The sequence below is a fragment of the Cervus elaphus genome, chromosome 1 (assembly GCF_910594005.1).
Source record: "Cervus elaphus chromosome 1, mCerEla1.1, whole genome shotgun sequence".
Taxonomy (NCBI): Eukaryota; Metazoa; Chordata; class Mammalia; order Artiodactyla; family Cervidae; genus Cervus; species Cervus elaphus.
Genome location: NC_057815.1, coordinates 55,013,203 through 55,085,291, shown reverse-complemented (window position 1 = coordinate 55,085,291; position 72,089 = coordinate 55,013,203). Strand labels below are relative to the sequence as shown.

The 72,089-nt window shown below is 41.5% G+C and overlaps 2 protein-coding genes across 2 annotated transcripts; both read left to right on the top strand.

Annotated features, from left to right (window-relative positions):
- Nucleotides 1–22,107: 22,107 nt before the first annotated feature.
- Nucleotides 22,108–22,443, top strand: LOC122701788 (60S ribosomal protein L36a-like). Its single transcript, XM_043915090.1, has one exon. The coding sequence runs from the start codon at nucleotides 22,108–22,110 to the stop codon at nucleotides 22,441–22,443; it is 336 nt and encodes a 111-aa protein (XP_043771025.1).
- Nucleotides 22,444–30,701: 8,258 nt separating this feature from the next.
- On the top strand, nucleotides 30,702–55,512 carry CTR9 (CTR9 homolog, Paf1/RNA polymerase II complex component). The gene is made up of 25 exons (XM_043903017.1): nucleotides 30,702–31,314; nucleotides 32,629–32,727; nucleotides 34,542–34,781; nucleotides 35,288–35,405; nucleotides 36,348–36,437; nucleotides 37,407–37,555; nucleotides 38,640–38,747; nucleotides 41,516–41,623; nucleotides 41,730–41,966; nucleotides 42,184–42,273; nucleotides 42,379–42,507; nucleotides 42,613–42,796; nucleotides 44,254–44,342; nucleotides 45,159–45,344; nucleotides 45,425–45,512; nucleotides 45,650–45,798; nucleotides 47,860–47,976; nucleotides 48,117–48,262; nucleotides 49,177–49,248; nucleotides 49,778–49,913; nucleotides 50,065–50,211; nucleotides 50,569–50,726; nucleotides 51,760–51,856; nucleotides 52,067–52,179; nucleotides 54,442–55,512. Exons 1-25 carry the CDS (start codon nucleotides 31,270–31,272, stop codon nucleotides 54,866–54,868), a joined length of 3,522 nt encoding a protein of 1,173 aa, XP_043758952.1. The 5' UTR covers nucleotides 30,702–31,269; the 3' UTR covers nucleotides 54,869–55,512.
- The last annotated feature ends 16,577 nt before the right edge of the window (nucleotides 55,513–72,089 follow it).

Here is a 72,089-nt window from a genome sequence, read left to right as displayed (position 1 = left end):
TCTTTTTTTAAAAGTATTTATTCATTTATTTATTTGGCTGCATGGATCTTAGTTGCAGCATGTGGGGTCTAGTTCCCTGACTCGGGATTAAACCCAGGCCCCCTGCATTGGAAGCATGGAGTCTTAGCCATTGGACCACCAGGGAAGTCCCTTGGAAAAGCTAATTTTTACCTTCTGCTAGTTTGCTCATTTATCCTCAACTGCCCCAGGAAGCTGAGAGAGGGTGGTCTCTCCTGTTAGAGGCATTGCTTGGGAAGCCAGGCTGGACACTCTTCCATTACTGAGGAGTAACAACCCTTCTCCTTCAGCCTTCCCAGGCCAGTCACCCACATGCAGTGCACCAGGGTAGGATGGGGCCCAGAAGACACCTCCTTGATAGGTTCTCCTTTCTCCAGTGAGAGTCATGCCCCAAAACCTGGGGTTCACCAAGACCATAAGCTCCTCTTTGATGAGGAGAGGTGAGGGGATTCTCAGCTCCTGATATACCTCCTCACCTTTCTATTGATCAGGCTTGGCTAATACCAACCAGTAACCCCAAATGAAAACAGAGAGCCTCAATTAGGAGCTGCGGGATTTCGGGGAAACTATTGAACCTCTCTGAGCTTTGGTTTCCTCATCTGTAAAATGGATTTAATAATATAACAGAGAGCCTTAGTTCTATCCACCCTGCCTCAACTCATAGGAAACAAAGGTAAGTCAACAGGTTGTCATTTTTGACCATGTTAATGAATCACGGGAAGAAGAAGCTTTGAACATCCTGTCAGGTCCAACGGGAGTTTCCCTTGTGGGGGAAGAAAATTCTTGGCAAGTCGGCCCTGGTTGTTGGCAAGAGGCCTCAATTTCTTGCCGTGTGGATCTCTCTCCATATGGCTGCTTGAGTATCCTCACAACACAGCAGCTGGCTTGCCTCAGACTGATCAGAGAGTAATGCTCAAAATTCTCCAAGTCAGGCTTCAGCAATATGTGAACCGTGAACTTCCAGTTGTTCAAGCTGGTTTTAGAAAAGGCAGAGGAACCAGAGATCAAATTGCCAACATCTGCTGGATCATCGAAAAAGCAAGAGAGTTCCAGAAAAACATCTATTTCTGCTTTATTGGCTATGCCAGAGCCTTTGACTGTGTGGATCACAATAAACTGTGAAAAGTTCTGAAAAAGATAGGAATACCAGCCACCTGACCTGCCTCCTGAGAAATCTGTATGCAGGTCAGGAAACAACAGTTAGAACTGGACATGGAACAACAGACTGCTTCCAAATAGGAAAAGGAGTACTTGAAGGTTGTATATTGTCTTTCTGCTTATTTAACGTATATGCAGAGTACATCATGAGAAATGTGGCCTGGATGAAGTACAAGCTGGAATCAAGATTGCCAGGAGAAATATCAATAACCTCAGATATGCAGATGACTCCACCCTTATGGCAGAAAGTGAAGAACAACTAAAGAGCCTCTTGATGAAAGTGAAAGAGGAGAGTGGAAAAGTTGGCTTAAAGCTCAACATTCAGAAAACTAAGATCATGGTATCTGGTCCCATCACTTCATGGCAAATAGATGGGGAAACAGTGGAAACAGTGGCAGACTTTATTTTTGAGGGCTCCAAAATAACTGCAGATGGTGACTACAACCATGAAATTAAAAGATGCTTACTCCTTGGAAGGAAAGTTATGACCAACCTAGACAGCCTATTAAAAAGCAGAGACATTACTTTGCCAACAAAGGTCTGTCTCGTCAAGGCTGTGGTTTTTCCAATAGTCATGTATGGATATAAGAGTTGGACTATAAAAAAAGTTGAGTGCCAAAGAATTGATGCTTTTGAACTGTGGTGTTGGAGAAGACTCTTGAGAGTCCCTTGGACTACAAGGAGATCCAACCAGTCCATCCTAAAGGAGATCAGTCCTGGGTGTTCATTGGAAGGACTGATGTTGAAGCTGAAACTCCAATACTTTGGTCACCTGATGCGAAGAGCTGACTCATTGGAAAAGACCCTGATGCTGGGAGGGATTGGGGGCAGGAGGAGAAGAGGACAACAGAGGATGAGATGGCTGGATGGCATCACTGACTCAATGCAGATAAGTTTGGGTAAACTCCGGGAGTTGGTGATAGACAGGGAGGCCTGGCATGCTGTGGTACATGGGGTGGCGAAGATTCAGACACGACTGAGTGACTGAACTGAACTGATCAGGGAGTGATCAGGTCACGCGTTTTATGACCTAGTCTCAGAAGTCATACATTACTTCTGCCACAGTCTATTCATTATAAGCAAGTCAGTAAGCCTAGCCTGTCATACAGAGTGAAGTAAGTCAGAAAGAGAAAAACAAATATCGTGTATTAACACATATATATGGAATCTAGAAAAATGGTACTGATGAACCCATTTGCAGGGCAGGAATAGAGGCACAGATGTAGAGAATGGCCTTGTGGACACGGTGGGGGGAAGAAGTGGGGGACAAATTGAGAGAATGGCTTTGACATATATATATATATATACTGTTATGTGTTAGATAGATAGCTAGTGGGAAGGTGACGTATAGCACAAGGAGCTCAGCTTGGTGCTCTGTGATGACCTGAAGGGGTGGAATGGGGATGGGTGAGTGGGAGGAGATATATGTACACATACAGCTGATTCATAATGTTGTGCAGCAGAAACTAACACAACATTGTAAAACAATTATATTTCAAAAAAAACAACAACAGAGGGACTTCCCTGTGGTCCAGTGGTTGAGAATATGCCTTGCAAGGCAGGCAACGTGGGTTTGATCCCTGGCTGGGAAACTAAGATTTCACATGCCATGGAGCAACTAAGCCTGTGCGCTGCAACTACTGAAGCCCCCGTGCTCTAGGGTAGTGGCAGCGCACAGGTTTAGTTGCTCCATGGCAACTAGTGAGCCTGCAGGCCACAAGAGAAGGTCCTGCGTGCCGCAACTAGGACTCAACTCAGCCAAATTAATCAATCAGTTAATTTAAAAACAAATGGGGCCTAATGAAATTTAAAAGCTTTTACACAGCAAAGGAAGGCATTGACAACATGAAAACACAGCCTACTGAATGGGAGAAAATATTTGCAAATAATATGACCAATAAGGGGTTGCTATAAAAAAAAAAAGTATATATGTGTGTGTGTGTGTGTGTGTGTGTTATGTGTGTGTGTATGTATATATATTTAGTTTATGCAACTCAATATTTAAAAAAGATTCTTAAAAAAATGGACAAAAGACCTGAATAGACATTTTTCCAAAGAAGACATACAGATAGCCAACAAGCACATGAAATGATGCTCAATATCACTAATCATCTGAGAAATGAAAATCAAAAACCACTATGAGATATCACCTCACAACTGTCAGAATGGCTATTACCAAAAAGTCTACAAATAGCAAGTGTTGGCCAGGATGTGGAGAAAAGGGAACCCTTGTATACTGTTGGTGAGATGTAAATTGGTACAGCCACTATGTAAAATGGTACAGAGGTTGCTCAAAAAACCAACTGTATCCCAGATATATATCCAGAATAAATGAAAGCACTAATTTGAAAAGATGCATGCACCCCAATGTTCATAGCAGCATTCTTTATAGCAGGAAAGATATGAAGCAACCTAAGAGTCCATGAACAGATGAATGGATAAGAAGATGCAGTTTGTGTTGTGTGTGTGTGTGTGTGTATACACACACATACATATAGCTGTTGTTGTTCCATTACTAAGTCACATCTGACTCTTTGTGACCCCATGACCTGCAGCACTCCAGGCTTCTCTGTCTATCACTGTCTCCCAGAATTTGCTCAAACTCATGTCCATTGAGTCAATGTTGCCATCCAGCCATCTCATCCTCTGTCTCCCCCCTTCTCCTCCTGCCTTCAATCTTTCCCAGCATCAGGGTCTTTTCCAATGAGTCAGCTCTTCGCATCAAGTGGCCAAAGTATTGGAGCTTTGGCTTCAGCAGTCAGTCCTTCCAATGAATATTCAGGGTTGATTTCCTTTAGGATTGACTGGTTTGATCTCCTTGCTGTCCAAGGGACTCTCAAGAGTCTTCTCCAGCACCACAGTTTGAAAGCATCAATTCTTTAGCACTCAGCCTTCTTTATGGTCCAGCTCTCACCTACATATATGACTACTGGTAAGACCATAGCTTTGACTATACAGATCTTTGTCAACAAAGTAATGTCTCTGTTTTTAAAAACACTGGCTAAGTTTGACATAGCTATTCTTCCAACGATCAAGTATTTCATGGTAGCAGTCAACTGTCCACATCAATTTTGGAGCCCAAGAAAATGAAATCTGACACTGGTGGAAACATTTTCCCCATCTATTTGCCATGAGTGACAGGACTGGATGCCATGATCTTAGTTTTTTGAATGTTGAGTTTTAAGCCAGTTTTTTCACTCTCCTCTTTAGCCTTCATCAAGAGGCTGTTTAGTTCCTCTTCACCTTCTGCCATTAGAGTGGTATCATCTGCATATCTGAGGTTGTTGATATTTCTCCCAGTAATCTTGATTTCAGCTTGTGATTCATCTAGCCTGGCATTTCACATGCTGTACTTTGCACAGAAGTTAAGTAAACAGGGTGACAACATACAGCCTTGACGTACTTGAACCAGCCCATTGTTCCATGTCCTGTTCTAACTGTTGCTTCTTGTCTTACATACAGGTTTCTAAGGAGGAAGTTATGGTGATCTGGTAGTTCCATCTCTTTAAGAATATTCCACAGTGGAGTATGTTGTGATCCACACAGACAAAGGATTTAGCATAATCAATGAAACAGAAGTAGATGATTTTTCAGAATTCCCTTGCTTTTTCTATGATCCAGAGTATGTTGGTAATTTGATCTCTGGTTTCTCTGCCTTTTTTAAATCCAGCTTGTACATCTGGAAGTTCTCAGTTCATGTACTGTTGAAGCCTAGCTTGAAGGATTTTGAGCATAATCTTACTCGCATGTGAAATGAGTGCAACTGTATGTAATTTGAGCATTCTTTGGCATTGCTTTTCTTTGGGATTGGAATGAAAACTGACATTTTTCAGTCCTGTGGCCACTGCTAAGTTTTCCAAATTTGCTAGCATAATGAGTGCAGCACTTTAACAGCATCATCTTTTAAGATTTGAAATAGCTCAGCTGGAATTCCATCACCTCCACTAGCTTTGCTTGTAGTAATGCTTCTTTAGGCCCACTTGACTTCATGCTGCAGAATGTCTGGCTCTAGGTGAGTAACCACATCATCATAGTCAACTGGGTCATTAAGACCTTTTTTGTATAGTTCTTCTGTGTATTCTTGCCACCTCTTAATCTCTTTTGCTTCTGTTAGGTCCTTGCCATTTTTGTCCTTTATTGTGCCCATCTTTGTATGAAATGTTCCCTTGGTAACTCCAGCCTACTTAAAGAGATTTCTAGTTTTTCCCATTCTATTGTTTTCCTCTATTTCTTTGCATTGGTCACTTAAGAAGGGTTTCTTATCTCTCCTTGCTATTCTGTGGAACTCTGCATTCAGCTGGGTATATCTTTCCCTTTTTTCTTTGCATTTCACTTCTCTTCTTTTCTCAGCTATTTGTAAGGCCTCCTCAGACAACCACTTTGCCTTCTTGCATTCTTTTTCTTGGGGATGGTTTTGGTCATCACCTCCTGTACAATGTTATGAACCTCTGTCCATAGTTCTTCAGGCACTCTGTCTACCAGATCTAGTCCCTTGAGTCTATTTGTCACCTCCACTGTATAATCATAAGGGATTTGATTTATGTCATAACTGAATGGGTTAGTGGTTTTCCCTGCTCTCTTCAATTTGAGCCTGAATTCTGCAATAAGGAGCTGATGATCTGAGCCACAGTCAGCTCCAGGTCTTGTTTTTGCTGACTGTATAGAGCTTCTCCATCTTCAGCTCAAAGAATATAGTCAATCTGATTTTGGTATTGTCCATCTGGTGATGTCCATGTATAGGGTCATCCCTCGTGTTGTTGGAAGAGGGTGTTTGCTATGACCAGCGCATTCTTTTGGCAAAACTCTGTTAGTCTTTGCTCTGCTTCATTTTGTACTCCAAGGCCAAACTTGCCTGTTATTCCAGGTATCGCCTGACTTCCTACTTTTGCATTCCGGTCCCCTATGATGAAAAGGACTTCTTTTTTTGGTGTTTGTTCTAGGAGGTTATGTAGGTCTTCATAGAATCATTCAACTTCAGCTTCTTCAGCATTAGAGGTTGGGGCATAGACTTGGATTATTGTGATATTGAATGGTTTGCCTTGGAAATGAACCAAGAGCATTCTGTCATTTTTGAGATTGCACCCAAGTACTGCATTTTGGACTCTATTGTTGACTGTGAAGGCTACTTCATTCCTTCTAAGGGATTCTTGCCCACAGTAGTAGATATAAGGTCATCTGAATTAAATTCTCCCATTCCTGTCCATTTTAGTTCACTGATTCCTAAAATGTTGATGTTCACTCTTGCCATCTCCTGTTTGACCTCATCCAATCTATCTTGACTCATGGACCTAACATTCCAGGTTCTTGCACAATACTGTTCTTTACGGTATCAGACTTTACTTTCACCACCACAGTCACATCCACAATGGAGTGTTATTTCCACTTTGGCTCAGCCTCTTCATTCTTCCTGTAGTTATTTTTCCACCCTACCTCAGTAGCATATTGTTCACCTACCAACCTGGTAGGTATGAAAAGGCAAAAAGTTACATATATATATATAATATATTCCTCAGACATAGCAGAGAATGAAATTTTGCCATTTGCAATAACACGGATGGATTTGGAAGGCATTACGCTAAGGGAAATAAGTTACACAGAGACTTTTTAGGTCAAATACTGCATTTTACCACTTATCTGTGGAATCTGAAAAAGAAAAAACAAATGAATGAATATAACAAAATAGAAACTGACTCAGAGATACAGAGAACAAATTAGTGATGACCAGTGGGGAGGGGGAGGGGAGGCAAGCTCGGAATCATGGATTAAGAGATATAAACCAATATGTATAAAGTAAATGTTACAATAGTATATTGGACAGCACAGGGAATATAGCTAATATTTTATAATAATTTTTTAAAAAATATTTATTTATTTGGCTCTGCCTGGTCTTAGTTGTGGCATGCAGGATCTTCAATCTTTGGCACTCAGAATCTTTAGTTGCAGCATGTGAACTCTTATTTGCAGCATGTGTGGGATCTAGTTCCCTGACTGGGGATTGAACCCAGGCCCCCTGCATTGGGAGCAGGCAGTCTTAGCCACTGGATCACCAAGGAAGTCCTTATAAAAACTTTAGGCGGAGTACAACCTATAAAAATTTTGGATCACTATGTTGTATGTCTGAAACTAATATAAGGTTGTAAATCATCTATGCACAATTACAAAAGAAATTGCTGTCATCAAGAAGCCCTCAGCTCAACAAAGGAGACTGACAAGTCCCCCTGGATTACATAAGCCATGGGAACACAGAGAACGTTTCCTCTTGGGGAGGGAAGGCCATGGGAGGGGAGTCTCCGAAAGGAGGTAGCATCTGATGTGATGTGGGCCTCGGAGTGTGAGTAGGAATGTATTAGATCAGGTGAGCTGATGCTCAACACCCATTCCAACCTCCTTCCAGTGTTTCCGATACTGCAGGAGCTGCTAACATAAAACTATTTTTCCCAGACTTCCTTGCAAGCAGCGCTCTGGATAGAGTTTAGGTTCTACCCGTAATACGCACAAAAGCATGACTTGGAGGGCAGGAATCAAGTGTGAGCCAAGCTCCCATCCCTTTGACTATTTCTGCTGTCAAGTCTGCGTGGAGGTATTTGCTTTTTCTGCAGCACAGGCGGTAGCAGCCTCAGCATTCAGACACTAGCTCATGGGTATCCAGAGAAGGCAGAGAGAGGGGCATCTTTTTGCTAGTGAGACTGTGGCCAGTGTGGCATGGTTCTGGAGTGACAGCTCTGTGATTCCTGAGAGTAGAAAATGTTCAGGCCTTCCAGAACCTCATCTAGAGCTGGAGTGGAAGAACTCAGAGCACAGGGACAGTTTGCCTCAAACTCTCCCTCCTGTATTTACTGACCACCTCGACTTCAACACTTTCATATCTTTAAATGAGGGAGGGACCACCCTTTGCAGGCCCTCAGAGGTGATCTGACTTTGCAAAGTGCCAGGATCTTGGAGCCTCGACTACAGCTGGGAGTGAAGCCATTTCATTTTAACAACCAGTTGCTCCAAGTTAAAAACCATGAAATGTCAACAAAAGCTTAAGCTGGCCCTCTCCAATCTTCTACTGTCTCCCTCACTGAACCCATCCACACAGGCAAAGTTGTCAGCCAAATGAAAGTGTTGCTGGATCCATTTAAGAGATAAATGTGGGATCTTTAGAAAGTCTATCAACTCAGCAGTTGTCAAGAAGCCAGCAACTGATGTTTACCCATGGTTTCTGGGCTGTGTACCTGGGATGTGCTAGTTAGAGCAGAGTTCACCTCCCTCCAGTCCTGGGGTCAGAGATGCTGACTTGCAATGGGTCTTTACGGCTCTTGTTTTCAATCATTAATGTGCTGACATCATGTGCCAGCTTCCATGGGGTTCTTGTTCTCTAGCAGGCTCCCCCATGACACACATTCACACACATACACACACCACTCCAGATACTCTTCAGAGACTGACATCACACATTCGTTTGATAAATATTTATAGCTCTGGCTGGAAAGCCCACAACACCACCCATGGATCCCACCCACAGTGGGACTGGACCTATGCCAGCTTGGCTTGTGAACCTCTCTGAGTGCAGGGCAAGGCGTCCCGGGCAAGAGGCAATAAACACACACTACTTGGTTGAGCCCCTGACTGACAGAATCTTGAAACCAGAAACGAGTCTACACTTCCTGCATAGCCTGTATACTTTAGAGCTCCATGGGTGCTCAGCCTCGATGGGAGACAAGCAAGAGGACGAAATGGATTTGGCTTTTGAAAGATGACTCTTCTTTGAATTGCAGTAAAGAGTCTGTGACCAGGTGTCCCTGGAAGACCTCGTTATGCAGCTTCCAAACATTTTCTAGGTCCTGGGCCCCTTCTAGAATGCGATTAAATTTCTAGGTATTCTCCCCAGAAAAATGCACACAAGCACATATACACGACATTCTGTGCACGTAGTAATGTCAGAGACAGGCCTTTAAGAAGCTAAGAGTCCCACAGAGAACGTAAATAAGAGGACAGATATGCACATAATTATGGATAAGACAGTTATGGGTGCTCTGAAGGATTGTGGAGTTTAAGTATTTTGAGAGCTCCCGGGGGAGAGAGATCAAGCTGTAAGGTAAAGAGTCAAGCACAACATGAAGGAGCCCATCTTAAATGCATTCCGATGTCCTCCAGACATCTGCTGAGGGCCTCTGAACCTTGATGTCCAGAACATCTGGGCATCAGGACATGTCCAGAACATCTGAACATGATGTCCAGAACTCTGAACCAGAAGTCCAGTGGCCTGGACTTCTGAATCCCATGGACCGAGGAGTTCCACACCCTCTCCAGCATTTCTGCTGATTCCCTGTGGGGACCTCAGTCTCTTGGCCCTTCTGCCTCTCAAAATGCTAGCTCCCTCACACACCACTTCTGTCCCCTTATGATACCCCCTCCCCCAACACAAAATTCTGCCACTCATCTGGTTTGCACAAGAAAAACTCAATCACACCAAGAATTTATACGCACAGGTTTCACAAATATGGGAGAATGGCTCCTGGGATGGAGTTGTGTTAAATAGCACCTGGCCTTCTGCCATCCTTTTGCCCTCTCACCACACTTTTGTCTCTTTCCTCCTGTTTCTCAGAAGCAACTCAAAAAGTTTCTGAGCCTTACTGCCAGCTGACACCTAGGCCTGGGGTGAGGGTGAGGGTTGGTGGGAGAAGAGAACTACCCTCTCTCCAAGGATTTCTCAAGGCATCCTTCCAAAGCACACACAATCTTTCGCTAAGAGGAAGCCGGCAGTAAAAGTCTCTCCATCCCATTTGTATTGGTGAGTTGAAGAGAACAAAATCCACTCCAGCTAGATTAAGCAAGAAGGGATTTATGACAGGATATTAAGTGTCTTACAGTACTACTAGGAAGAATTTAGAAAAGATTTTAGGTTGAGCTTGCAGTAAAGTCTTCCAAAGAAGATCCTGGCCACCAAGGAAGCCAGTCACTCCAGAACCACCACTGCTCCTACTACAAGGCCAGCAGCAAAATGCATGATCTGGGCCTCCCAGCATCTATGAGACTGTGGCAGGCCCCTGGGATGTCTGCTCATGCCAGCAGAGAAAGCTCAGTCAGCCCCTCAGCCGCAGTGCCGGCAGAAAGAGCAGGAGCAGCAAAGGGCCGGCCTCTGCCTGGCTCCACCTCCAGATCTCTTTCGCCTCACACCCTGAGGTTTGATCATCCATCCAAGGGAAGACATCTGAGAGTCCATCACAGTCAGGGTCCACTGGGCCTGCCCAGCAGGAAGGGACTCTTTCCTGACCACTCATCCTTGTAATGTGGGCCACACACACGTGGTTCCCCTACTTCTTGGCCCCAGGCAGAGCCGGGACTGGAATGAGACAACGGGCACCAGGGGCCCAGAGCTGAAGGAGGCACTTCTATGGCTCATGCAAGTGCAAGGTCAGCCCCTGGAGTGAGTGTCTCCTTAAATATTTGTGCACTCGGTCCCTTGTTCGCCTCATCGTAGCTCCAGCCAGCTCCCAGGAGAGACTAACCTATACTCCTCCCCCAGCCTTGACAATCTGGAAACAGGTTCTGGCTGGACACCATGGTAAGATTTCCATGTGGAATCAGATGGTGCCACCTCCAGCTTGATTCCTAGGCCAGATATCAGAACAGGCACCAGGCATTCTGAAAGTCAACCGTTCTGTGCCAGCTTCCTTAATTTGAGAGCCATCCATAAACAGACGTACTTTGTACTTCTTAATCCCTTACCCCTATCTTGTCCCTCCTGTGGATACAATTTTAAAAAAAAACTATAATGATATACTGTTGGGGCTTCCCAGGTGTGCAGTGGTAGAGCACCTACCTGCCAATGCAGGAGATGCAAGAGACACGGCTTGGGTCAGGAAGACCTCCTGGAGTAGGAAATGGCAACTTACTCCAACATTCTTGCCTGGAAAATTCCATAGAAAGAAGAGTCTGGCGGGCTACAGTCCATGGAGTCGCAAAGAGTCAGACACGACTGAGCACACACACACACAGTGAAGGTACACAGGGAATATAGCTAACATTTTACAATAATGTAAATGGAATACAATCTTTGAAAATTGTGAATCACTATGTTGTACACCTAAAACTGATATAATTTTGACCCTGAGACCTTACCCCAGGTCCAGCTGGACTCTGAGGCTGGGTGGCCAGCACCATGCCACACTGCCTTCTTGGCAGAGGCTAACTTTTCAAAGGTCCATTTCAGGATACTTCCCAGCACGAACGGAACCCTGGTGTAAAATGTCCTCTATCCTTCCCATTCCCACCACCACCCCCGTGAAATGTTAAACGTACAAGGATAACTTTCCTCCCACTTCTTTGCAGCCCCCTCTCCAGGAGACCCACCCAGACCGAATCATACACAGGAGGCAGCCAGGGGTGTGGTGGATGGTATGCTGCCCTGTAAGGGAGACCGAGAGGTTTCTAGCCAAAGGCCCTGGGTTGGAAGCCCAGCACCACGTCTGTGTGGCACTGAGCAGGTGACACTTTCTCTGAGCCCCATTCATTATCTGTAAAACGGGATAAGTGATACCCACCTCATAGGGTGGCTAAAGGGATTAAACATGTATGTATACAGTCTTGCCTCTGCATCCGTAGGGACTCGGTTCCAGGAGCTTCCTCGGATGCCAAAATCCACGTATCCTCAAGTTTCTTAAATAAAATGGTGTAGGATAACCAATACAGTCAGTCCTGTGTATCCATGGGGTTTTTATCCATGGATTCATCCAACCAAGGGTTGAGCAATTGGTTGAATCAGAAGCTGCAAAATCCAGAAGATTCAGAGGGCCAACTGTGTATACAAACTGCTGTATATAGCAGGTTGCCTACCCTTTGAAATTAAAAAACACTGGCTTGAATCTCATCTCAGCCTCAGCCAGGGACCAGATCCATTTAGAGATTTATTTCTGCACAAATCAGAATTGTGTCACTTTCCTTTGAAGGCAAAAAGGCTACAGTTGGTCTTGGGTTAAATATTATTTTCTTCTCTGTTATCCATTAAAATCTCTGAGAACTGTTCCAGGTCCACTGTAATCACTTAGAGGACCAAGAGGCCAAGGGGGGATAGAAAGGAACAGTCTCCTTTTTAAAGCAGAGGCTGAACCCCTCCAAGGCTTCCTATAGAGGACTTCAGGGAGGAGCTGATCTGTTCTGAGGTTTTATGATATAAGAAACAGAAAACCCAACCTGAAGGCCTTAAACACCAGGACGACTTATTGGTTCACAAAATCCAAAGACAGGGGGAACTCTAGCACGGATTGTTCAGAGGCTCCCAATGTGTGGGGATCTATACCTCGGTTTGTCCATGAGTCTCTCCCCTCCCCCTCCCCCTCCCCCATCTGCTCTTTCCAAAATAGCCTTTTCTTGGGGTAGCAAGATGGCTGCTGGCAGTTTCCAGGGTAGCATGCTTCCTCATTCACAGCTAATGGGTGGATGTGGTTGCTTGCCCATTCCTAGGCCGATAGGGTTGGGACTGTGTTGATGACTTAGGCCATTTGAAACCTACCCCTGAAACCAAAAGTTGGCTTGACCCTTGACTTAAACCACATCATTGTTACACATGCTGAGATGGCGAGGCAACCGTAGTATCTGCTACAAAACCCCTTGGTCAGTGTGGCTGCAGGTATGCTGCGCTGTGTGTGACATGTTTGATATGCCACTGCGTGTAAAGTATGAGTGTGCTATGTGTATGTGATGTGTCTGTGTGAGCATGTGTGTGAGATGTGTGTACATAAGTGTAAGTATGCTTAGTAACCATTTTACAATATATACAAGTCAAATCATTATGTTCTGCACCTTAAACTTTTACACTGTGTGCATGCGTGCTAGTCACTTTAGTCGTGTCCAACTCTTTGTGACCCTATAGACTATAGCCAACCAGGGATTCTGTCCATAGGATTCTCCAGGCAAGAATACTGGAATGGGTCGCCTTGCCCTCCTCCAAGAGATCCTCCTGACCCAGGGAATGATCCAGGCAGGTTCTTTATCACTAGAGCTACCTGGGAAGACCCAAACTTATACAGTGCTATATGTCGATCGTAAGATGCTTTCTCCTAGGAAGAAAAGCTATGACAAACCTAGACAGCGTATTAAAAAGCAGAGACATCACTTTGCCAACAAAGATCCGTATAGTCTAAGCTATGGTTTTTCCAATAGTCATGTACTGGACGTGAGAATTGGACCATAAAGAAAGCCAAGCGTCGAAGAATTATTGCTTTCGATCTGTGGTGCTGGAGAAGACTCTTGAGAGTCCCTTGGACTGCAAGGAGATCAAATCAATCAATCCTAAAGGAAATCAACCCTGAATAGTCATTGGAAGGATTGACTGCTGAAGCTGAACTTCCAATACTTTGGTCACCTGATGGGAAGAGCCGACTCACTGGAAAAGATTCTGATGCTGGGAAAGATTGAAGGCAGGAGGAGAAGGGGATGACAGAGGATGAGATGGTTGGATGGCATCATTGACTCAATGGACGTGAGTTTGAGCAAAGTCTGGGAAACAGTGAAAGACAGGGAAGCCTGGTGTACTGCAGTCCGTGGGGTCACAAACAGTTGGACACAACTGAGCAACTGAATGACAAATATGTCAATCATATTTCAATAAAACTGCAAAAATTTAAAGTGTATGTATGGTATGCAAATGTGTATGCAAAATGTGTGTGCTGAGAAATCCAAGCGTCCAGATTAAGTGAAACTCACTCAGTCCTTCAGTTGCTGTCAGTCCAACTCTTTGCGACTGTGACTCCATGGACTATAGCCCACTGGAGTCCTTGGAATTCTCCAGGCAAGAATATTGAAGTGGGTTGCCATTTCCTTCTCTGGGGGATCTTCCTCACCCAGGGACTGAACCTAGGTTTCCTGCATTGCAAGCAGACTCTTACCATCTGAGCCACCAGGCAAGTCCAGATTAAGTGTTGCTTCTATTTGGGGCCTGTCACTCTGATCTGTGCTGCCACCACCTTGATGACCAGTAAGGAGCACTATGCTCCCCTCCTTGACCCTCTTGGCCAATTGTGTACAAAATCCTTTACCCCTAAGTACAGATGAGAGGTTGGAAATTTTGAAAACTATACTAACAAAAAAGGAAAAGTAGTCAACTCAGAAGTATAAGAAATACTCAAAGTTATTTCCGACAATGTACACTCAAGAGCCAGTAATTACCTCCTGTAATAACCCCAAGGCGCTGTCTGCCTTTGCTCCTTCCCAGCTCGTGGCTGCGACTGAGACACGTCTCATTCCCTGCTCCGCAGAACGGTCTCCAGGAAACCTGTTCCCTTGCAGCCCAGGCCAAAATTTCCTTCTGTGCTCACCATTTCACCTCAGGGCCCTTCCTCCTCCTTCCTTTTCTTCCCTCCTCCTCTCCCCTTCCCCCCATCACTGCACCGGGAGACCGCCCTTCCCAGCAGCTACCGGGCAACAGTGAATCAGCTTCATTATACTCTGTGATAAGAAGCAGCACAATCTAAACACAGAAATATGGCCTCACGCTCTTCATCAGCGCACTTTAGACTCCCTTGAAGGACCGGTGACTTTCGTCACCCTTTCCCCAAGCCCCAGTCTGGGGCGGGGTCTGGCTGCCTAGCCTGCTGCCCAGCCACCCCCTCACCTCCCGGCCCAGGCCAATCCCGCAGAACCACAGCCCTGTGCGGCCCTCTACTGCCCTCTGCTGGGCCTTTGCTTACACAGCCCCGGAGTTCACTAGCAACCGGGGACCAACTCTCTTAAAAGATGAATGCTCTTTAGTCTGGCCGCCGGAATATGACTAACCAATATTTAACCCACCCATCGCTACTCAAATGCTTAGTTAATTTTTTAAAACGTGTATGGGATTTAAAACTCTCACTCCACAGGGCCAGGATGCAAATCGAAAGGGCTTACTTATTCATTCATTCATGCTTCAAAAATTGATCGCAGGCTACTTGCTAAAATCTCCATATTAGTCCTAAGGACACAAAAAGGACTAAGAGAGAAACTACCCTAAAAAGGAATAAATAAGATGCTGGGATAGAATATAATAAGGAGAAGCTACTTGCATGAAGAGGAAACAACACTTCTTTGCTGCAACTTTTGTTCTCCTCCTGCCAATCTCCACATAACAGCCAGTGACAATGTTATACATCAGGAAAACTGGAGCATGTCACTTTCCTACTTCAAATCCATTAAGTGTGCCCCTTAATATTGAGGACAAAACCAAGCTCTCCAACAAAATAAGCCAAGCTGTTTTCTATCTCCCAGCCTTTGGATATGTAGCTCTCTCTACCTTGAATGTTTCTGCCTTCATCTCCATGAAGCTGGTTACTTCTTATTCTTCAAATGTAAGCCTAAATGTCACCCACCAGCAAGACCTTCTCTATTTACCCCATCCAAAATATGTCCACTTCTAGTTCTGTATGGTATCAAAATATATTTCAAACCTTCAATTCATAAAGCAGTTTGATATGAGCATAAATTAATGAAACCAAAGAAAAATAAGAAATAGACTCTAATGCACAAGGGAATTTACTGTAAAGATGGAAAGTGAGATTTCAAAATGCTGGGGCAAAGAGGCTAGTAAATAAAAATAAGTAGTGATGGCACAACTAGTCTGTACATATTGAGATAAAAACAAAGCTGGGATCTTATTCCTTATACCCAAGTCAATTCTGATATATCAAATATGAACTGTAAAAAATAAATAAATAAATATCCTTAAAAGTGTGTTAACTAAATGCTTATCTAAGACAGAGGCTTTTCTTAAAAGACTATGAAATCTAGAAACTATATGGGGAAGAATTAGTCAAGTTCTGTAGGTAGCAATGTAACTTTGGAATGAAAAAAAAGGAAAATAATGACAGAAACTGAAACTTAAATGAAAGGCTAAGTTTCAAAACAGGGAAAACAAATTCAAAGAACTCTTTTCCTTAACTTAGAAGTGATATAAATGAATATTTTAAAGAACAGTTCAATAGAAAAGTGTGCAAAGGATAGAAAGAGTTCATTAAAAAAAAGCAAATTCAAAAGATGATAAACATGTTGAAAGATGCTTTAATTCATGCATACTTAAAGAAATGCAAATCAAAATGGCAAGAAAACACTTTTTTTTCCTTATCAAACCAGTACAAGACTTTTTAGATGCTGGGAGGGATATGAAGAAATTAATACTCTGGTTTCCCAGGTGGCTCTAGTATCTAGAATCTGCCTGCCAGCGCAGGAGATGCAAGAGATGTGGGTTTGATCCCTGGGTCAGGAAGATCCCCTGGAGTAGGAAATGGCAACCCACTCCAGTATTCTTGCCTGGAAAATCTCATGGACAGAGGACCCTGGTGGGCTCCAGTCCTTGGGGGTCACAGAGTTGGACACAACTAGGCACACGCATACAATACTCTCATGAAAGGAGGTACAAATTGATACAGTTTCTTACTGCAGATAAGTTTGATAAATACCAAAATTTAAAAGGCACATATCCTTTCACATAACAAAAAATTTAGATATGGTTATATCTGTAATAATTTGGCCGCATATGTACAAGAATCTTCCTGGCAGAATTTTTATAAAAGCAAAACCGAAGTATGAATTAAAAGTGAATAAATTATCCATCATCTATGATTCCATACCTATAGAGTCCCAAAGATGCCATGGAAAAACTACTAGAGCCCATCAATAAATTCTGTGAAGTTGCAAGATAAAAAAAATTAACATATAGAAATCTATTGCATTTCTATACACTAACAAGCTATCAGAAAGAGAAATTAAAACAGTCCCATTTATAATCCCATAAAAAAATAGCTAGGATTAAATTTAAACAAGGAGGTAAAAGACCTGTCTTCAGAAAACCTTAAGACGCTCATGAAAGAAATTGAAGATGACACCAACAGATGAAAAGATACATTATGTTCATTGATTGGAAGAACTGTTAAAATAATCACACTACCCAAAGCAATATTCAATGCAATCAACAAATTCAATGCAATCCATATCAAAATATCAATGGTATTTTTCACAAAACTAAAATAATTTTAAATTTTGTGTGGAAACACAGAAGACCCCATATAGATGGCAGTCACCCCGACTTCAGACTATACTATGCAGCTACGGTCATAAAAACAGAATACCATTAGCACAAAAACAGACACAGAGATCAGTGGAATAGAATAGGGAGCCTAGAAATAAAAACACACACTTATGGTCAGTTAATCTACAGCAAAGGAGGCATTTCCATACAATGAGGAAAAAACAGTCTCTTTAATAAGTGGTGCTGGGAAAATAGGACAGCTAAATGTTAAAGAATTAAATAGAATATTTTCTCACATCATATACAAAAATATATTTGAAATTGATTAAAGACCAGATAAATGTAAGACTAGATATCATAAACTCCTAGAAGAAAATATAGGCATAGCACTCTTTTAACATAAATAATTTCAAGCAATTTTTTTAATCTATCTCCTAAGGCAAAGGAAGCAAAAGAAAAATAAATAGGACCTAATTAAACTTTAAAACTTTTGCACAACAAAGGAAACCATCAACAAAACCAAACAAAACCTACTAAACGAGAAAATATTTGTGAATAATATAACCAATAAAGAGTTACTATCCAAAGTATATAAAAAACTCGTGTTGCTGTTGTGCCCAATCATGTCCAACACTATGTGGCCCCATGGACTGTAGCCCGCCAGGTTCCTCTGTCAATGGCAGACAAAAGTATATACTGTATGATTCCACTTGTACGTGGAGTCTAACACAATAAAACAAATAAATATAACAAAGCACAGAGTTACAGAGAACCAACAGGTGGTTGCCAGAGGGGAGGGGTAAGGGGAAGAAAGAGAAATAAGTGAGAGACATTAAGAGGTACAGACTTCCAGTTGCAAAATAAGTGAGTCATACATATGAGATGTAGCGTGGGGAATACAGTCAATAACTATGTAACATCTTTGTATGGTGATATATTATAACTAGTGGTAACTAGACTTATCGTGGTGATCAATGTGGAATGTATAGAAATATTGAATCTCTAAGTTGTGTAATAGGCACTAACATAGTGTTGTAGGTCAATTATACTTCAAAAACAAACAAATTTTAAAACTCACAGAGAAAGGTGTCAGATCTGTGGTTACCAGAGGCAAGAGTTGGGAGGAGGGAGAATTGGATGAAGGCAGTCAAAAGGTACAAACCTCCAGTTATTAGATAAGTGAGTACTAGGATGTAATGTATAACATGAAAAATATAATGAACACTGCTGCATGTTATACATGGAAGTTGTTAAGAGACTGAATCCTGAGTTCTCATCTCCAGAAAAAATGATTTTTTTCTATTTCTTTTATATCTACATGAGATGATGGATGTTTCTTAAACTTATTGTGATGATCACTTTGTGATGTATATAAATGAAATCATTATGCTGTGTACCTTAAACTTATGTAGTGCTATATGTCACTTGTATCTCAACACAACTGGAAGAAAATAAATTATCCATCATTCACATGATGTAATATTCTTTTATTTTTAATTGAAGGATAATTGCTTTACAGTATAGCCTTGGTTTCTATCAAACATCAACATGAAACAGCCATGGGTTACCCACGTCCCCTCACTCCAGGACTCTTGCCTGGAAAATCCCATGGACGGAGGAGCCTGGTGGGCTGCAGTCCACGGGGTCGCTAAGAATCGGACACGACTGAGTGACTTCACTTTCACTTTTCACTTTCATGAACTGGAGAAGGAAATGGCAACCCACTCCAATGTTCTTGCCTGGAGAATCCCAGGGACAGGGGAGCCTGGTGGGCTGCCGTCTATGGGGTTGCACAGAGTCGGACACGACTGAAGCGACTTAGCAGCAGCAGCAATCTCCCTCTTGGACATCCCTCCCACCTCCCTCCCCACATGAAGCAGTGTTGTGCAGAGATTAACAAGAATATGGGTGTTCTGGACATGCCAATGGGGAAAGACTTTTAATACATTAATTTTTAATTAATAATTAATTTTATTTAATAATTAATTCTATTTTGTTCTTGAAAGCATTCTGTAGAGGAAAATGATCTCTTTTGTATAATTTATAGCATTGACACATAAGTGGGTAAGTGCATCTTTTTCTGGAAGGAATCATAGGAAACTATGCTTTTTACCTTTGAAGAGAGAAAATGGGATGGGAAGGGAAGGAACAAGATTCTCCATTTTCATGTTTTCTGGAGTAAAGCTGAAGGACTTGAAAAGTTTCACCTTGGGTTTATATTATTTTTTAACACTTAAAAAAATTTGACCCTCAACTGTTTGTAATGCCATTATGGCCTCAGTTCTGAATGCCCTTTTCATTTCATGTTCTGTGCTAAACAACAGGATGCCTTTAAGCATTTCTCCTTTAAAGTGGGCAGGATGTGAAAACTTTCTTAATTGAATGCACTGGAGGGATGCTGCAGGAGAGAGTAGGCTTTCCTGTCATTTCCAGGGTTGGAGGGGTGGGTGTGGGGACTAGAGCCTGCCCAGCCATGGCCCAGAGCACTGTCCCTCTTTAGCCCTGCAGCCTCAACCTATGTAGGATAACCTTCCCTTAAAACTCAAAAACTTGAGCCTCCATGCAGCCTACATATTCTAAAGGGCTCCTCCCTAAGCCAGGGCCCCAGACCACCCGCCCTGGTGACACATGCCCCCTCCTGCGTCCCAGGAGGTGGGCTATTGCTTGTCCAGTGAGGCCAGAACAGCTCTGGCCTGCCTCATAAGCCAACGTCTCTGCTATCCCATGGCAGAACCGTACTGCTATGGACTGAATTTCCTTCCCCCTAAAATTCACATATATAGTTCTAACCCCCAGTGGGATGGTAGGTGGAAATGGGGCCTGTCCCCAATAAGAGCTCCTTCATGAAGCAGTGAGTGCCCCTTCCTGAGAGGCTTGACAAAAACCGGATGAGGGATGTTAGAAAAATTATTCCTATGTGAGGAAGAAACTGGGACTGCTGCTGTTGCGGCTAAGTCGCTTCAGTCGTGTCTGACTCTGTGCGACCCCATAGATGGCAGCCCACCAGGCTCCCCCGTCCCTGGGATTCTCCAGGCAAGAATACTGGAGTGGGGGGCCATTTCCCTCTCCAGTGCATGAAAGTGAGAAGTGAAAGTGAAGTCGCTCAGTCATGTCCTACTCTTCGCGACCCCATGGACTGCAGCCCACCAGGCTCCTCCATCCATGGGATTTTCCAGGCAAGAGTACTGGAGTGGGGTGCCATCGCCTTCTCCGGAAACTGGGACTAGAAGATCTTTAATCTAGATAAGAAAGTGTATTTCTTTCTTGTTTTTTTTTTGAGCCTTACAATGTTGTGTGAGTTTCTCCTATATCACAATGTGAATCAGCGGTAAGTATAGATACATCCCTTCCCTCTTGAGTCTCCCTCCCACCCCTCCCCTCCAAAAAAGCATTTTAACAGAAGTAACATTCATCTAGAGACAGAAAAACCTGGGTTCAAATTCTGACTCCGCCACTTACAAGCTGTGTGATCTTGGATAACCAAATTAACTTTTTGAGCCTCAGTTCCTTGATTTATAAAAGAGCAATCATTGTTCCCGATTTGTAAGGTTGTCATCTGGATTAGATGTTAACAGATGTGAAGTGGCTTGCACAGTATCTGACCTAATATCAATATTCAGAGGTCCAACTCTAGGACTCTCTAACCCCAGGGTCTCTCAGCAGCAGTTCTCGTGGTCCCTGGACCAAGAACATCAGGAACTCATTAGAAATGCAAGCTCTCCATCCCACCCCACACCTACTGAGTCAGAAACCGGGATTGGGCCCCAGAAATCTGAGTTTTAACTAGCTCTCCAGGTGATGCTTATTACACTCAAGACTTTGAACGACTTTGAACAGCAGTTCTCTAAGCAATGGTTTTGTCTCTGAAACATAAGAATGGGAAATCTCTCCAAAACTTGAAAAGTTCTTGCTTTTTTCCACCATAAAATAAAATTATTTTAAAATAAAAATAGTGCTGAAACGTTGATCCAAATGCCTTTTAAAAGGCAATTGCCTTTGTAAACAGGTTTCACAGGCAGGAGTCATCTGCACTCTGGAGTAAACACGTCAGTATGACCTGGGTTTGGCAAAAATGCCCTCAGCTAAAAAGCACTGATAAATTGACTTACTTTGGTTACACTGTGTAAACCACTAATTTGACCAATCATGAACTACACAGTTGAGCTGATTTTCCACACTCATAGAGGGGGTGAGTCAGCAGAATAGTTGGAAAAGAATTTCTTAAATTGTTATGCTTCTCTAGATGGGAAGTCACCTCGAGGGTAAGTAAAAAGAATTCTCATTGGAGTGCACATTAATTTTTTCTCTGCCCGAACAAGTCCCAGAATTCAGTGATATGTTTATCATATACATAAACCTGGACAAAGAATCAGGTTAAAGTAATTTTTAAACAGTTCTAAACTCATTTTATAAACAGAGGGGATCTTTTAATATACAAAACCTAGGATAATTCCATCAAAATAATCCATTTTTTCTTGAATTTGAAATGTTTCTCACGATTTTTAGGGATGAAGGCGAAGAACAATATTCACTTTTCAAAGTTCTGAGACTATCTTGAAAATTTTGTTTAAACAGTCAGGCAGAAAGCTTCATCTACACAAAGCAATAGTACCCAAATTCCTCGGGCACATTTGCTTTTGAAAGGAATATCCTTTACTGTGCTTCCAACTGTGGCTTTTACCAAGCAATTTAAAATCTATTTATGTATTGAGAACTTCTAGGCTCCTTAAGTTGGGAGAGGGGAGTATTCAAAAAGTATTCTGACCTTGAGGAAAGGAAGAGTCAGAGGGGAGAAAAGACTGCTTTCAAAATAGGTATTTTAGGGACTTCCCTGGGGGTCCAGGGGTTAAGACTGTGCTTCCAATGCAGGGGACACTGGTTTGCTCCCTGGCTGGGTAATTAAGATCTCACCTGCCACTCAAACAAAATTGGTGTTTTAGCCTCTTTCCATGCCGACACTGCTCTCACAAACACGCTTGAATGTTCCTAAAACCCACCAGACTTTCTGTAAGAACTGTGACAAGCACCAACCGCACAAAGGGACACAGGACAGGAAGGGCAAGGATTCTCCGCCTGCCTGGGGAGAGTGGCATCATGCCAGGGAGCAGAGTGACTATGGTGGCCAGACTAGGCCAATTTTCCGGCAAAAGGCTAAAACTACAAAGAAGATTGTGCTCCAGCTCGAATGCATTAAGCCCAACTACAAGAGAATCTTGGCTAAGAGGTACAAGCATTTTGAGCTGGGAGGAGATAAGAAGAGAAAGAGGCAAATGATCCCGTTCTGAACTTCATAGTTTGTTTTACTATGAAGACAGTAGAAATTTGAGGTTATTTACCTAAAAAAAAAAAAAAAAAAAGGTATTTTAAATATAATGTGATACACTGACATGGAGAACAATCTTGTGGTTGCCAAGGGGGAGAGAGGATGGAGTGGGAAGTTGGGATCAGCAGATGCAAGCTATTATATATAGGATGGATAAACACAGGTCCTACTGCATAACACAGGGAACTATATTCAATATCCTGGGATAACCCTTAATGGAAAAGAATATTTAAAAAATAATATATATTTATGTGTACATAACAATCACTTTCCTGTACAGCAGAAATTAACACAACATTTTGAATCAACTATACTTCAATCTTTCTAACGTAAAAAAAAATTAGTATACGGTGATACATTCTTTCTTCCAAAAAGAAAGGAGGAGAATGGGGCAACAGAGGATGAGATGGATGGCTGGCATCACCGACTCAATGGACATGAGTTTAAGCAAACTCCGGGAGACAGTGAAGGACAGGGAGGCCTGGCATGCTGCAGTCCATGGGGTCACAAAGAGTTGGACAGGACTTAGCAACTGAACAACAACAAAACTGAATATAGTTCAATGCCAAGCTATTTTAGGAGTCAATAAGACAAATAGAAAGGAGAGAGTTTCTTGAACGATGTTAACAAGGAAGGCTTCTTGGAGGAGATGGGACATGAAATAAAATGTATATTTTTAAGGCAGGCAAGAACATTTAAACAAAATTCTGCCTTTCTGTTCCATTTGGGCCTCCTCCCTTCTTCCCTAATGTGCAGTGTGCATCTGCATTTCAAGTTAACCAGAGCTCCTCAAAGATGGAAATTCTTACTCGAACTTAAACATCAGTTTTTTTCTTCTTTCTTCTGATGCTAGCAACATAACTTCCCAAATGATTCCTTCCCAAGTCTGTAGGCAGTCGTAGGAACTTACTGCTCAATTTGTACATGTTCACCTGGACTATGTATTTTTGGTGAATGTTATATTACATATCAGTATATCATTTTGATGTACAATCCTTAGTCTCAAGAATGTATATGACCTTGCCTTCAACTTCTAACAGGTCTCAGAGCTTCTGAGAGTCTGTCTTCCGGGTTCTAATCCTCAGTTTGACCAAATAAAATCCTCTTTTTTCTTCTTAATGTGATTTTTAATTGAATATTTGTCAACAGACACATGATGAATGTCAAAGAACTGGTAAGTTTTAATGCTTCCCTTGTAGCTCAGCAATAATGAATCTGCCTGCCAATGCAGGAGACTCAAATTCAATTCCTGGGTCATGAAGATCCCCTGCAGAATGAAACAGCAACACACTCCAGTATTCTTGCCTGGGAAATCCAAGGAACAAAGGAGCCTGACAGGCTACAGTCCATGGGGTCAGACACAACTTAGCAACTAATTAACAACAATGCTGGGATGTACTTACTTGTCACTGGCCTTTAAAGAGTGGTATTCTTGCCATTAAGATTTTGCTTGAGATGGTTCCCACATTCTGCCTATTCAAATCCTACCCATTTCAAAGCCACTTCAAAGTCTTTTCTTCTTTCAGCAAGAATCTATAATGTCCTTAAAATAAGAAGGGACCTTGTGCTTCTTACCTTTGGGGACAATAAGAAAGAGAAGAAGTGAAGACGTTGAGAGTCTGTCATCCTATCTGAAGTAGAAAACCCCAAGGGATAGAGCATATGGTTGCAGTTTCCAAAGTAGTCACATGCACGTTGGCCCATCGCTTTATACCTCATCTCATCTCCACACTGATCCCAGGAGAGAGATATGACCACCCACCTTGGCCTCCATACCTTTGACAGATTACTGTACCCATGTCATAAAGCTGTTCTGAAGATTAAAGGAGTTTCGGCATTTCAAGTACTAGAACAAGCAAACCATTCAATACCTCTTAGTTACTATTTAATTACCAGCAGGGGAAGTAAGGGCCAATCAATCAAAAATATTAAGTAACTTGCCCAGTCATGCCAGGGATACCACACACTTAAGGATAATTCCTATGCTAATGTCTTGCCTTGGGAATTCCCAGAGCAAGAGGAAAATGCCAGATACTCCATCTACCTGATATATAGACCCTGTGGTTGCAACTTCTTGAGGGAGATTCTCCCACCTCTCTCCCACCACCAACGGCAAATTTTATACCCTGAGACCAGACTGTTATCTGTATTGGTGGAATTTTTTTCCTTACCCTCTTTTACTTAGGGAATAGCCTTTTACGTCTTCTAGCATAAGCCCAAAACCTCTAATTCTATCTCTCTGTGAGCATTAAAACTCAACGCCCTGAAGTAATGGAAAACAATCCTACTTTTACCCACCACTATCTGGGTAGTCTTAGCATGGGCTTTAATTTCTGTTATTCAGATTAGTAGATCTCTCAGCTGTGCATTTACAAGGACATGCCATACTATAATGCTCTTATGGTTTTGTTTTTTTTTTAATTCAGCATATCTAGGTTATCTAGCAGCATATTCAACATGTCTAGCAGAAGGATTTTCTGGTTATTTCAGTTTGCCAGAACTAAGATTTCTATCATAGTTTTTCTTTTTTTACTGATAATGAAATTACTAATAGTTTTGTTGATCTTCACATTCCCAGTTCTTATCTAAGGGAACATTTTATATAGTTTTAAATTCCTGAAAATAGGCTTATGCTTTAGAGATGAAAGTTTATTAAAAACCTAGAGGTGGGGGAAGAATAAGGGGAAAAAAAAAACAACTAAAGGAAACTGTGACATAGATCATAAAACAAGTGCCCAGAAAAATGTAATGGCAAACTATAAGCCTAAAAAGTTTTACTAATGATCAGGTGTCCCACTACTTCAGAAACAAGCCTTATTTTTAAAAATGACAAGGAAAAGCACAATTTAAAAATTCACCTGGGAACTTCCCTCATGGTCCAGTGGTTAAGACTTGAACCTCCGATGCAAGGGGCAAGGGTTCAGTCTCTGGTCAGGGAACTAAGATCCCACATGCCTCTGTGGCCAAAAACACCAAAACATAAAACAGAAACAATATTGTAGCAAATTCAATGAAGACTTTAAAAATGGTCCTCATCCAAAAAAAAATATTTAAAAAATAAAAATTCACCTGCAAACACATATTCTATGATAGGCTCTGTTACGGCCTGAATGGTGTCTTCCCATAATTCAGATGTTGTAATCCTAACCCCCCAGTGCCACAGAATTTGACTTTATTTGGAGCAGATCTTGAAAGAGGTAATTAAGTTAAAATGAGGTCATTAGGGTTAGTCTTAATCCAATTATGACTGGCATCCTTAAAAGAAGAAGAAATTAGGACACAGACACACCCAAGGGAAGACCAGGTGGAGACAGAGGGAGGAGACACCATATACAAGCCGAGAAGAATCCTCAGAAGAAACCAGCCCTGCAGACACCTTGATCTTAGACTTTCAACCTCCAGAATTATGAGAAAATAAATTTCTGCTGTTTAAGTCACCAGGTCTGTGGTACTTTCTTGTGGCAGTCCTAGCAAATGAATACAATTCCTATTCTTTCTTAATAATATATACAAACTACTTAAAATATATCCCTTTGTGTCCTGCTATTTAGGGAGCAGGGTGGAAGGGAGACTCAAGAGGGAAGGGACATATGTATACATACAGCTGATGCACTTTGTAGTATAGCAGAAATGAACGCAATGTTGAAAAACAATCATACTCCCATAATAAAAAATATAAATAAATAAAAGATATCTAATCTGAGATCTCAAATATTCTTTACCAAAAGATCAAATATTTCAATAAGTACTATATTTGATCAACATGTACAACAGCTCACTCTTCAGAATGGTTAAATATACATATTTACCAACACTACAACCAACCACAGAATCAACATCAGAAAGCTGAAGAATCTTAGCAATCTATTTAGAACACGTACTCAACAAAACCTATGCTGAAAAAAAAAAAAAAACAAACAAAAAAAAACCTTCACTGACCAAATACACTAACTGCTTTACCTTGGTCTGGTCCACTCAAGCCCTACATGGAGCCCGGCATTTGTGAATGGACTTTGCACACTCATGTCAGCTGAAGGAAAATCTCTGTACTCACTACCAAACTAGATCTGCAGCTTAAAAACATCTAATTTCAGGCGTCCCTGGTGGTTCAGTGGTTAAGAATCCACCTGCCAGTACAGGGGGCTGGGGTTCAATCCCTGATCTGGGAAGACCCCCCATGTCACAGAGCAAGCAAGCTCATGTGCCACACAATTACTAAGCCAGTGCTCCAAAGCCTGTGAGCCACAACTACTGAAGCCCATGGGCCCAGAGCTGGAGCTCCACAAGAGGAGCCACCGTAGTGAGAAGCCCTGCGCACAGCAGTGAAGACTCACCACAGCCAATATATAAATAAATACATCTTTAAAAAAAAAAAAAGTCCAATTTCACCCATGTCTGCTACAGTTGAGTTCAGTTCAGTTCAGTCGCTCAGTTGTGTCCAACTCTTTGTGACCCCATGAATCGGAGCACGCCAGGCCTCCCTATCCATCACCAACTCCCGGAGTTTACTCAAACTCATGTCCATCGAGTCGGTGATGCCATCCAGCCATCTCATCCTCTGTCGTCAGCTTCTTCTCCTGCCCCCAATCCCTCCCAGCCTCAGGGTCTTTTCCAATGCAAACACAAAAGGCTGCCTGTCGCTCTCTGTATCAAGTTACAGTTTAAGTCCCAACTGTTGCCTCATGATTTTCTCTCCTTCTAATCTTCTAATTCCTTACAGAACCGCTTCCCCTACCTGCCTACTGCATATGCTACATTTCCTCATAGCTTGGTCCTGGGTCCTCCCTTATCACGCTACATTCTCACTCGAGTTTATCTCAACCTATCCCATAATTTGAAATTTCATCTATATGCTAGCAGCTTTCAGACTTATTTCTCTAATTCTTAGAAACTATCTTCTAAGCTCCAGACCTGTATATTCAACAGCCTGTCTGATATCTGTCTCAGAGATGTCAGAAACAGGGCAGGAAACCCTGCTAGGGATCTGCACTTGCCCAAATGCGCTCCTCCACTAATCATATGTATCTTGGAAAATGACACTTCATTCACCCAGTTGTCCATGCCAGAAACCTGGAAGTGCTTCCTGACACACTTTTTCAATGACCCTTTTATCCAGTTTATTAGCAAAAGAAGTGAAAGTGAAAGTCACTCAGTCATGTCCAACTTTTTGCGACACCATGGACTATACAGTCCATGGAATTCTCCAGGCCAGAACACTGGAGTGGGTAGCCTTTCCCTCTCCAGGGGATCTTCCCAACCCAGGGATCAAACCCAGGTCTGCTGCATTGCTGGCGGATTCTTTACCAGCTGAGCCGCAAGATTACACACACACACACACACATACATGGAAATGGAGAAAAGTGAAGAGATTATATATATCTACCACCACCTGCCTGCTTGCCTGCTAAATGGCTTCGGTCATGTCCAACTCTTTGCAACCCTATGGACGATAGCCCACCAGGCTCCTGTATCCACTGGATTCTCCAGGCAAGAATACTGGAGGGGGTTGCCACGCCCTTCTCCAGGGGATCTTCCCTACTGGCATCTCTTATGTCTTCTGCATTGGCAGGTGGCTAGCGCTACCTCCATCACCTTAAACCTATTCCTAGCTATTTATCATACATTACTCAGACAGTAGTTTTCTATGTATTTGGCCCACATCCTCTCAAACACTTTCTAATCCATTCTCCACAATGTAGCCAAGACAATCTTTAAAACCACAATTCTTTCATAGACACCTATTCATTGATACATATACATAACTTCAAACTTTTCAGTTACATTGCACCTAAGATAAAATCCAAACTCCTCAATCTACTTTATGTCAAAAGAAGTCTCACAGACACAAGCATTAGAAAAAGAATTTCCTTAGAAAAATACTTGCAAAGTTTACAAGTGAGTTAAGGCTTAAGAAGGACTGGTCCATCAAACACTCTCCCCCCCAACCCAAGGTTATAAGGTTTATAGTCAGCAGATTCATGACTGAAGAAGAGCAGCTTTCTCTTATGACTTCCGTATTCTCCCAAATTCTTGCATATTTTCAAACTTGCAAAAGTCAGCCCGGCAAATGTCATTGGTTGAGTTGTTTTTGTTAGGGAATCAATAACATGGGAAACACTGAAGGTTTCATTCACTTTGGAGACCTACAGATAGTGTGACACAGATTTTGGTTGGTTGGTTACCTCAGAGTGCAATTGTTTTGCTTTTTCCTAACTGTGTTGTCTACACTTACACTGTTGCCCTTGGAAACAGGGCAAGGCACCAGTCTTGCTTTACATGGATAAACCTGGGCGTGATCTGGCTACTTCTTATGTCTTCAGCCTCAACTCATGCTACTCTCCCCATCAGTTCTTACATTCCAGCAAAATGACTTTCAGGTTCACAAAGCTCTTCCCCAGCATACTGTCCCTTCCATCCCATATACACTCCACTTTAGCATTTACCTAGCCAAATTTTACTCATCTTCCCAGTGGCAACCTAAATATCACTTCCTTCAAATTCCACTCTAAATTAAGCTCTCATATTATTCAGTGATAGTGTTCTGCACTGTCAGTTAAGATACTGTTGATTGCCAGTAACTGAAACACCGATTCAAATGCATTGCTAGGGTCTTTAAGGCCAGGAGGGTTTGGGCAAGAATAATAACATTCATCACTAAATTTACTTTTGTCTAATGCTCACTTTATAAACCTTAAAATGTATTAAACAGTATTTCCTGGAAATATAATACAGTATCCACTAACCATATGTGCCTACTGAACACTTGAAACATGGCTAATGCAACTAAGGAAATAAACTTTAAATTTTGTTTATTTTTAATTAACTTAAAATTTTAACTTTAAACTGATCATTGATTCAATTACTGGAAAACTTATAAATATGTTTGGAAAATTCAAGTATGCGGATCATTTTTTTTTTTTTTTTTGGCTGTGCTGTGGGGCATGCAGGATCTTAGTTCTCTGACCAGAGATTGAATCAGGGCCCCAGCAAAGAAAACATCGAGTCTTAACCACTGGACTGCCAGGGAATTCCCTGGATCTATTTTTTTTTCAATGCCAAATTTTATGAAATTTAAGTACAAGTCCAACAGTTCCAATTAAAATCAAACAACTGAATTAAGTATGTAAGTGTAAAATACATACTGCATTTGCAAGACTTACTATGAAAAAAAATGTGAACTATCTCAATTTTATATTGATTATACATTGAAGCTATATTTTTAATATATTGGGTAAAACAATTATATTAAACTAATTTCATCTACTTCTTTTTATTTAATGTGGTTACTAGAAAAATTTAAATTACCTACATACCTAGTATTATGTCTATATTGGACAACTAATCAAAACATAAATTTAATGAAGTTTCCACTTAAAGCTTTTGAGAGAGGTGGGAGAAAACACAAATATCAAACTGGTATTTTTTTAAAGATAGATGTATAACATGCTGAAGCTGGATTGGAGCTTGGGATCAAGAGTGGATGACATATTGGATAAAACAGGAATTTATTCCAGCAAAGTGAGGCTATTGGTTTGGTCTAGAATGGAGGTTGTGGAGATGAAGCCCATACATATAAGAGGCACTAGGTAAAATGGACAGTGTTTACAAATCTATTTAATCAGTTTCTTCTCTGGTTCACTCAAAACACTGATTACAAGCTAATCTAATCACATTCTATAATTTAATGAAAACACTAATTTAAATGTACTTAATCGAATTCTACAATCAAAAGGTTGATTACAAATTTAATCCAATTTTTCAACAACTTTATTAAAATCACAAATCTAGCAGATTCTCATATGCTTCAAAGACCCCCCAAAAAAACCCAAAACAAAACCCACACAAAATACATGAACTAGCACAATGATTACAGAATTCACTGCAACGTTTCTATTTAAGCTGGTCACAAAAGTAGCACAGATGACGAACGAACGAAAAGTAGCTGCTTTTCGAAAAGTAGCTTACTGAGCAGCCAATTTGGGTTAAGGAATGAACCGATAGTCTCATTCATGGTAATCTAGATTAGAAAAAGAGACTGGCCAGGCCCACCTGGCAGAGGACAAGTCCGGGGTTCGGGGGCGGAATCAGGCTCAGGAAAGGATGGCTATAATTGGCCAGAATTCCCATGCCAGTCATGGGCTACAAGGGCTTCCCTTATAGCTCGGTCGGGAAAGAGTCTGCCTGCAATGCAGGAGACTTGGGTTCGATCCTGGGTCAGGAAGATCCCCTGGAGAAGGAAATGGCAACCCACTCCGGTATTCTTGCCTGGAGAATCCCATGAACAGAGGAGCCTGGCAGAGTCGGACACTACTGAGCGACTTTTCACTTCACTTCTGACCCATGTCAGTCAGCGGCCAGGCCCCGAATCCGAGCCTCATTCGCCCCTAAGGTGGGCGGGGCGGATACGCCCTCCACCTATTTATCCCCGCTCCTGGGCGGCTTCAGGTTCAATAGCCTCAGGCCCTCGGAGAGGTAGGACTACGAATCTTCCGAACCCTCCTTTAAAATCGGGGAATCTAAGCCACTGGAGGAGCGTTCTCAACGGACAGGCCCTCCCGCGGGGAAAGTTTCCGGGGCAGGGGGCGGGGCTGCCGGAAGTCGCCGGTCGCCGTCTGCTGTTCGTTGTTTGAGCGGCTGACGGGAAGGAGAAGCCGGAGCTCCGGCGGCGCTGCGGGGCTGCAGTCACGACCGGAGCCCGAGCCGCCGCTAGTCTCTGGACGGGCTATAAGCCAGGAGTACCGGCTGTGGAGAGGCGGGGCCCGACGCCCGCTCCCCCTCTCATCTCACCATGTCGCGGGGCTCTATCGAGATTCCCCTTCGGGACACTGACGAGGTAAGTGTCGAGCATGGGGGAGGGTGGGGGCCGTTAACTTGGACGATCTCCCCTTCCCCCTTTCTCTCGACTTTGCTTCCGAAGTAAGAGCATTCTCTCTCCCAGATCGAACCCCCCTACCGAAGCTCCGACCACTTCTTCCCCAGCCCCGGCACCCTCCCAGGCTGGGAACATCAAGTCCCCGAAGCCTTGAGGCCACCCCGAGAAGGAGTTCTTGAAAGTTCCCCTCCTACCTGTTCGTATTTGACAGTCCTCTGCTCTTCCTAATTCAGAGGCGCGGGAGTGTGAGTGAGCGTGATCAAATGTGAGGCACCTCACAGGTCATAGAGATGGACACTTATGTCACTGTGTTCTCTCTGCTGCTCAAACTAAGTATCTCTCCCCGGGAATATGTAGGATGTCGCCCTTCCTCCCTTAGAAACGCGAGTGTCGCCGCACAAGGCTCTCTCAGCCAAATAGAGACCACAAGCCGCTGCTGTGTGCTGGTAGAATTGCACACTCTCCCTTCCAGTCTCCTCTTTTATGGATGTCCAGTAGCTTGTCTGAGTAAAGCTCTCAGAACTGGTGTTGTTTTATTGGCTATCTCATATTCCTGTTTGTTTGATTGAGGTACAATATTGAGATGTGTTTCACTTACCATAAAATACAGTGGTTTTTAGTAATATTCACAAAGCAGTGTAACCACCACCACGATCTAATTCTAGGAAATTTTTCTACTGTTATTTTTGTGCCACAGTCAGGAGTGTGTGTGACACAAATGCTGCCTCCATGATGAATGTGTGCAGTGGCAACTCAAGATTGCCTTGCTTCTAGGATTGTGCTTCTTGTCAGACCAATGGCATCAGAGTCTTTGGGGTGCTTATCTACATTTTACCTGCATTATGCATTAAGCAGAGTTTCCTTTCATTTTTTTCAGAGCTTTTTATAGTTCTAGTGATTTGAAGACAGCTAGCAGGATTTGTTTGCTATGCTTTTACTTTACTATTCCATGTAATGTATTTGGCATATGCTCCTTAAATATTTCTTAACATATACTTGTTTAGCCTTACAGAAAGTGAACACAAATCCTATGTATTTAAAAAAAAAAATTCTATAACCAGACTGATGAATCTCTGGGAAAAGAGCAGTCAGAGGAGAAACATGAATTTCAAAAAGAAAAACAGGGACTTCCCTGGCACCTTGTGGTTAAGACTCTGCATTTCCACTGCAGAAGGCACAAGTTCGGTCCCTGATTGGGATATAAGATCCCACATGCTGTGGTGGCATGGCCAAAAAAAGAAAAATAAGAATTAAAACCTACATTTTGTATTTTAGGTCATTGAACTTGATTTTGATCAGTTGCCGGAGGGAGATGAAGTTATCAGTATTCTGAAACAGGAACACACACAACTGCACATATGGATTGCTTTGGCGGTGAGTATTCATGTAACAAATACTTTTTATATGTCAACTGGAAAAAAATACGTGGTTTCTGTTTTCAGATACAGTAATAGCCAGCTTGGGTGAATGATAGTACCAAGTATGTAGAAGTTAATTATATTATATTCCAGTTTCCTAAGTGGTCTGCTGGCCTCTGGTAAATTAGAATATGTTGGTAAAATTCACTTAAGCCAAATAGTACTCCGTATTGAACATTTGATTATTTAGTGGTTATTCAGTGAGGACTGGCTTATGATTTGTAAATAAACTGAGAAAAAACAAAGTGCCACAATGTAAACAGTCTAACACCCTCTACACTCCTCAGTACTAGCTGCATGATTATGTTTCTTTTTTGTGGGAACATTATAGGAAATGATTATAGTAATGAAATATAGTGAATACTTTAATCATTATTCCTAAGCAAGTTCGCCACAGATCACTTTTCATGTAAGGATATAAACAAGGCATCTAATGTTACCTTGAATAGTCAGAGAAATAGATCTGGAATTAGGTTTGTGTCCATTGCTCAAGCCTAACTCTTGAGTTTCTTAGGCATGGATTTACAGAGAGGTACTATCAGTGACAAGCAGTGCCTTCCTGACCCGAAGTGCTAAGTTTTCTCAGTCTTTGGAAAACAGGCCATTAATGCTTTTCACTCATTTTTTTTTAAAACCAGAAGGGTACTTAAGTTTTTTTTTTAGTACGAATGCCTCCTTTCACAGCACTTATATGAAAATTGGAGTCTTGCAGGGTTAGCATGACACCTGTAGTAAGATAAATTCATGAACCATTGTGGGCTACAGGTTGTTAAAACAAGAAAGAATGTAGGCTTTAGGTTTAGAAAGGCCTTTGTTCAAACTCCAGCTCAGCTGCTAATTCCGTGACCTTCAACAAATGATCTATCTTCTGAGCCTATTTCCTCATCTAAAATAGGAGGTTGTTAACACTGAATTAAAAGATAGTTGTACAGATTAGAGATAATGTCTGTGAAACTCCTGGCATTGTTTATGGCCCAAAGTAAGGGGCTAATGATGGATATTCCTTATATTATTAACAAATGAAACAGATATCCACAGAAGTTATTCAACAGGCCCAAAGTCATAGATAATTTTTGGTGGATCTAGAACTAGAACCCAAGTTTTTTGTTTGAAATTCTTTATACCTCTCACTATTTCTTTCTCTCTTTGGCTCTGATTTAGTTTGAAATCAATTATTGCTGAGTAAGGCGATGGAAACATTTGTAGTGATTTTAATTTTTTAAGCAACTTGATTAGGTATAATTCACTGTAGTAAACTGCAAACGTGACTGAGCTACTGAATACAACACAGACATTTGAGAAGTTTTAGCACATATATACACCTGTGAAATGATCACCATATTTAAAATAACACATATATCCATTGCCCCTGAAACTTTCCCCCCAACTCTCCCTTCCCCACCCTCCCATAGTGCCCAGGCACTTATTATTATGTATGATCAGGTAAATTAAGTCAGATTTCTTTGAATTTATGAAAGAGGAAAAAAATGCCAAATGAAAGCAAAATAGTGCCCATGCAAGCCCTGATCAGCTTTTTGTCACTGAAGATTAGTTTGAGGTTTATCCACATAGTCGCATATATCCAGTAGCTCCTTTTACTGCTGAGCAGTAGCCATTGTACAGATAGACCACGGATTGTCCGTTCACCTTTTCATCAACAGTTTGTTTGTTTCCAGTTGGGGCCTATTACATATAAAGCCTCTGTAAACATTTGTGTACAACTTTTTGTATGGACATACAATAATTCTAACTTGATTATTTGCCTTATAGCTGGAATACTACAAGCAAGGGAAAACAGAAGAGTTTGTCAAGTTGTTGGAAGCAGCGCGTATAGATGGCAATTTGGATTATAGAGACCATGAAAAAGACCAGATGACTTGCTTGGATACATTGGCGGCCTATTATGTTCAACAGGCTCGTAAGGAAAAGAATAAGGACAACAAGAAGGATCTTATTACACAGGCAACCCTATTGTATACAATGGCAGATAAAATTATTATGTATGATCAGGTAAATTAAGTCAGATTTCTTTGAATTTATGAAAGAGGAAAAAATTGCCACATGAAAGCAAAATGTGTGTAATAAGCAACAGAGTTTCTAAAAAAAATTTTTTTTAATATGGTTGATAAAAATAGTCAAAAAGGAGAAGGGTTCCTTATTAAAATAGAAATTTCTTATACTGTTGAATTAATATGGGCAGATTTAGCATAGAAATTTATAAACATGTTGAGTTGGTAATTCTAACATCCTCAGGTGAATTTCAAATGTATTTTAAGGAGTTTGAACTTTTCATTTTGTCCTTTTTCCTGATATAGACAACTTGCATTTTGGGATAATTTCTCAATTTGTAATTAACAATTGCTTACTGATAGTTTAAACACACTATAGTGATAGAGGAATTTGTGTGATGTTCAACTTCTCTCCTGTATGGTTTTCATTTTCATGTTACACATTTGTCTTAAATCATGGTTAGTCCTGGGTAAAGTCAAGTGTAAAATGGTACATTACTTTTTCAGAACCATTTGTTGGGAAGAGCCTGCTTCTGCCTTCTTGAAGGTGACAAAATGGATCAAGCTGATGCACAGTTTCATTTTGTACTCAACCAGTCTCCAAATAATATTCCAGCACTGCTTGGTAAGTCATTTTCAGCAACCATCTTAGGAATCTTTATTTTTCAGCATGTGCCTAAAATACATCTCTTTGTTGATAGCTCCTTAGTAACTGGGCTGGGCAGCAAAATAGAAGAGCTTTACCTTATTAAAAATAAAACCCTCATGGGATGGGGAGGCGACTTCCCTGGTGGTCCAGTGGTTAAGAATCCACCTGCCACTGCGGGGAGCATGGGTTCAATCCTTGGTCCGGGAAGATTCCCCATGCCATGGAGCAGCTAAGCCCATGTACCTCAACTACTGAGCCTGAGTGCTTTAGAGCCTGTGCTCCACAACAAGAGAATCCACCACAATGAGAAGCCCGTGCACCATAAAAAGGAGCTCCCATTCACTGCAACTAGAGAGATCCTACATGCAGTAACAAAGACCTAGTGCAGCTAAAAATAAATAAAATTTTAAAAAGCAAAAAAACTGGCCAGCCTGCCACCTGCGGGCACCAACGCGCAAAAAAAAAAAAAAAAAAAGAGAAAAAAAAAAAACTCTTGTAGGGAGTTCCCTGGTGGTCCATTGGTTGGGACTTAGTGCTTTCATGGCCAAGGATGGCCAAAAAAACAAAAACGGAAAAAACTTATTGCAGTAGATCATCATTTCTGTTGAAATTACAGAAATAGAATATATACTAGTTAAGCATAATTTGTAATCTACTTCTAGAGAATCAGTAAACAATCTATTTGGACAACTCTAAGCTAATTTTTGTTTTATAACATTTCACATAAATATAGGACTATTCTATTTATAGACATAGGCTAATACATCCTTATGGAAAGCAAGTTTAAATATGAAATCATTTTTACTATTTTTGATTGTTTTTTACTGGGAGATATATTTGATCTAGATGAGTTAGTGGAGAGTATATAACACTTGAGTTCTTTAATAAGTGCATGTTTATTTTTAAAAATCATTACAGGTAAAGCTTGCATTTCTTTCAACAAGAAGGATTACAGAGGCGCTCTAGCTTACTATAAGAAAGCTTTGCGGACTAACCCAGGTTGTCCAGGTAAAAGAAAAACTTCAAGTCTAAGCTGTAAATGATCCAACTTAAAATATTGATATTTGATTCAAAGGCTGAGTAGAAGTAGTTCTTAATACATCTTTTTGCCCTATACTTTTTTCTTTCCAAAATCACATTCATTTAGCAAATTTTAAATTAAATGTCAAGTGTTTCCAGAAGGAGAGGGGTGTCAGACTGTGTCAAATTCTGTTGTTAGGCCAAGTAAAATAGGGAATGAAAGTTGCTCATCGGATCTGGCAACATACAAATCATTAGTGACCTTGATAAAAGCAGTTCTGTTGGAATGATAGAGGTGCGATACTCCTCAGAGTGGAGTCCAGAGAGAAAAGGGAAGGAAAGGAATTGGAGGCAGCAAGTGTAGAATCTAAGGAGCTTGACTTTCTAGGGAAAGTAGGAATGAAGTGACACTGGAAAGAGAAATGGAATCAAGAGAGGATTTTTTAGGATAGGAGAGTGTGTATGGATGAGAATGATCTAGTTGAGAGGGAAATTTTGATGATGCAGGAAAAAGAGGGGAGGGTTGCTGGTGCAGTGACCTTAGATGAGAAGGGGTAGCATCTAGTGAGCACTGGAGAGGTTGGCCTTTGATAAGAACATGGTTGACTTTTGGCATGGCTTTGAAATTGGGAAGCATTTATAAGCTTAGTTCTGCAGATGTGCATGTAGCCAGTCACTTTATTTAAGGCTATAATGAAGCTCTGTTTAAAAAATTGCTCTTTAAAAATTAGATCTTGAAGGTACAGTATAGCCAGACATATTGGAAGACTGACCTCCAGTTTTCCGACCTCCAGTGAAGCCAAGATTGTGATACACCCAGAGATTTTATAGTGTGATTGTATTGAGGTTAATTCTGGGATTTTGCAACTTAAAAATAGTGTTTAAGCATTTTAAAAAATTTGAATCCCAAGAATGCCTTAGTTTGACAGGCTAAATAACTTGATTTTATTTTTGTAGCGGAAGTTCGTTTAGGAATGGGCCATTGCTTTGTGAAACTTAACAAACTGGAGAAAGCTCGTCTGGCATTCAGCAGAGCCCTGGAACTCAATTCCAAGTGTGTGGGAGCATTGGTGGGACTGGCTGTTCTAGAACTCAATAATAAAGAGGTGTGTGATTAAAAAAACTGTTTAGTTTCTGACCGTTTTGTCAAGTGAATAGTATTAAATTATATATTGAATTATATCTCAACAGAGCTGTTAAAAAATGCAATCTTTTGGAGTCTTTTCTATTATTTGCCTTGGGGATTAGCAGTAAAGTGTTTAGGACAGTGATATCAAGTATATTTACTACATTCACCCAATTTCAAAGGGCAGGAAATGCTTTCCAGTGGCAGTGTTTCTGCAGTAAAGTCTGTTAAGAAAGCTAAATTCTCAAAGTTTAACTCACTATTTGAATTTATTTCCATTATTTTTCCTTTAATTTTTATAGTTTTAAAGTTTTTTTATAAATTTTTATAGTTTTCCATTTGCGTTATTACAAAATCTTGGCTATATTCTTCATGTTGTACACTACATCCTTGAACATAGCTTATGCCACCCACTTCCCAACCCCTCTATTGTCCCTCCCCTCCCTAACTGGTAACCAGTAGTTTGTTCTCTATATCTGTGAGTATGCTTCTTTTTTGTTATATTTACTAGTTTGTTGTATTTTTTAGATTCATACAGCATTTATCTTTCTGTGACTTATTTCACTTAATGTAATGCCTTCCAAGTCCATCCATGTTGTTACAAATGGCAACATTTCATTCTTTTTTATGGCTGTGTTGAATTCCATTGTATGTATATGTGTGTGTATCACATCTTTATCCATTCATCTGTTGATGGACACTTAGGTTATATATCTCGGCAATTATAAATAATGGTGCTATGAACTTTGAGGTAGTGTTTCCTATTAATATTTTTGTTTTTTCAGCTGTATACCCAGGAGTGGAATTGTTGGGTCATATGGTAGTTCTATTTTTAGTTTTTTCAGAAACCTTCATGCTGTTTTTATAGTGGCTGTGCCAATTTATAATCCCACCATCACTGTTTGAAATTTTTTATTGCTGGTGAGAAAGTTAAAACGAACTATATTTTGGTATCTGAACTTAGATTTGTATAATCTTATTTCTTCAGACTAGAAAGGAAACTTTGAAAAAGTGCTATTTAAGTAATGTTTCACTCATCCCTGCCATCACTGTGTTTCTCTTAGGCTGATTCCATCAAAAATGGTGTCCAACTTCTTTCCAGAGCCTATACTATTGATCCTAGCAACCCTATGGTATTAAACCACTTAGCAAATCACTTTTTCTTCAAAAAGGTAGGAGAAATCATTTATTAAAGTTGTTTAATTTTAAATCCTTATCTTTGCTTTTCTGCACTGCGGTTGACACTTTATCTTTTTAACTTCAAAAGAAATTTGAATCAAGAGAGTTTTTTCAAGTTAGAGTTTGTATTAGTATCTAGGTATGTCTGTCTATTCATTCAATCATTTAATAATTATTGACCCTGTATACTGTATCCAGTGTTGTGATGGAGGTGTGAAATTCAGTAAGACAGTTTTTGCACTCAAGGAGTTCAGTTTCATAGAAAACCCAGACTTGTGAACAAATGTAAATGTAAAAATAAAGGTCTCTACCCTGCTGTGGTAGAGAAATGAAAGAGGAAATGATTAAGTGGTTAAGAAAAGTGTTTACCACCAAGAAGGAAAACGCTCTTGAGCTACGTTTTTAGAAGATGATCACTAGGTAGCTGAAAGAAGAAAGGCACAGCTCTATGAAATAGTCTTAGTATTTCTTGCTTGTTTATTTTTGTATGTTGATCATGATGTCATTTTTAAAGTTGTCACTAATTCTGTTAGAGCAGTGGCATTCTAGATTTCTCAAATACTAGAAGAGTTTTTATATAATTGGTAAGCATGAGTTCAATAAGTCATTTTGCAACTAGGTACTAAATTATACCAAGAACTTGAATTAAATAGCAATTTAAGTAAAAGTTCACAAAACTACATCCATCCTTATTAGTAATAGATGCTATATTGCTGTTATTGTTGCTGTTGGTATGCATTCTATCCTTACTAAATGCCAAGTACTGTTAAAAGTGCATGCCATGAATTTATGTAATATTCAAAACAATCCTGTGAGATAGGTAATATTTTCTTAATTTTGTGGATGAGTCATGGAAGCGGAGTTAATACACTGAGGTCACACAGCTGTTAACCATGATGCTTTACTCTCCCTGGCTATAGAAGCATACTCCCCTTTCATGGTGAATTATTAATTAAGCTTTATGCTATAGCTGTTACAGTACTAAAAGGCAACTACTTAAGGAGAAGAGGGAAATGTTTTAAAAGTAAATGAAGTGTTACTGTTTTAAGATAAAACATTTACACAAGTTAGATTGGTTTTTATTGGAAAAAAACAACAAAAAACTGAAGACTAATGATTCTGAATATTTGAGTGCATATCTAGTAGTCAGTGCTTACAAATGTTAGAACAGTTTCCTTGAACCAATGAGAATAATGCATTTTTAGTTTTCAATGCTAGTCACCCTTCCACTGCTGAAGATAGAGACTTGCTTCTACTGAGCACAATTAGTATATTCAGAACCTTAAAGATTACCTAGGTGAAATATGTAAATCAAGGGAGTCTGTTTGAGTGTTACTGAACAGCTGATCTATGATCAGTACTGTGCTGGGTGTCATGAGGTCCTCTTGCACTGAATATATGTCTGTAAGGTTTACAGAGCATGTTTACATATGTTTTCTCAGTTTGTCATTAAAACAGCTGTAGAAGGTACACAGGCTATTTCCATACCCTCATTCCAGTGAACAAGATATAAATTTAGCTAAAGGCTGTGTCATGTAATTAAAAGTCTGGAGTTTGAATCACTTAGTTCAGATTCTGGCATCACCATTATATATAGTTCCTTGGCTTTGGGCCAATATACTGATTTCCCTAAACCTTAATTGCCTCACTTGTAAAATAGTAATAATACCTACTTTATAGGATTTGAGGGGTGGTAGTTAGGGTTGTTAAATGTAATATCCGTATTACATACTTACCTAATGGAAAACAGTCACTGTTAAAAGCTGCAATCCCATTATTATTTATAATATAAAAAAAATGTCAAAAGCTTTACACATCAGACCAGATTTCTGGTCAGATGAATAAAACACATTCCTATTAAAACTGAAATGTTGTTTCTACCCCGATGTATGAACTCTGACTTTGAGACACTTGGCAGATTAATCAAAAGGAAAGTCAAATCTAGTAGAAAGGTCATGACCCATGCATTCAAATAGAGTTATATGCAGGTCCAGGTGCTGGTACTTGTTATTTTCATGTGATAGAACATATCCTTGGAGTGGGGAAGAAAGTAAACTGAGATTCTAGCTTTTCACTTTGGGTAACAAACTTGTTTCTATTTTCCCATCAATAAAATGGTAATAATGACATACTTTGCAGGGAAGGTTGATTAAGCTTAGAACTTAAGTATACCTAGCAGAGTACTTTGGATATAGTGAAAGTGTAGTCGCTTAGTTATGTCTGATTTTTTGCAACCCTATAGACTGTATCTCACCAGACTCCTCTGTCCATGGAATTCTCTAGGCAAGGATACTGGAGTGGATTGCCATTTCCTTCTCTGAGGGATCTTCCCGATCCAGGGATCAAACCTGGGTCTCCCACATTGCAAGCAGATTCTTTACCATTTGAGCCACAAGAGAAGCCCTTGAATATAATAGTTCTTATTAAATCATAACTGCTCCCATTACTTTTAATAAGGGACTTAACTTCTCTTGGGTTTTCTTACCACAAAAATAGGCCTGATGCTTCAAAGGATTATTGTGGGGATTAAATGAAGTAATAGACATACTGAGCAAATGTTAAGTACTATACAAATGTTAGTTCCCATCTTCCCTACATTTATCAGCACGGGTAGTAAGGAGAGTGATTTGTAAATATGGGTACAGTGCTGTTATTGTTAATTCAGTTAACAAATTTTAAAGTGAAATTTGAGGAACCCTATGACTGAGACCAGTAGAGTTGTTGGAGCGCACCCATTGATTTTTGGGTCTTCCTTGTTCAGGATTACAGTAAAGTCCAGCACTTGGCTCTCCACGCATTCCATAATACAGAAGTGGAGGCCATGCAAGCAGAAAGTTGCTATCAGTTGGCTAGATCATTCCATGTCCAGGTAAGTTAATTTTATACCCTGGAGTGTCTTAATTCTTTAATGGTTTTCCAGATCTTTTAAAAACTTTTGTATGTATTATTGGTCTTGTTTTATTTTCATTTTGTAGGAAGATTATGACCAAGCTTTCCAATACTACTATCAAGCCACACAGTTTGCCTCATCCTCTTTTGTGCTGCCTTTTTTTGGTTTGGGACAAATGTACATTTATCGAGGTGACAAAGAGAATGCATCTCAGTGCTTTGAGAAAGTTTTGAAAGCTTATCCTAATAATTATGAAACCATGAAAATTCTTGGCTCTCTATATGCTGCCTCAGAAGACCAAGAAAAAAGAGATATTGCCAAGGTACATTTTTAAAAGTCTTAGTTATTTTCTGGTAGCTATCCCTAGATGCTCATTTTTTGTTATTGCTTATAGAAATATATTGAACTCAGTTTTGATAGCTGAGTTTGTTCCAGTTGAAATAACAGCTGACATTAAACAGGGTAGAGTAGCTACCACGTCTTACTTTCATAGCCTAGAGTTGGAATGCCTTAGCTTAATGATCTCTTTTTTATCCCAGGGCCATTTGAAGAAGGTCACAGAACAGTATCCTGATGATGTTGAAGCTTGGATTGAGTTGGCACAGATCTTAGAACAGACTGATATACAGGTATTTGATCACATTTTTCATCTACCTAATGTGTTTTTGGTAAGTCTGGTATAGTGTTTCTCTCCTTTTCACTTACACCTTATTCCGTCCACCATGAAAATACAGGGTGCTCTGTCAGCCTATGGAACAGCAACACGCATCCTTCAGGAGAAAGTGCAGGCCGATGTCCCCCCAGAGATTCTGAATAATGTGGGTGCCCTTCATTTCAGACTTGGAAATCTGGGTGAGGCAAAGGTAGGAACGAAGGACTACCTTCTTTTGAACTGTTAAGTTCACTGCACACTTTTTTCGATGTATCAACCAAGTCTTCACAATGTAATTTTCTTTTCTTTCTCCTAGAAATACTTTTTGGCATCTTTGGATCGTGCAAAGGCAGAAGCTGAGCATGATGAACATTATTATAACGCCATTTCTGTTACAACGTCATACAATTTAGCCAGGCTGTATGAGGCGATGTGTGAATTCCATGAAGCTGAAAAACTATATAAAAACATCTTACGGGAACATCCTAATTATGTTGACTGTAAGAATTTTAAACTTTATTTTTTGTGTATTAAATGCTCACAACAGCAGCAAAAATTAGCCTGGAAAAAATCTTTCTTGGAACTAATAATAAACAGTTTTAGGGAATTTCCTGGTGGTCCAGTGGTTAGGATTTCTTGATTCCACTGAAGATTAATTCCCTGTTCGGGGAACTAAGATCCTGTAAGCCACACAGTGCAGCAAAAAAAAAAACCAACCTATTGAAAAACCAAAACCAAGTCTAAAGGTTATACCTTTTTTTCAAAGCAGATTTGTGGCCTTAAAAAAAAAAATGCAGCTTCACTTAAATTTATCCTGGAAACAGAAGGAAACAACTGAAAACCAGTGGGACCATATTTTATAGACTAGTCCCTCTTCAGTGGGTCAGCTACCTTTGCTAGGCTTTTAACAACTCCTTGACATATTTGGTTATGTTTATCTTTATGGTGGGTCCTGTTTTGATTTATAGTGTTTATAATAGTCATAAAGGACAGTGCCTTTCCTGGAAATAATTATTCCTAAAAATGTTCTACCTTGAGTTTTTGCAACCTGAACAGTGTGAAATTTGAAGTTTCTAACTAAAAATAATTTATATGCTGCACTTCCCTTAAAAGAACCTAAAGCTATGATGTTTTGACTCTGGTCAAATCAAGGGCTAGTAACTTGGCCCCTGTCATACCATTATGAATAAAAAAGTGATTTAAAATAAATGAGATTTTAGTTGAATTCCAGGCTTAATTTGAACTGAGTTGATAGGCAACTGTAAACCATCGTTGGTTTCTTGAGAGAGTGACATTTTCTGGAAAAAATAACAATTTGACATTTGTGTGGCACTCCTTGGTGGCTCAGATGGTAAAGAATATGCCTGCAATGCAGGAGTCCTGGGTTCAATCCCTGGGTCGGGAAGATCCCCTGAAGAAGGAAGGACAATCCACCGCAGTATTCTTGCCTGGAGAATCCCATGGACAGAGGATCCTGCCTCCTACAATCCGTGGGGTTGCAAAGAGTTGGATACGATTGAGCGGCTGACACTTTAACTTTTAAAATCATTTAAGGGAAAGAGACATAGTTAGAGCCTAGGTTTTCTAACTAGTAATCCCTTAGTAGTATGTCTTCACTATTGTGTGATATGCCAAGCACAATGCTGTATATCAGAGAGAAATTGGAAACAAAACAATGCCAAGCTTTTAAAATAACTTAGCTTGAGATAATGACTTGATCCAGAGTGCCAGCTTGGGGAATGGAGTAGAAGAGAGAATCTGAGATTTCAAACAGGAAGGTTTGGTGGTGTCGAAGTTGCACTTTAACTTATTAGATATTTAATTAGTTATATCGATGCTTGATATTTTTTCACCTGTGATGTGTTAATGAAAAGCAATTATTTTAAAAGTACAACTTTAAAATTATGATCCTACTTTATAGCTAATATTTTAAACATAAGAACTTGTGTATTTTCAGGCTATCTGCGCCTAGGAGCAATGGCTAGAGATAAAGGAAACTTTTATGAGGCATCAGATTGGTTTAAGGAAGCTCTTCAGATTAATCAGGTTGGTAATAATAACTCTTGGGTTTGAAAAAATAATTACTTCACCATTTTCCTTCAGTAAATCAGTTTTTTAATGGCTGTCTAGGTTGGCATCCCCTTTTTTTTTTTTCATTTACTTTTTAAAGATACTAAAGGGCTTCCTGAGAGCTTAGTTGGTAAAGAATCAGCCTGCAATGCAGGAGATCCTGGTTCAATTCCTGGGTCAGGAAGATCTGCTGGAGAAGCGATAGGCTACCCACTCCAGTATTCTTGAGTTTCCCTTGTGGCTCAGCTGGTAAAGAATCTTCCTGCAATGAGGGAGACCTGGGTTTGATCCCTGGGATGGGAAGAGCCCCTGGAGAAGGGAAAAGCCACCCACTCCAGTATTCTGGCCTGGAGAATTCCACGGGCTATATAGTCCATGGGGTTGCAGAGTCAGATACAGCTGAGCAACTTTTCACTTCACTTCAAAGGGTCTAGAGTCATCTAGATGTTTGGATTGTGGCCCACAGTGAGAATTAGATTTCGTGTCACAGCCTAGTACACACACACATGTGTATACAAACAGCTGAGATCAAAATTTTACAAATCAGTATGAGTTCTTGCCCTAGGCAGTGCGTTGATATTTTTACTGTATTCCATTTTATTGCATTTCTTATGCTAATAACTAAACACTAAATTGATTTTACAAGTCATTAATCCATCTCAGCTCTCAGTTTGAAAAACACTGTTGTAAATGTAGCCTATAAACCTCTCCAGGAATCAGCTGTTGTGGAAAGATGGTTGATCTCCGAATCCAAATTACAGATTTTGCTTCTTCTTATATGTGTGTTTTTAGGACCATCCAGATGCTTGGTCTTTGATTGGTAATCTTCATTTAGCAAAACAAGAATGGGGTCCAGGCCAGAAGAAATTTGAGAGGATATTAAAACAACCAGCTACTCAGAGTGACACTTATTCTATGCTGGCCCTTGGCAATGTCTGGCTTCAAACTTTGCATCAGCCCACCCGAGACAGAGAAAAGGTAATCTCTTTTCATTTCTTTAAAACAAAGTTGATGCTTACTTGATTCTTATTTGAATTTTTAAAATAATCTTTTTATAGGAAAAGCGTCATCAAGATCGTGCTCTGGCTATCTACAAACAAGTACTCAGAAATGATGCAAAGAATCTATACGCTGCTAATGGCATAGGTAATTATAAGATTTGGATATCCATAATTGTGAAATAAATGCTTTTGGAAGGATATTTGTAGATCAGAATTTCTCTCTAGTTGTTTTTTTGGCTACAAATAGGAAGTTCTAATTCCGTGAACCTTTTATAACTTTAGGAGCTGTTTTGGCCCACAAAGGATATTTCCGTGAAGCTCGTGATGTATTTGCCCAAGTAAGAGAAGCAACAGCAGATATCAGTGATGTGTGGTTGAACCTAGCACACATCTACGTGGAACAAAAGCAATATATCAGTGCTGTTCAGATGGTAATGTTTTATTTTTCAAAATATTTTTATTTTGTGGTCATTGTTGAGCAGTTGTTTTCTTAACCATTCTGGCCCCATCTGTTTAGAGGCTTATAATTTTATAAGGTTAAGACCAGTCTTTGAAGTCCAGACAAAGATGCGAGTCCTGACTCCACCATTAATTGCGCATCTTGGGCATGCCTCTGTAAGACAGAAATACTTGTACCTTCAGTTCAGTTCAGTCACTCAGTCATGTCCGACTCTTTGCGACCCCATGAACTGTAGTACGCCAGGCCTCCCTGTCCATCATCAACTCCTGGAGTTCACCCAAACCCATGTCCATCGAGTCGGTGATGCCATCCAACCATGTCATCCTCTGTCGTCCTCTTCTCCTCCTGCCCTCAGTCTTTCCCAGCATCAGGGTCTTTTCAAATGAGTCAGCTCTTTGCATCAGGTGGCCAGAGTATCAGAGTTTCAGCCTCGACATCAGTCCTTGCAGTGAACACCTAGGACTGATCTCCTTTAGGATGGACTGGCTGGATCTCCTTGCAGTCCAAGGGATTAAGTCTTTTCCAACACCATAGTTCAAAAGCACCAATTCTTTGGCTCTCAGCTTTCTTTATAGTCCAACTCTCACATCCATACATGACCACTGGAAAAACCATAGCCTTGACTAGACGAACCTTTGTTGACAGAGTAATGTCTCTGCTTTTTAATATGCTGTCTAGGTTGGTCATAACTTTCCTCATAGAATTTTATGAGGATCCAGAATGAAAAATACTTGGCACTAATTTGCCTAGCATAGCAGTAAGTGCCAGAAAATAGTGGGATTTATTACTCATTTGGGCTTCCCTAGTGGCTCAGCTGGTAAAGAATCCGTCTGCAATGCAGGAGACTTGGGTTTGATCCCTGGGCTGGGAAGATCCCCTGGAGAAAGGAACAGGTACCCACTCTAGTATTCTGGCCTGGAGCATTCCACGAACTGTGTAGTACATGGTGTCGCAAAGAGTTGGGCACAATTGAGCAATTATTCATTTGCTCATTTTATCCTCTTCCTTCTCAGATGAGAGAACTGCATTACGGAAAGATTAAAAGACATTTAAAAAGAAAAATCTCCCTCCATGGGGATAAGTTTTCATAGCTAGAGATTCTTGTTATGCTTTTCATATTTGTTGATTACTTGAAGTAAAAGAGTCATGCCCAGCATCTTTAGCATAGTGAGCATCTTTAGCATACCTAGTGAGAAAGGGAAAATGCTCTTATTGAAATTATTATGGCCAGAAAAAAAAAAAAGTTTCTGACCAAAGATAGAAGACATGAACAATCCAGGCTCTGGGAAGTAGTTAACCATTTTTTCTAAAAAGGATGAGTATTATTATTATTATTGGAAAGGTAAATAGTCACAAGGATTTACAGAACCCTGATTGCATATGGTAGTCTCAGAGGTTGTATTTTTGGAGATCAGCCTTCTTGGTCTGCAAATCAATTTCTAGGAATAGTCGGGGAAAAACCATCTAACCATCTTCACCGAGAAGAACTTGCCTATGACAGGATATGCGTGGTCACCAAGAAGAACTTGCCTATGACAGGATATGCGTGGTCATAAACTGACATGTTCGTGGCAAAATTAATACCAGTATTGCTATATTAATTTTACTAAGAAATTAACAACCAGAACTATGAGGCTTCTCATATTGATTGCCAATAGGTTCCACCAGTCCTAAAGAAAGGTGGTAGAGCACCATAGGAGCCAGGTGTATGACTTCTGATAAATCATCAGTAAGTCTTTTCTAGATTGTATTGCTAAAGATACAAAAAAGACCTTCCGTTTCACCTTTCAGTGTTGGTCCAGATTTCAAATGGAAAGACTATTTCGAGTATGTAATTTTTCTTGTCATATTTCTATGTTGTGAAAATGTATGCTGGTGAATGTCAAGAATCAGTCTCAATTTAGTCTTTGAAATTAACCATCCAGAAGATAAAATACCTTTTCACATAGCTTTAAAATTGCTTGAAATTTTGTTATAAAATAATAGTATCATGTAATCGTTGTGCTTTAACTAACTTTTTCTCTTTTTGTAGTATGAAAACTGCCTCAGAAAGTTTTATAAGCACCAGAACACAGAAGTTGTACTGTATTTGGCCCGGGCCCTCTTCAAGTGTGGCAAGTTACAGGAATGCAAACAAACCCTGCTGAAGGTAAAAAAAGAGAACTCAATTCTGTGCTGGTTTGTATTTTTCACTCTGTTTTACACATGCTTACATGCCTAATACTCTTAACTAAAATTCTTTTCATGTCTTTATAACATATGAAAAATTTGCTTTGTTTTTATTTATAGGCTAGACATGTGGCACCCAGTGATACAGTTCTTATGTTTAATGTGGCCTTGGTCCTACAAAGATTAGCTACCTCTGTTCTGAAAGATGAAAAGAGTAATCTGAAGGAAGTACTTAATGCTGTGAAGGAACTGGAGCTTGCACACAGGTAAGATTTTGTACCTGTTTTCCAAACAACCTTTGAAATTGTTTGTTTCTTTAAACCCATATGTCTCAAAGGAGAATCATTCTCTAGTAGAATCATTCTGGCAACTTTTAAACCAAAGCAGACAGCTGCCACTAGATGATGTCAAACCATAGCCAGGATCCTGCTAGAATTGGATACTATAGCCCAACCCCTATAACTGGCTAGCTTTACAGACTTGCCCTAGATTTTTTATTAATCTGAGAGTAATATGACCCAGCATTTTACACACTAGAAACTTTTAGACTTCACTTATGTTGGTTTTACCTGTTATACCACTGTCGTCTTTGAGATATTAGTTTTCCTTGAGCTAAGATTAAGGCCTTTCCTCTTAAATAACTGAATAAGTTTATTTGGCTCAACTCAATTTATGTAACTTTATAGTATTTAGTTGGTAACTCAGTGTTTGTTAAAGTTAAAACCTGACATCTCTTCAGGTTTTATCCAACCTTCTTTTGAGTTCTTGTTTTAAGTAGTTCTTGCCTTGCCTAGTAAATTATATGTGCTTTCATGGCTTAAGCCTCCTAACCTCCGTGCTGACATATTTAGTAAATTTGGTGTTTAGTAAATATTAGTTGCTGGAATTGATTTTTGGTTGTTTGTGAATTTACTGGTAATGTTAAATATAACTTTATCTTCATGAACTTGCTAGTATTGCGTGGTATGTTATTTAGAGTTCTTTTTTAAGTAAGTTGTATATGTGTTTTTCCTATTGAGATGACAGCCCTTTGTGAATACATTTAAGTATTAAGTGTTCATTAATTTCAGTCAGAATGTAAGCCTTCTCTCAAACTTTTTTTTGAAAACAGATCAAAAATCTAAAGGGTCTGTTTCATTAATTTTTTTTTTTACGTATTTTATTTTCTCATTCCATTTAGGTATTTCAGTTACTTGAGTAAAGTGGGAGATAAAATGAGATTTGATTTGGCCCTCGCTGCTACAGAAGCCAGGTAATGTTATTATTTATGGAAGGTGACTTTGGGTGAGGTAGTGATACCCGTATGGACTGGGAGAGTGACACAGTAGTGAGGGATTCTGACCTTCTAGGCGTCAGTCTTTCACACTCCTCTCTGGGACGTTCCTCCCTGGGCCAAGGCTTTTTCTTGAGGGTTCTTTCAGGGAATATGCCAAAGTTAATTTAGTTCAAGTCTTGAAGTTATATGGGAAAAGACTTTTCTATTTCACTAACATCAGCTGTGTAGTCAGAATCAAGATACGATTCCCGACTATGTGAAGATATTGTTGGGAATCTTTTTAGCTGAGCTTTGGCAAGATAGTTATAATTTGTTAACTTAAAATAGTTGACAGTATTGGCTTATGAGAAATTAAGTTAATTTTGCTAATTAAGACTTCCTATAGGTGTCACCTAATGATCCTGCTTCAAACTTTTAAATATGTGTAAATAATGTAATGCTCTGAGTTTTTAAATAAAAAGTATACTAGCTGCATTTATATTTCTCGAAATTGGGAACGTTCTAGGCAATGTTCTGACTTACTGAGCCAGGCACAATACCACGTGGCCCGGGCACGCAAACAAGACGAAGAAGAAAGGGAGTTGCGGGCCAAACAAGAACAAGAGAAAGAACTGCTAAGGCAGAAACTTCTCAAAGAACAGGTATTTCTTGTGTTTGCTGTGATAACTAGAATTAAACGTGTGCATACATACACTTTGTATGTTAGAAAAAGTTCTTTTGATGATAGCCATGATTTTAGGGTCATAAGAACATTTTGACGAGATTTTTCCCTACCCTTTTTTCTCCTCATAGGAAGAGAAACGTCTCAGAGAAAAAGAAGAGCAAAAGAAACTTTTGGAACAGCGGGCCCAGTATGTAGAGAAGACCAAAAATATCCTTATGTTTACTGGAGAGACTGAAGCAACAAAAGAAAAGAAAAGAGGTGGTGGTGGTGGACGGGTAAGATATGACTCCAGCTAGAAATGAAGATAATTGATTAAATTCACTCAATATTTAGTTGAGCTTTGGCTTTCTTCTTTGCTAACGGATAGTCTTAAACACAGAGTGCTTTAAATGGTATCTAATATTTAGAAATGCACTTCAGTGTTAGTTTTAGTATCGTTTATCTTGTAGCAACCTTGCAGTTGATGATCTTTGCTATGAGAAACATTCATCCCAATTAGCAGTCTTCAGAGTATGGGCCTCACCATGCACCTTTTCCATGTGACTCAGAGGACTGATGGCATGAGGCCTATTTCATACAGCTGTATTCTACCAGCCAGGAAAGTGCTGACTGTGGTCTCGTTTGGATTTCAGCGTTCCAAGAAGGGAGGAGAGTTCGATGAATTTGTCAATGATGACACCGATGAGGACCTTCCTGTCTCCAAAAAGAAGAAGCGAAGAAAGGGCAGTGGTAGTGAGCAAGAAGGCGAGGAAGAGGAGGGCGGCGAGAGGAAGAAGAAGAAGAGGAGAAGGTAGTGTCATGGAATAACCTTTTAAATCACCTCATGAAAGTGGGAAAACACTGTTCACCTTCTGAATGTTAGGTTTAGAATTTGGGAACACCTGGTAATCTGTTAATCCACCCAGACAGAAACCTTTCATTCTCCTGCTTCCTACTTTAATCCTAAAATGGACCCCAATTACCAAACACTACAAATTTCCTTCTGAGAGCTCTGAGCCAGTCATGATTGCCTTTCTTATGTCTATAAAATTGCAATACTTAATTGGAAAACCTATGCAATTTAGAATGAGAAAAGTTAGTGGGTCCATGCCAACTGTCCATCTTAATAACTTACAAAAGCCCCGAACCAGTCAGTTTCTCTCTGTAAAATGGTGAGAGTCATGGCTCACTTCAAGTTTTACAGGATGTGTAAAATGTGAATTTAGCTGAAAGAAGGGCTTTTAATCCTCCCATGCCATCCACTGTTAGGATAAGTGATGCCTTGTCCTCTCTTACCTGGAGGGGCCCTTGAACTCTCCCACTCCTCTCATGGTGCTTCCCTGTCCAAGAACCTCCAGGATTACCTAAGCCTGTTCTTCCCAACCCGAGGCTGACTCTGCTTGTGGAATTCAGTCAGACACACTGACCTGTGGAATTGAAGCTATGGCTGAATATTAGCAGACCTAGGATGAGTAGTTGGGAAGGAAGGAAGAGGAGGGGGAAGATGCTGAGTCTGGAGCCTGGATCTTTTCTCACATCCTCTGTCACTCACCAAGGGCAAGATCTGAGCTTGTCTTACATTCATTGAGAGGGCTCAACAGTGACTCACGTAGTCAGCAGACTTTGCATAAATCCATGATTTATTTGTATGGCAGACTGCTGAGCCTTGTGCAGCAACTGTAAGTTGTGGCCTCTCCCCTTGAGGGGCGCACAGTCTGCTTGCAGTTAGCACCCGTAGAAAAGGGTGTTGAGAATGACTCATACTATTTGGATGGCAAAGAAGTCTTGGGCTTTATAGGCATATGAGTGAATCTTGACATACTTTCTTTTGGTATTCACTATAGACCTCCAAAGGGAGATGAAGGATCTGATGATGATGAGACAGAAAATGGCCCCAAACCGAAGAAGCGCCGTCCACCAAGAGCGGAGAAGAAGAAGGCTGTAAGTGTCCAACACGTTTTTGTGTCCCTGGTAGGCATAAAAGATGTCTGCTAGAATACATCCTTCTCCTGCAGTGTCTTCAAGCACAGACGCTTGTTTTTGAAGTTTGTTGGTTGCTGTTTGATTGTATCACTGCAGTGCAAACCCAATTTAACATGACATCCTAACAAAAGAGTCTTCACTAATCTATTATGTGTGTTCTTTCTTTAGCCCAAGCCAGAACGTCTGCCTCCTTCAATGAAGGGAAAAATAAAATCCAAAGCCATAATATCATCAAGTGATGATTCGTCTGATGAAGATAAACTGAAAATTGCTGATGAAGGGTAGGAATTTTTTGCTTGGTGTGTTCTCCTAATGAAAGATAACAGAGAGTGGTCACTGTGACAGAATGTCATCTCTGTAGTTTCTCAGAATCTTAGAACTGGAAGACACCTTATCACACACCTTATTCTGATCTTGTCATTTTGTCTACCAAATATTTGTCCCTTACAGAAGGAAACCTATTTTGAAACCTCCTTTCTTCATGGATATTAGTTGAAATTTTCTATATGACATCCTCCTACACAAAATGTGTCATTTTACTACACTGCCATTGACTGGCTTAAAGTATTAGGAGTAGCTGGATCTTGATCACAGGAAGAGAGGCACTTTCTTGACCATTTCCTCCCTTGTCAGGCAGGGATGACTCAGCACTGCCTGCCTGTGGAGGGCTTATCCTGCACTCCTTTAGCTTATAGCCCACTTGGTCAAACAATATTCTGTTTTACTTGTCCTGAACTTGCCCCTGAAACTCCACGTTTGGATTCCTAGACTAGGACTCTTAATACCATACTATGCCTTGTTCTTCTGACGGCCATCATTTCACTGACGGCCATCATTTCATTCATTCATCCAACAGATATTTGAACATCCATGTTATGAGATGAGTGCTAAGTGCTCCGAGGAAAAAGACATTGACCCTGCCCAAAGGAATTTGTGCTTTAGAAACAATAGAGAATGACAGATAAACCAAAACTACATTATACTGGGGAAAGTGTTATCACTTATATTTTCCATTTATTGCTTGCCAGGGACCCTATGTAATCTGGAGTTGAAGTAGTGAGGGTTATTACTGAGATATATTTTGTAAAAGGTTGTTTAAGTCTTTTAGAAGAATAAAGAGTCCTAATCACCTGTACTTCAATTAAAAAAAAAAAACAGTAGTAAAAAAAGCTTTTTAAATAAAAGCAAGAGAGGGAGGCCTGGTTGGTTAGAGGTGAGGTAGCAGTGAGAGGTTAGCATGTTGAAGGGGCTAGGGGTCTGCAGAGGGGCTAGCCTGGTAAGGTAAAGCATCTGTGAAGATGTTCGGTTCCTGTTTTCTCTGAAGATACTGGTTGACACAGATTTGGATTGCTTTTCTATAAACCACTGGCCCTTGCCCACAGTGTTATCCTGGTCCATTGATTAGAGGCGTGATGGTTAAACCCTCAGGAAGTGTTTCCTCCTTTAGCCAGATGGAATGGAGTGAATTACATTCCAGGGGCCCAGTGGTACTTGGTGTATATACGGAATGAATATCCAGCATCCTCTTCTCCATCACGCTTCACATCCTTTCAGAGTGACCTGAGTTACATGATGTGTATCTAGGTTTCTTTCAGATGTAAACACAAAGACCCTCTCTTCAGTCTGTAGGGATGTTTTCATTGCTGGGTAGAGTAATCTGTTTCACCTCCAGCACTCTTCTTAGACTGACCCTGTAGGATTTAATATTCCTTTTTTGGAATATTTGTCATGGAAACCAAAACCAAGGAATATGCCAGAGGAGAAACATGTCCCTCCTGGTGAGTGCAGTGCAGTAAGGGGTTGGGGGGGGGGGGGGGTGGGTAGCAGCTGTCACGGTGGTTAAGGGAAAGGGAATGTTTGTTCCTGCAGGAAGCCAAGATTCCTTTGCCACCACCATCCCGAGCATTAGCACAAATCCCTTCCCTTTAATATTTGGTATGTAGAGGAGAAACTTGGGCAAAAGTAAACAAGCAAGCAGCAGAACCCCCTTAGCCCAGCTTCCTATGCAGAGTAACTCTAGTCATGTTGGAAGGCATCAGAGCAGAAGCAAATCCCAGAATAGGAATGGTGACTTGGCTCCTTGGCCGACTCCTACACAGATGGGACAGGGGAACCCAACTCAGCCAGCCCTTGGAAGAGGGTTCATTCCTGAGTCTCTGCAGCCAAGTGAGGTCCTAGGTTTTACCTCTGCTGCTATGGATTTGCTTATAAAGATAAATGTATTCCTTCCTTACCTGATTTTACATGTGAAATTGAGAAATGCTTTATTCTGATGAAAGGTGCCTGGTATGACCAGTGAGAGTCATCCTTCACTGTTTTTATTCTGTCTTAGAGCTAAAGTGCCTTATTCTTTTCTCCTACTTAATCCCCTTTTTATTATGAACAGCATCTCATTTACCAAAAAAAGTACACCAAAGAAATATCATAGTACAAACACCAATCAGGTCCAGAATATTCTGCCCTTCTCTTTTAAAAGCGCATCCCCTGCTTGTCAGGTGTTGTCCGCCAGAGCCTGGCATGTAACGAGCATTTCTCTTTGCCAGGCATCCCCGCAACAGCCACAGCAACAGCGACTCGGATGAGGGCGAGCGGCGGAAGAAGGGTGCCTCCTCGGAGAGCGACTCGGACGAGAACCAGAACAAGTCCGGCAGCGAGGCCGGTAGCCCTCGGCGGCCCCGGAGACCCCGCTCTGATGAGGATTCGGACAGCGACCAGCCGGCCAGGAAGCGCAGGCCCTCAGGCTCCGAACAGTCGGACAACGAGTCCCTGCAATCAGGGCGGAGCCGCTCCGCAGGCTCTGAGATGGACTCCCGGCCCGCGTCTCCGAGCGTCGAGTCGGACCACGACTCCGAAAGAGCATCTGACAATGAGGGCTCCGGCCCAGGTTCCGGAAATGAATCCGAACCCGAGGGATCCAACAATGAGGCCTCAGATCGGGGCTCCGAACGTGGTTCAGATGATAGCGACTAGGCATTATTTCATGAATACGCTTCATCTCTGCAGAAAACTTTTTTTTAACATATGAAAGCTGTGATAAAAACATTTCAGGTGTTTGGTCCGTGGTGAAATTTTTCCTAAGGCAATTTTTTTCCCTATCCATTCGTACATTACTATGACCGCAAGAGATGTTTCCCGTGTTAGAGTCTAATATTTGAGTCTCTTGAGCAAAAGGTGACTACTCTTCATTATGGTACAATTCCACCTATCATATGTGAAAGCCCCAGAAAAATAAACCCACATGCTGAAGCATTCCTACAGAGTTTTGACTGCCTACAACAGTGGCGCACATGTCATCTTTGTATCTTAAGCAGTATACTGTTTGGATTTCTATTACAATCTTTACCAAGTGGTGTGAGAAACTTGGTGTTAATGTCTTTTTCCATTTCAAGCTTAGATCAAGAATATTTTTATTTTCTGGAGAAAGAGGTATCTACTGTATAATTGCACCAAAGTACAAATGAAAGGAAGGTGTTCTTCAGTAGGGTAATACTGCAGCCGTGTAGATAAAACCACAGATACATCGTTTGTTAGGTTGACTAAGATGTGGGAAAATGCTTTTCTGTTAGTAGAATGCAAAGACCTACCTAAGCCACATAATAAAATTGTTTTACCAATTTTTATGTGTAAACTTTGTGTCATTTGGGGGGGCGGGGGAGGGCAGTACATTTGTATATGAAAATTTAGTATCAATAAATTGCAAATATTTAGAAGAACCTGAATTAAACTGAAGGCTGTTTACTCAAAAGTTTTGTAAATCTTTGTAGATTTTAAAGATGCAAGAAGCTGTTTATGGGGACTTTCTTGGCAGGCCAGTGGTTAAGTCTCTGGACTTCTCATGTAGTAGGGGTGGGTTCAGTGTCTGGTTGGGGAACTAAGGTCCCACATGTAGTGTGGCTCAGCCAAAAAATTAAAAACAAAAAAACTACAGTAGCCAAGACATGGAAGCAACCTGAGTGTCCGTCAACAGATGAATGAATAAAAAAAATTAATATGTATAATGCATATACAATGCATTGTAATTGAATACTACTCAGTATTCCAATTGAATTGGAATTCCAATTCCAATTGGAATACTACTCAGCCATAAAAAAGAATGAAATATTGCCACTTGCTGCAATGTTGACCTAGAGATTATCATACTAAGTGAAATAAATCAGAAAAGACAAATATATGATATATCACTTATATGTGGAATCTAAAAAGTAGTAAATAGGAGTTTGTTTACAAAACAGACTGATAGACATAAAAAACAGTTACCAAAGGGGGAAGGAGAGAAGGGATAAATTAGAAGTATGAGATTTAAGAGATACACACTGCTATACAACCAGGATTTGCTGTATAGCATGGGGAACTATAGTCAATATCTTGTAATAACCTATAGTGGAAAAGAATCTAAAAAACTATATTCATAATATATACATATTCACAATATATATTCATATATATATGAATCATTTTGCTGTACTCCTGAAACTAACACAGTATTGTAAATGAACTATGTTTCAAAAGAAAAAGATGTTTTACTATGTAAGATCAGGTGCTAGTATGTATTTTTATTTTTAGTACATTTTGTGATTAACGATTTAAGGATTATCATTTTATGTAGCACTGAACAGTTTGTAAAAAGAACTGCAATTAGTCAGCAAGTATGAAATGCATTATAGAAGGCATTGAGAACAGAGATCAAATGTTTTTCCTCAAATGGAGTGATATTTGCACAGGTTATGGAGCAAAGGGAGAACAAAGTCAAGGCAAGGTATCCTGAAGGACAGACTTGAAGCAACTCACCCAGTGGAGAGTTAAGGAAGGTGTTCTCTGCATGTGCAACTCTAGGAACTAGAATAACTAAAGGAGGGACGGTAGATACTAATCTCACCCCACCCCACCCCACCCCACCCACTGTGAAACTTGACAAGCCTGAGATTCAGAATCTATAATAGCAAAGGTGAGGTTCAGACTATACTTCAGGTCCTCTGTCTACTGTCTCCCTGCTTTTTCCAATATGTCACATGTAACTTGGGGTGACATGTTAAATTATAAATCCAACTACTGGGTAATAGTCATTTCCTAAATGATGCCTCACTTCAAGCAATAACTAAACTCAAGTCTATTGGTAGAAGTTCCCTTGGAGAGCCATTTATGGAAAGATTTAACCTAATGAGAGTGATTTCCCTTACACTCCACTGCCCACTTCAGGTTTTGACTAGGATGGTGCTTTGGAGTACAGTTCCAAAGCACTTTTGCACTTCTAAGTCAGTTCCACTTCGTATGGCTCTTTCTTCTAGGTAAGCCCTCAGATCCGCAGAATGGGAATATTCTCTGCCAGTCACTTTGGTCATGTCAGAAGCCACTGTGTGGGTTCTTCAGGTGCAGTTCCCTCTGGTCTTAGTGAGGAACCTGGAGACCAAGGAGCAGGGAAGGCCCCTGAGGACGGGGAGACCCTTCTGACGAGGGAAACCTGACCGGCCTGCTGCCTTTACTCTGCTGCTGCTGCTCTCCGGGACTCAGCAGCCCCACTGCCTGGAGCCTGTGTGTCTGGGTCCGCCTCTTCCTCTTTTTCTTTTTTTTGGAGGTGTTATTAACATATAATATGATGTTAGTTTTAGGTGATTTGATATTTGTTTTGCAAAATGATCACCACATTTGATCTAATTAACATCTGTCACCTGACATTGTTACAAAAATGGAAACAATATGGACATTCCTCAAATAATTAAAAATAGAACTGCCATACAAATGCAGAAATTCCACTCCTGCGTATTTATGAGAAGAAAATGAGACAGTAATTAAAAAAGATGTATGTCCTCACTATGTTATATAAGGGTTCCTGCGCCTCGCTGGCCTCCCCACCCCATGGCTCAGCGATAAAGAATCTGCCTGCAATTCAGGAGCACACTTTTGATCCCTGGGTCAGGAAGATCCCCTGGAAAAGGGCATGGCAATCCAATCCAGTATTCTTGCTGGAGAATACCATAGACAGAGGAGCCTGGCGAGGTTCAGTCCATAGGGTTGCAGAGTCGGATACAACTGAACCAGCTTAGCACACACACGTTATATATTGTAAATACGAAGCATTATTAACAATAGCCAAGATATTAAAACAATCTAAGTGTCCATCAGTAGATGAATGAATAAAGAAGATGTGATACACACACACACACACACACACACAATGGAATGCTGCTCAGCCACACACAACGTCTTGCCATTTGCAACCACTCAGGTGGACCTTGAGGGCATTATGCTAAATGAAATAAGTCAGAAAAATATCCTATGATCATGTATATGTAGAATCTAAAAAACAAAGCTAAACAAACCTAAGCTCATAGACACAGAGAACAGATTGGTAGTTGTCAGAGGCAGGTGTGGGGGGGGATGTAGGTGAAAGGGTAAAGGAAGTCAAAATGTACAAACTTCCAGTTATAAAATAAATAAATCATGGGATTTAATGTACATGGATTTAATATAATTAATAATACTGTAATGCATATTTGAAAGAGGAGATCTTAAAAGTTCTTATCACAAGAAAAAAAAATGTTTTGTAATGATACACGGTTACAGATGAACTTAATTGTTAATCTTGCCCTAGCTCTTGGATGTCTCTCAAACCTTGGTGCTTGTCCATACAGCCTGCTTTATTTTTAACAGATCCTAGCAGGTGAGGGTCTGCTGACACCTGTCAGTGTCTCAAAAGAGAGAACCAACATCTAGATTAAGGCTGACAGGAAGCCAGACTCTCCGGCAGCAGCTCTGACGATAAACTAATAGGCCTCTTTCACAAAAGGGCTAAATGACTGGACCTGTCCCCCTGATGTTGTGTGCTGAGGGTGGAAGGTATTTAAGATACAGGTGAGCTAGCAAGGCAGAGAGAGAATGCAAAAATGGCGTCAGGCCTTAGCTTCCCCAGAAGGGCCCTTGAAGTGTGCCTGCCCCTCAGGCCACAGCATCTGGTCAAGAAAATAGGCATCTTTCGACAGAAAGAGGGGGTTTCAATCTGCTGTCTGTACCCCTGGGGGTGGGGTGGATGTGTGCCAAAGATAACTACTTATCTGATTGTTACAGCCCCCTGGGCCCCAGGAACTAACCCCACCCCCAGAACCAGGCAATGGAGGAGGCGTCCCCTGGGCTACAGCTGTAAACACTGGGTCACCAGATGTAAAAACCCGGGCACCAGACGAGGGTGGCAGCTCCCCTCCAGGAGATGCTGGCTCTGGAGGGCAGCGAGCGAGCAAAGATGGTGTCCAGCTGGAGCGAGGCCAGTGGGGGAAGTTCAGGGCTGGCGTTGACAGAAAAAAAAAAAAGATTTTAAAAGAAAGATTTTTTTTTTTTAAGATAAAAAGAAAAAGAGGGTTCCTGCTGGCTTTAGCAAGGCAGAAGGAGTGCTGAAGGATCCACCAGCTTCCATCCCTTGAGAGTACCCCAGTAGGCCGGGGCCCCTCAGTCCAATGCTTTAAAATCAGCAAATGAACTTTGCTCAGGTAAAGTCTGGGCACTTTTCAGAGTCTGCTCTCTGCGGGACCCTGGGGTGAACCAGTCTGCACGTGAACTCTTCAGGAGACACTTCTCAGGATGCCACAGCCCCACAGGTCTTTGGGGGCATAAGCCATTGGTTTTCAAAGCTAGATGGATTGGGGGCTTGCCTTAGGAGCAGGTCTTAAATGTTGGGTTGCATGAAGTGGGATCCAAACCCTCTGCTCAAGGAGAAGCTCTGGGTTGGAGTTCCCTTCCCATTGTGGGTTGGGGGTTTATAATGAAATTGTGTCTCAGCCTTTGCCACCCAATTTAATGTGGTCTTTTTCTCATGTACCCAATACAAAGGAGTTTTTCTGCTAGTTTTTAGGTTTTTCTCCCAGAGAAAATTGTCCCATAGGTAGCTGTAGATTCAGCATTCCCATGGAAAGAGTTCAAGACCCTTCAAGTCCCCTACTTGAATTGGAATCTTGGCCTTCCATTTCTTGGTGAAATGGTTAAATGGCTTGGGCTTCGCTGGTGGCTCAGATGGTAAAGGATTCACCTGCAATGCAGGAGACCAGGGTTCCATCCCTGTGTTGGGAAGATCCCCTGGAGAAGGAAATGGCCACCCACTCCAGTATTCCTTGGACAGAGGAGCCTGGCAGGCTACAGTCCATGAGGTTGCAAAGAGTCAGACATGATTGAGCGACTGTCACACTTTTTTCCTCAGTGAACTTGGTATCAGCAGAAGGCCGCAGGGATTAGTTCTGAAGAGCAGAGATGCTGCAGTCCAGGAGCCCTGGAATCTTGTTCTGTGCCACTAACAAGCTGTTGGGCCTGGGGCAAGCTACTTCCCTGTTAGCCACCTTCTGTCTAACACAAGCCATTTCTTCTACCCTGTATGTTTTGAAAGCCTCAATTGGATCTGGCACAATTAGAGAATGCTATTTGCACTGACTTTGATGTTACTTGGGAACTGAACCAGACTTGCCTTGTGGTCCAGTGGTCAAGACTCTACCCTTCCAACGCAGAAGGTACAGGTTCAATCCCTGGTCAGGGGAGTTCTGCTGTGCGGTATGGCCCCCACCCCCAAAAAATAAACAAAAAGCGGTTAGAACCAGACCAAGTACCTCAACCATTATTTGAGCTTTTAAACTTTAAAATAAATTTTGCTTAAATTGAGGTAAGAAAAACCACTGTTAGTCTGACTCTGAAACTAACTCACTTCCTCCACTGGAGTGACTATGTTTATAACATGAAGTTTCCTAATTAGGCAATTATTCCAATATAGCAGAGGACTATACCTAACTCATAGGATTTTTGTGAGGATTATAAAGTTAGATTCAGTGATGAACCTATGGTGAATTCCCAGTAACGCCCTCCCTATCACTGAATCAATTCTGAATGTCTGACAGTATTCATCAAACTCACAGATCCTTGTTCAGTCCAAGGGGGGACTGGGTCAGTTACTCCTTCGTAGGTCATCCTTTTAAAATTGCATGCTTCTTCCTAGTTCCTGTTGAGAAAAATATTTTTAATCTCCAGGAAATATGACTTTCCTGGAGCTTTTAAAGTATCCCTTGTTTTGATCCCACACATGAATAATTTCTTCCCTGGGAGAGTAGATAGCCAATAGAGTCTGGAAAGACTATTTAAAGGAGATTAGAGTCAGCTCCTAAAATGAGAATTTGGAGCATGGGCAGAACAACTTTTTCCTAAAAGTAGTTTCTGATGCTCTGGTCTTTTGGGTATGTTAGAGCAAGGCAGGTCAGTTGTGATGCTCATCATACAACGTCAGGAGCACAGGAAAGTGTATATGCTACAGGCTAATCCAGTTCATCTAGATCTCAGGGTGTCCACTGATTTAGGTGGAGCAAATCAGCCTGTCATCAGAGACTTACTTTGCATCAAGCTCCGGCAATAGGAAGGCTGCCCAGGCCTCCAGCCTGACTGTCATCCCCACTGATGTGACAAAATGCTTGACTTTTCAGCTTCAGCTTCCTTACCTATAATATAAAGTTGTCCGAGACCCATCCTTTTTTAAAAAAATTATTATTTTTTAATTGAAGGATAATTGCTTTACAGAATTTTGCTGTGTTCTTGAGACCCTTTTAAGTTATACATTCCAGGGTCACTGCAGAGAATTTTAAACAGATAGTCTAGTCTATGTCAACTGCATTAGTAACTTAAGGTTTTTCTGTGTTGAGTAATTGGAAATCATGTCTGCTGTTTCAAACCTAACTTTTCCATCAACACAGATTTTTATGTTTTGCTTATGAAATATATGTATTTACTCTTTTGCTTTTATTTATTCTGCTTCCTACAGCAAAAGGTGTTTTGTAACATTTTTCATTTTGAAAATACTGAGTTTTGGGAAATATCTTTTTAATGCATTTTTCTTGACATAGTTGATCAATTCTAGATTGCCACTATGGCAACACTGCTGGGGGCAAATCTGTATTTTCTTTTAATGCAGTCCACCGCTAAGCAGTGAAGTGGACACTTATTAGGTAAAAAACATTAGGCTGGATTGTCAAGCCTCTTATGCAAAGGTGACTAAATTGGTGAATTCACCTTCTTGTCAATTCTATCTCCTTAGTATTAATAGGATGCTAATCCAGTGTGTTCCCTGGTACACACAGGTTCAGTGGTTGCAGCATGCAGGCCCTAGATTGCCCAAGCTTCGGTAGTTGCAGCTCCTGGGCTCTAGGGCATGGGCTCTGTAGCTGTGTTGCACAGATTTAGTTGTTCCAAGACATGTGGAATCTTCCCAGACAGGGATTGAACTCATACCCCCTGCATTGACAGATGGATTCTTATCCACTGTACCACCAGGGAAGTCGTCTTAGAAACCTTTATCTGGCTCACCAGATTTTGTTCTCATTTGACAATTGTGAAGCCACGAACACTAGTGAAAACAGCAAAAGGTGACTCTGAGCATGAGCCTAATCAACGAAATTGTGGACTGGTTTTTAGTCCCAGACTGGGTTCCTCTAAGTGAGGTGAAGTGTCTATGATAGCATCTTCTCTCTAAAGAGCTCAGTGCCAAAACCTTTGTTCTCTCTTGGGCGATTTTGTTCTTTGAAACAATGCTGCTTTGATTTCTCCAGTGGGAACTAGTGCTCCAATTTCCGTGGCTGGAAAGAAGTGGAGACTTCATTTCCTGCTGCAGCCCACTGCTGGGAGCAGACACGCTCCTTGCTTATCTCTCTAGCCCACAGTGGCGGCGAAGCAATGGGAAAGAGCCAAGGATGTGGGAGAAGGCAGCACCACCATATTCCTTGGCCATGAGCAATTTAGGGAAGGACCAGCTCTGGGGCTGGCTTAATGGATGTTCAAACCTTGCTTCAGCACCTGCAACCCTCTTATCGGTCTAGTCTGAGTTTCCTGTCATTGGAGGTGCAAGCATCTTTCTTTTTCATGGTTCACAGAAATTGCAGAAGTCAATACTCCACTCTTCTGATTCCGAGGAGACTGATTCGGGGACACTTCCTGCTGGAGTCGCACACTGCAAATAGCTGATCTTGTCCAAAACCCCTACTCAAATCAACTTTGAGGCCCTCACTTGTCATATGAGCTGACAGTGCTCTCCAAGGGACAGTCGCGCTGTGACCAGTGACCCCTGTTCCCTGTGGTGGGGACTGCAAGGGCCTTTTAGTTATTTGGCCCCAGGGAATGGATTCTAAAAATGGGGAGACAGTTTGGCTTTTGGAAAGAGCTGGGATCTTTGATCCATAGTAAAAGGAAGGGAGTCACATGGGGACAGTTGTTGGCAAGTCGATACTTTCAGTGGTATGAAGAGATGGAGAGACTAGAATTGCTTCTCAATGAACTGGAAACTGAGTCCCAGGCCACCCCAGGTTGGTGGTCAGCAAGGAGGGACGGGGCTCTATTAGGTTGTGTATCAAGGCTCGTCAGACTTCAGTTGGGATTCTGATCCAGTAGGTCTGGAGTGAGACTGGGTAAGTCTTCAGGTGATACTAGAACAAAGACTATACTTGGCGTAGCAAGGTTGTATGTCATTACAAATATGCCTTCACCAGGGGAACACCCACGGTGTTTTTTTTTTCCCATTGGGGCTGAGAAACTGGGCAAGGCAGTTTCACCAGCTAGGGCTGGAGTGTGGAGAGGGGAGGGGAGAGTCAGATATAGCTTAGGGAAGGAGGAGAAGATGTGAGATTACTTTATCACTATTTTGAAGAACAGTGAAGTCAACATGCCAGGAAGCTAGTGACGTCTGATGGTACAAACTTCAAAGGATCTTGGTGTTTGGAAGAAAGGAGGGCAGAAGTGGTTGGAAAGAGCTCATGGGAAGCGAGGAGGATACTGGCCCACCCGAGGCTATTGGCTTGAGAGGAAGGACAGCAGGGGAAGTGATGGCATCAGGGACAGCTGAGTTTCTCTCAGAACAAGTAGCAGGAAAGTTCAGAGAGAGATTGCAGATAACAGGGACGAGGATCCAGAGGTTATGAAGTGAGGGCTTTCGAAAGCTAGAGCAGGGAATTGGGATAGATTAGCAGATGTATGGAGAAGTTCAGAGGTGGGGTCCAGGGTGGATGTCAGGGGGCTTCAGATTTCTGCTGAACTGAGGAGGGAGAGAGGCCCGATGGGAAGATGGGCAACCAGTTCAGGCTGCATGGAGTAGGGCCGTGGATGCCACTGTCTCCTGCAGCTCTGGTAATACACATTTCGTTTCCGGGGGAAACATAAGACTTGCAGGAATAGCATTACTCCTGGCACCTGAGTTATAAGTGCCCGCCAGCATCACGTGAGGATATTCCACCTTCCCCTTTGTCCAGAAGGTGGGATGTTTTCCAACTGTTTCAAGTACGGATTTTTAAAGAGATCCTTAAAATGGCTTGTTTACCTTTTTTCCTAACTCTTTAGATTGTGTGATCAGGTCCCCAGGAATAATGGTTAAACCTGTGTTAAATTTCTCTGTGCTTTTTGACACAACTTGATGACATCTGCAAAGATATGATTTCCAAGTGAGGTCACACTGGCAGGTACGGAGAGTGAGGACATCCACATATCTTTTGAGGGGTCACAAATGAACCCATTACCGGGGGATTTAGAGGCTGACTGCTCCTTGCCTCGGGTCCTGTGGCCTGACCCTCAGAGGTGCTGCACCAGCTCCTCGCACCCCCAGCGAGGCGGGGCTCACTGCCACCAGGATGGGTCTTCTACTTTCTCACTCCTTCTCTGTCCCTGCGACATGCAGTCGTGCATGCGGTGGTGAGGGTTGGCTCTTTGAGATGCGATGCAGGGTCCAAATCACAACTCTGTGACTTCAAACTTTCAAAAGAGCATGAGGAAGGTGCTCCTAACCATGGGCTGAGTAAAAGAAAGTCCTTGGGGAAGGTGTTTAACTTCTCAGAGCCTCAGTTTCCTCATCAGTGAAATAGAAATGGCACAGTACCTGCCCCAAAGAGGTCAGGAAGATGAAATGGTACCTAGTCCTGCCTGGCGTAGGCTAAAATGCCCAAGAAATGTTAGCTAGAATGTGCGTTAGTCGCTCATCGTGTCTGACTCTTTGCCACCCCATGGACTGTAGCCTGCCAGGCTCCTCTGTCCATGGGATTCTCCAGGCAAGAATACTGGAGTGGCTTGCCATTTCCTTCTCCAGGGGATCTTCCCCACCCAGAGATTGAACCCATGTCTCTTATATCTCCTAAATTGTAAGGCAGGTTCTTTACCACTAGCATCACCTGGGAAGCCCCATTAGCTAGAATAATCATATTAATATGCCATAGCATAGCACTGGATAGTATTAATGTTATTAACATCATTGATAAATAATAATATTAATCCTCCAAAAACAGTCCATTCCACTTAGAAAAAAACCTAAAGCCATAATTATGTCCTACCAGTTCTACATGTCACCCCTCCCCCTCTCCAGCCTCAGGCCCTTGGTCTATTCAGTCACACTGACCCCTGCATTGACCCTCAGGCACTCCACCAGTGTTCCCATCTCAGGGCCATCAGTGGCTTTCCTCCCCCGCTTCCTGCAGATTTCTGCATAGTTCACCCCCTCGCTTTATTTAGATCTTTGCTCAAAGGTCACTTCCTCCCTATTTCAAGTAGCATGTGTGTCACCCCTTATCTCTTCTCTTTATTTCTTCATGTAAAGCACTCTTCACTACTGACAGTATATATGTGTTTGTTCTCTTTCCTATCACCTAGAGTGTTTGCTTCATAAGAAGACTTTCCCTCATTTGCTGGTATACCTAGCACTGGAATAGTGCCTGGCACATAGCTGAGACTCAATAAATATTTATGGGATGAATGGACTTGGAGAGCAATCCCACACCTGAGCAACACCATTTTTCATTACCTGTCTCCTCACAACTGCCCTAGGAGGTGGACACACGAAGGATTATTTCACAGTTAAGGCAAACGAAGCCCAGAGAGGTAAAGCTATTGACCTAAGCTCATCGAACTAATGAATGGGGAAGCTGGGATTCAGGCTCTGGTCTATGACTCTGCATGTCCCATGGAGACCTGAACAGCCCTCAAGGATTCACTGCTTATCAGTCACATTGTTGCATCGTCTAGAGTTGAGGCCAGAATTCTCACTGTCTCTTCTCCCACTGATGAGCATGTCCAATTGGCCTTTTCTTGGGGACTAGGATACAGATCTTTCTGCCAAGGAGGCGTGTCTTCTCCTGGGAGCCCAGCAGAGGGCGCGATAGAGACAGCATCCTGATGGGTGGCCTTGCTCTATCCCATCCTCCTGGACTAACTCCAGGTGATGTAGGCTGGGAGGACAGCCTGCAGGTCTGGGCAGCCTGTGTGACTTCAGCATCCTGTTTCTGCTCCTCTCTGCTGCGTGCTGAGAAGTCCCCCTGGCGAGAGCCCTGGCTTTCCTTGGAGGATGCTTCTTGGAAGTCTCAGAATCGATTGGGGTAAATGTGAAAGAGCTTTGTGATTCCTTGTCCTCCTGGCCCCGCTGAACAGCGGCTGTTCTTCAGCAGAAGATGAAAGACGTCCCCTCATTTGGAAGTGGACTCTGTCCTGGTGTCAAGTGGAAGGGAGAGTGAAGCTCTTTGGAGCCAGGAGACAAGTGCAGTTGGGTTTCCCCACTTGTGCCTTGAAAGCCCTCCGTCAGACGTTTGCTGGGAAAGCCATTCTTCCTGGAAGTCTCAGCACCTCTGGGATATTTCCTCCTGTCCCCTCAGGGGGTCCCTTTCTCCCATCTCAGTGTGTGTATCGCCTGCCCCACGACCACAGTGTCTGCTCCCGTCAGCTCCCCTGCCGGACAGTGGGCTCCCTGGGGCGAGAGATGGCATCTTACTCATGCTGTGTTCCAGCCCCGAGTGCCTGGCTGGCACAAATGAGGCACTTATTTTTGCATGGACAAATGAATAAGTTAATGGGGATGTTGGGAACTGGGTGCTTTGTGATTGGATTGGAAGCACTGGGAAATGGTAGGGCCGTGCATGTGTGCTAAGTCACTTCAGTCATGTCCGACTCTTTGCGACCCCATGGACTATAGCCCACCGGGCTCCTCTGTCCTTGGGACTCTCCAGGCAAATACTGGAGTGGGTAGCCATGCCCTCCTTCAGGGGATCTTCCCAACCCAGGGATTGAACCCACATCGCTTATGACTCCTGCATTGGCAGGTGGGTTCTTTACCACTAGCACCACCTGGGAAGCCCAGTAGGGCCAGGGCAGCCACAAATGAGAAAACGTCAAATCCTTTCAACAAGGATTTTTGATAAATACCCTGTTTTTAGTTTCTGCCTAGAGGGTACAAATAGGTATGAAAATTATTATAATGTAGTGTATAAACTCTAGTCTGTCACTCAGAGTTACCGAGTTTGGCCCAGATCAAAGCTCACAGTTCAAGACCATTCCTTACATAGGACTCCTATGGACCCTGAACCCAATTTTGTATTCTTTTAGAGCCACAACTTCTCCTCCACCCTTAACTGCATAAAATTTGGGTTCCACAAAACCTAGATTCATGTTGCACACCCTACCTGTTTATTGATCCCTAATGTTGCCCGCCACTGTGCTAAGCACTGGGAATAGAGCAATGAATGAGACATTCCCCACCTCCTCTTGGAGTAGAGAGTGGAAAGAAAGGCAGCAAGCAGGTGGTCACAATACAGTGTAGGAAGTTCTAGGTGGGGAGGTAGGGTAGAGAGGACTGCCCATGGACAGTGACCTTTTATTTCCCAGCTGTTCATCCACATCTCTTCCGGAGTTCCCATCCCCCCTCACACACACAGCATTGCTGGGAGTTGGGGCCTGCTTGACGCAAAAGCCAGGTCCTTGGTCCACTAAAGGAAACCAAGGCGGCAAGGGGTGGACACATGGCCTAAGTCATCTGCAGGCTTCTGCCCAGGCCTCTGACCTGGACCTGGTGTCACTAGGCAGTTCATTCAGATACAGGCAGGGGATGCTCTGAAGTCTGTAGGGCCGGTTTTACAGCACTGCCCTCGTCAGGCTCCTTCTCTGATACAGGACTGCCTACCTCCCCTTAGTCTATTCATTTTTAAAATTTTATTTTTGGCTACCCTGGGTCTTCCATGCTGCATGCGGGCTTTCTCTAGTTGCAGCAAGCGGGGGCTACTCTCTAGCTGCGGTGAGGACTTCTCCTTGTGGTGGCTTCTCTTGTGGAGCACAGGCTCTAGACCCAGGGGCTTCAGTAGCCGGCGACTTGCAGGCTCTCGAGTGCAGCCTCGGTAGTCGTGGCCCACGGGCTTAGTTGCCCCACAGCATGTGGGATTTTCCAGAATCAGGGATCAAACCCATGTCCCCTGCATTGACAGGTGGATTTTTATCCACTCTACTACCAGGGAAGTCCCCCATTCATTTTTAAACTTGGTTCTCTGTGCTTCCTGTGGATCCCTTGAGTTCTAATAAATTCCTTCTCTTCTTAGTTTGTCCATAATGTGTTTCTTTTTGCAACCAAGAACCCTGACGGGCACAAGCTCCTAACAGCCTAGGCAGAGAATGTCAAGTTTCCCAAATGTGGGAATTTTATGCTAATACCTGAAGGATGAATAAGATAGATGAAGGGGCACAAAGAGGTGGGCATAGCAGTGACAGCAACGTTCCAGGCAGAGGAAACAGCCTGTGCAAAGGCCGAGAAAGAAAATGAAGAGAATGCAAAAGGGGGCCAAAGGATGACTTGGAGCCTTGATTATTAGAAAATCTGAATTTTATTCTGAGGAAAACTAGGAGCTACTGGAGGGCAGAGGAAGGATCAGACTTTTACCAAAAGGCTGCTCTGAGGATAATGGACTAGAGAGCAAGATGAAGGGCAGGGAGACCATGTAGAAGCCTCTTGCAGCACTTCACCCATGAGATGATGGTGCTTGGACAAGGTTAGTGCAGCGAAGAAACAGGAAGTAAATGACTTCAAGAGCTGCAATGAAAGAGGGGCACATGGTGGGTGATTGGTCAAAACGAAGAAGGGGATAAAAAATGACTCAGATTTTTGGCTTGGATGGGGTATCACTGAGAGCCAGGAGAGAAGGAATTGTTCGTTTGAGGGAAAGTTTAGCGATGCACATGCTGTCTGAAGTGCTTGTGGTACACTCAGATAAAATGTCCAGAAGCTGGTTTGATGTTCTGGAAAGAGGTTTGGACTGAAGATACAGGCGTCGTCAACACATAGGTGGTAATCGGAGCTACTGGGGTGAGTTGGCAGTGTTCAGAGTGGAAAGCAGAACAGCAACACTGATGAACCAGGCTACAGAACAGCGCCTTTAAAGTAATTCATGTATGCTTATGTTAATAAGCATTTAAAATTGTAGAGGGCTTTCTATAAAGTTTAAGAAACTACTAAAAAATTTGAACTTGTTTATATAGATTTAAAATAGTGCTGTAAAACTGATGTCTAACATTAATTTGGGCTGAGTGACTTTTATTGATGATCTTCTCAGATGTTCTCTATTTTAATGGATCTACTGAAATTAGCACTTTGTATATTACAAAATAAGTCTACATTTGCTTACCTCTTAAAACCTTTTGCTGGCCTTTCTTGGTTGATGTGCTTACTAAATAGGAAGGATCACTGAGACCAGAGACCTGGGATATGGCTCATAAGAGGAGTTCCCTGGGTATATCCAAACATTTTTGGTTAAGGCTTGTCTTGTTCCAGAGCTTTGGTTTTTGCTTTAATTTGTTGAATGCATTTTCTGTACTGGTATCTTTAATATTTTTATTTACTGATCTATATCTTAAGCATATCACAGTATTGGTGTAAATAAAACTCTAATAGGACAATATAGAATAAAGGACATGTCAGTTACCCCCCCCCCCCCAAAAAAAAGAAAAAGAAATAAAGGAGACCAAAGAAAAGCCTGAGAGGAAAATGATAGGAAAGAGAGCAGTCAACTGTTGAATGTTTTTGATGTCAAATAGGAAGACTGGGAAATGCCCATTGGACTGATCAGGTGATTGCAAGCTCAGGCGGGAAGCAGTTCTCATGTCGGAGAAAAGCTGCTGAGGTCATTGACATGTACACTGAAGGACTGCTGTGTGAGGTCCTCTGCTCGTGACTTCCACGTAACCACCTTACTGAGATCTTACGGCAACACTTAAGCATTAGTCTCATTTTCAACAGAAATCAAGATCCAAGTACTTTGCCTAGCTACATTGCTAGTGATAGGAACAACCCTAGATCTAGAACTCCATCCAGGCTGTGTTCTTTCCATTCCTCTCTCCGTCTGTGTCCAGATCCTGCCTATGTAGGATAATCGGTGATTTTGTTCAACAAATACTGAGATGCCTATGTGTGCTAAGGGTTAGTCGCTCAGTCCTGCCCGACTCTTTGCGACCCCATGGACTGCAGCCCACCAGGCTCCTCTGTCCATGGGATATTCCAGGCAAGAATGCTGGAGTGTGTTGCCATTTCCTTCTCCAGGTGATCTTCCCAACCCAGGGATCCAACCCGGGACTCCTGCACTGCAAGATTCTTTACCGACTGAGCTACAAAGGAAGCCCTATGTGTGCTAGGCACTAATAAATTCTGGGGATACAGCAGTGAGCCAGTCAAAAATGTCATGCTCTTCACATTCTGGAGATAGCCAATTGCAAATAAGCAGCATATCACAAAACAATGGGAGACATGGGAGATACCTATAGCAGGGAAGAAAGGAAGGGCATGCCCAAGATTATACTGAAGATAGACAGTGTGGCCCCTGTAAAATGATATTTGAGCCAAGACCTGACAGAAGAGAGCCATCACCCAGGTATCCACAGGGTAGCAGGAACAGAAAACCTCTGGGGCTTGGCACACCCCGGGAACCTCAAGGAGGCAGGGTAGTGGGAACAGAATGAGCAAGTCAGTGGCAGAAAACTAGACCAGAGAAATATGGTGTGGGTAGAGGCAGTAGGAGGGGACACTAAATTAGACCTGGGGCTGTGTACAACAATTTTAATTACTAATTTGAAATTCTAGGTGGGAAGTCACTTTGGTAGATTTTGTGCTAAGCAGTATTTTTCTTGAGAAGATTCCTCATCCTCTGGCTACTGCTTAAGAGACTAAAAGGAAAGTGAAAGCAGAGAATCCAGTTAAGGCTGGCACAGTATCCAGGTGAGAAATGAGAGCCACAGTGGAAGAGGTGTTACTAAATTTCTAATGTTTTGAAAGGAAAATCAACAAGATTTGATAATTGGACATTGGGTTTGACATCAGGCACTTGCCATTAGAGATTAAGAAAGAACAGAGCAAGAAGGAAGAGAGATGTTCTCAAGTTTCAAGAAATTGTTAAGTGCTGCCTATGGGATAATGAATATCTACTAGTTAATAGCTCTGGAGTTACTGGTGATCTCAACAAAGTTCTAGTGTAGGAATGAAGTGCAGCCTGTTAGCCAACAGGAAGAAAAGCAATCGACAAAATGAAGACAACCTGTCTTGCTGTATATAAAGGAACACCAAAGTTGGGTATGATGTGGAATCTTAGATGTTTAACTATTACATAGAACTATTTGTACACTGATACCATTGTCCTTGACACAAGAAACATGCAAATATTGTCATTCCGTAGCATGGCAGGTTGTAAAATGCCTATTTTTTTTTTGCACAAGATGGGAATATTACTAAGAGGTATTTGTTCTGGAAAGCATCAGGGTGGGGAGGTATGAAAGTACCCTCTGACAAACTAATGCACACCAGGTTTAACTCTGGGACTTCTTTTGGCTCAATTCCCTAGCTGAATTGGAAGAATTCTGATTGTAAATGAAGCCAAGGCTCATAAGTTTCCCCCTTGGGGAGGCTTGAGTAGAGGTGCCAGGAATGCTAATTTTATCTACAGCCTAGTAAAGTCAGCTTCTTGATACTCCACTTAATTTTAACTTCATACTTAAAAATTATCTACCAGAAACTATGTTATAAAACTTCAATGAAGTCTGCTAGAATACAGGGAAGCGCTAGCTTCAGTTAGAGTAAGGTGCCAGCTTTAATGGTTACTGTGGGGTTTCAAGGAACTTTGGGAAGGACAATCAGTGAGAATGCATTCACCATGCACTTCAGTATGACGATGAAAAGATAGCAAGTTTGTTTTGTTGCTATGCATTAGTAATGTCCCTCCCAATTCAGACTTCTCAGCACTATCCTTGATTACAGTAACTATATATTGGTTACTTTCAGTGACCTGAAATAAAGAGGAACAACCTTCTTGAATTTCCTCATCAAAATTATGTATGTCTATGTATTTAAAGTTCCTAAGTAAAGACCTAGCTCAAAACAAAACCTGTCACTTTTCATAAACTTGTATGTACT

Excerpts from the sequence above, each read along its gene's own strand:
- LOC122701788 (XM_043915090.1), top strand. The coding sequence starts at position 22,108 with ATGCCGACACTGCTCTCACAAACACGCTTGAATGTTCCTAAAACCCAC.
- CTR9 (XM_043903017.1), top strand. The coding sequence starts at position 31,270 with ATGTCGCGGGGCTCTATCGAGATTCCCCTTCGGGACACTGACGAG. Across the intron at positions 37,556-38,639 it reads TAGAACTCAATAATAAAGAG|GCTGATTCCATCAAAAATGG; the intron begins GTGTGTGATTAA and ends TGTTTCTCTTAG. Across the intron at positions 42,274-42,378 it reads TAGAACAGACTGATATACAG|GGTGCTCTGTCAGCCTATGG; the intron begins GTATTTGATCAC and ends ATGAAAATACAG.